Consider the following 52,876-nt stretch of genomic DNA (forward strand, 5'->3'; position numbering starts at 1 on the left):
CCTTGGGATAGTGGGAATAGAAAGGCGATATTCATATTGGCGTCTAGGTCCCAGGTTCGCTGGTGTGCAAATAAACTTGGGGTCGCTCCATAAGCCATTGTACGTTTTCCCAGAAGTCCCTATTGGTCCTTCCTGCAACTTCTGATTTTCTTCTGTGTCGCCTCTACGCTTGTCATTCACTTCTGTGCAGCCAATTAGTACGTAGAGGTTGGGCTTAGTCGGCCAAAGGAGAGGCGGTGACTCTTGCGTAGTCACCAATGAATGCGCAGACTCACGGGGGAGGGAAGGGTCTGTGAGTGCAATCCAGCCAATCACTGATCACGGGTGGCTGGCGCCTCAGCAAGGCAGTTAGCCGAGCGCTTGCTTTCTCAAGATGGCGGTCTCTAAGGACGGTTGCGGCGTCGAAGTGGCTGCAGGGAATGGGCGGCGGCTCCACCTGGGGATTCCTGAGGCTGTATTTGTGGTAAGGGTCGCGGTGTTCCCTGGTATGTTGGCCGGAGGCTGAAGTCTGCTTCCTTTCCGGCCCCTACCCGAGCTCGGACTGTTGGGGGAAGGGACTGAACTGAAGGACCAGAAAGGGAGCGATCGTCCGCTTTCCCTCCGGATATCTGAAGCGATTGAGCTCCGTTGCAGGTCGCTCTGAATAAACGCAGCCCGAGAAGGTCCTAAAAGAAAACAGGGCCTGGGGCAGGAGGACTGGGGAGCGAGAGCAAGGTCAGAGTGAGGGGGCTTGAGCTGGATGTCTTGAGGGACCGCTCCTTTATTGCCAGGTCCCTTTTAGAAAACGCGAGGTAGTGAGTGATCGCACCTCAGCCTAGATGCTGTAAAGACAGATAAGTGAACACTTAGAATACAGTGAGTAGGCAGAACAGTTGGTGGTAAGATGTTAATTAAGGAATGGCACCTTGCCAGTTTAAGGAATGCAGAGGTCTCTTGCCTCTGGGAAATGGAAGGAGATGTTGTTAGGGTAACGGTGTAAAATCCTTGTGTCTTGCTAAGGAATCAAGGACTTATCCAGTAGGCAACGAACTGTCATTACACAAGGTATGTACATGAAACCATGATATGATCGCATTTACTGAAGAATGAATTATGTGCAGTTGAGAGGAGGTGGGGGACATAATTTGGAGATTTCACGGAATAGGGAGACCAACCCCATGTTTAAACAAAGAGAAGCAAGTAGAAGCTGTCAGTCAACCCTGACTTTTTTACATATCTAGCTATTTTAGAAGCAGCGTTGTAAAACTACTGGAATTATGACAGAAAACCTCTGAATGGCATTCCAGGCCAGCATCAACGGTCTTTCTTCATTTAGTTGTACTAAGCTACTATGAAAACTTAATGGAATTTTGTCCATCTTTTAATTTGAACCAAAAGATATACTATATTGTCTTCTTTATGTTAATTATGTCTTATATCTTTCTAAAAATATATTTCTTGTATTTAGAACACGCCTTATTTGCCGTTTGATGCTTGAATTCTGTAATTATTTTCCTTAATTTTTGATTATTGCACATTTTCTTTCCGAAATATGCCACATTTCTTTACATTTGTCTCTCAACTGATGGTAGCAAGAAATAAAATTTGCAGATTGCCAGGCACTTTCTCAATGACTTTACAGAATTCTAGGGGATAGTTAGCTATTATAATTCCCATATTGTACATGTTGAAATTGAAAAATAGACCCCTTGAGTATCTTTCTCAAGGTCAGACAGAATGTAAATGAGATATTTACAATTTGAACTTCAGCAAATTGTGGGGCTCCAGAGCCTCTACTTACCCCTCTCATGTTCTGCTCTGGGACAAAATTGAGGTAATTCTCTTGGTTTGTGCCATTTATCCTAATCCTAGCATGGTACCTGACATATAGTATAACTTGATACTTACTTGTATAGTTAAATTCCCATAGTGCCTTAAATACAACATTCATACTACTTAGCTAGAGATGGCCTCAAAAATCTAATTCAAGAAGGGGCTTTATCATAAGTTTTGTCTTAAAATGTGTTGTTTTCCCTAAAAATTTTTTAGTTGTAGTTGGACACAATACCCTTCCTTCCTTCCTCCCTCCCTCCCTCTGAAGATCGAACCCAGGGCCTCACATGTGGTAAGCAAACACTCTACCACTGAGCCACAACCCCAGCCCCCTCCCCTAAAATTTTATGAGTTATTTTTTAGACCCTAAAATCCCTACCAGCATGATATAATAAGGAACCGAAATTTTACATCTTTTTATGGTCTCAAATTAATGAGTGACATGGTTTTAGAAAAGGCATCAGATTTTGTATAAATGATAGTTTGACACTTGCCTCTGGTTTCCCATTGCTATTCAGCCTTAACCATATTGTTTTACTACTTTGAACCTGTTTCTTTAACTGAAATAAGAATGACAGTACTTATGACCAAAAAAGCATGCTTTCAGTATTGCAGATATAGTATGTGCTTAGTAAATGTTAGTTTTCCCTATGGCAGGAAGCCATCTATATATCATAGTGGTTAAAAGTCAGACCTGGCTTTTCCTTCAATCCCACTTTTAGAATAATTTTACTTTGCTTGAATTATCCCTTCCACCATTGTTTATCTGATGCCCTTATCAACTTTTAGTATCTGCTTTGGATATTACCTCCCTGTAGATTTTCCTAACTTCTTCCCCAGAACAAAATTCGTGGAATTTTTCATCTGTATCCCCACAGCATATGTTGTACACATAGCTAATGTTTGCTCAGTACTCACTACTGCACAGTTATACATAGTCTCCTAAGCATTTCACACAGTCTAGCTCTTTTAATTCCCTGTGAGGAAAAAGCACTTTATTTTTTTTAATATTTTTTTAGTTGTAGATGGACACAATACCTTTATTTATTTATTTATTTTTTCATGTGGTGCTGAGGCTCAAACCCAGTGCCTTGTACTGTGAGGCAAGTGCTGTGCCACCGAGCCACAATCACAGCCCAGAAAAGGCACTCTAATTTCATTATATAAATCAAGAAATTGAGGCAAGGAGAGGTCAACATATCTAGTATGTGGTAAAGCCAGTATTCAAACTAGGCAATCCCTGTCTCTTTTTAAAAATCTTTTTATTAGTTCATTCTAGTTGTACATTATAGTGGGGTTCATTTTTATATATTCACAAATGCATATAAGATAATTTGCTCCATTTAAGTCCCCAGTACTTCCCCTTTCTGTCCCCTTCTCCCTCCCCTTGATCCCCTTCCTTTACTCTCTGAGTTGTCTATTTATTGTTGTTTTTGATTGGTGCATTGTAGCTATACATAAAAGTGAAATTCATTGTGATATATTCGTACATGTACATGGCGTATCCTTGTCAGAAATTATTTCTATTTTTGATGATTGCCATTCTAACTGGAATGATATAAAATGTCAATGTACTTGTTTTTTTAAAAAATATTTTTCATTGTAGATGGACACAATACCTTTATTTATTTATTTATTTATTTATTTTTATATGGTGTTGAGGATTGAACCCAGGGCCTCACTGTGCTAGGCAATTGCTCTACCACTGAGACACAACCTTAGCTCCCTCAATGTGGTTTTGATTTGCATCTTCCTGATTACTGAGGTGTTGAACAGTTTTTCATATATTTGTTGACTATTTATATTTCTTCTTTTGAGCTATGTCCGTTGAGGTCATTTTACCCATTTGTTGATCAGGTTATTTATATATTTGGTGATTTTTCAGTTCTTTATATATTCTGGCTAATAATCCCCTTTCAGAAGAGTAGCTGGGAAAGATTTTTTTGCCATTCTCTAGGCTCTCTCTTTATGCTCTTATTTGTTTCTTTTGCTTTTTAATGTGAGATTCATCCCACTTGGTAATTCTTGGTTTTATTTCTTTTTTTTTTTAAAGAGAGATTTTACTTTTCGGTGGACACAACATCATTTTTCTTTTTCTTGGGAGGCAGAGAGAGAGAGAGAGAATTTTAATATTTTTTTTTAGTTTTCAGTGGACACAACATCTTTGTTTGTATGTGGTGCTGAGGATCCAACCTGGGCCGCATGCATGCCAGGCGAGCGCGCTACCGCTTGAGCCACATCCCCAGCCCTTGGTTTTATTTCTTGCTCTTTAGGAGTTTTGGTGAAGAAGTTAGCCTACACCAGTATGTTGAAGTGCTGACCCTATTTTTTTTCTAGAAATTGCAATATTTATGGTCTATATTCTAGGTCTTTGATCCACTTTTGAGTTGATTTTTGTGCAGGGTGAAGGATATGGATACAGTTTCATTCTACATATGGATAACCAGTTTTCCCAGCACTATGTGTTAAAAAGTCTGTCCTTCTTCCAGTGTATGTTTTTGGCACATTTGTCAAGTATTAGATGACTATAAATATGTGAGTTTGTCTCGGTGTCTCCTATTTTGTTTCCAGTACCATGAAGGTTTTGTTACTATAGCTCTGTAGTATAATTTGAAGTCAGGTATTGTGATGGCTTCAGCATTGCTCTTTTGGCTTAGAATTGCTTTGGCTATTCTGGTTCTTTTATTCTTCCAAATGAATTTTAGAACTTTTTTTTTTTTCTAGTTCTGTGAAGAATGTCATTGGTATTTTGATGGGGAATGCAGTGAATCTGTGTAATGATTTTGGTAGTATGGCCATTTTAACAATATTAATTCTACCTCTCCAAGAGCATGGGGAGGTCTTATCATCTTCTGAGGTCTTCTCTAATGTCTTCCTTCAGTGTTCTTTAATTTTCATTGTAGAAGCATTTTATCTCCTTGGTTAAGTTTATTCCCCTGTGTCTTAACCACGTCTTAGGCTGCTGCAATTCTCCTCGCTGAATTCTCCTTGGTGAATTTACCCTTGGTGGCATCATAGTTAAGTCCCTTGTTGTGTTTTTCATTTTCTTCATGGACTTCTTTGAGCTAAAATATTCCTTGATAGCTAATAAGCATAAATATGAATAATGATGTGAAGGTCACAGAAATCATAAGATAATTGAAGTTTCTTATAATTAACTAAAGTTAACACATGCTAGGCGAGTGCTCTGCCGCTGAGCTACAGCCCCAGCCCCTCCATGTATTTTCATGTAGCTTCTGATCCTTACCTAATTAACTAGCTTTTTTTCCCAAAGACCAGGTATATATTTTTTGAAGAAATTTAGCATTGGTATTACTGTTTTTCTTTTGCTTAATTATTCATTTCAAAACAATTTTATTTTATTTGAACTTCTTGATACTTAAGGAAGCATTTGCAGTTTGCCTTGGAAACCTAATGATCATATTTAATATGCTTTCTATGGCAGAACATGTTGAATTAAAAATAAGTAGGAAAATTGATAGTTTTGGAACACAACCTGTTGAATCATATTCAGATTAGTGTGTATGAATAAGCAATATGTTTGGTTGCTGGTAAATAGGGCCACATGGGAAATGCATAAAACAGGAAAGGTCATCATTCCCCCCCTGTTTGTAAATGAAAATTAAATAGGTCTAGATACACTGGTGCACACCTGTAATCCCAGTGATTTGGGAGGCTACGGAAGGAGGATTACAAGTTTGAGGCCAGTCTCAGTGACTAAGTGAGGCCCTTAGGCAACTTAGTGAGACTGTCTCAAAATAAACAATATAAAGGGCTGGGGATATTGCTTAGTGGTAAAGCCCTCTGGGTTCAATCTTCAGGCACAAAAAATAAATAATGAAAATGAATAAAATAGAATTGTGAAAGAATAATAAATTGGCTTCATAATGTATGTGTACTGTCTAAAAAGTGATATTTAATTTTATTTGGTACCAACAGGAACTGAACCCAGGAGCACTCAACCACTGAGTCACATTCCCAGTATATTGTTTTCTTTTTTTGGTACTGGTGATCGAATTCAGGGGCATTCAACCACTGAGCCACATCCACAGCCCCATTTTATATTTTATTTAGAGACAGGGTCTCACTGAGGTGCTTAGTGCATCGCCATTACTGAGTCTGGCTTTGAACTCACGATCCTCCTGCCTCAGCCTCCTGAGCTGCTGCCAGCATATTTTTAAATTTTTTGTGGGGTGGTACCAGGGATTGAACCCAGGGGAACTGGGCCACTGAGCCACACCCCCAGCCCTATTTTGTATTTTATTTAGAGACAGGGTCTCACTGAGTTGCCTAGCGTCTCACCATTGCTGAGGCTAGCTTTGAACGTGATCCTCCTGCTTCAGCCTCTTCAGCCACTGGGATTACAGGTGTGTGCCACTGTGCCTGGCTTTTTAAATGTTTTATTTAGAGACAGGGTCTCACTAAGTTGCTTAGGGTCTTACTAAGTTACTTAGGCTGTCTTTGAACTTGTGGTTCCCCTGCCTTAGCCTCCCCAGGTATTGGGCTGTACCACAGGCATGTGCCACTGTGCCTGGCTGTTCTTTATCTGTTTTTTTTTAATTAATTTTATTTTATTTTATTTGTTCTTATTTTTATGTGGTGCTAGGGATGGAACCCAGTGCCTCATGCATGCTAGGCAAGCGCTCTACTACTGAGCCACAACCTGGCCACTAGTCTTTGTCTTTTAATAATTACTCTTTTAGTTAACAACAAAACTTTGGGATAAACTTTTTTTTAATATTTTAAAAACAAAGTTGTCAAAAACTCAGATTAAGTAGTATAAATTCTAAAATTTTCATGTTATTTTTGATCTTAAAGGAAGATGTAGACTCCTTCATGAAACAGCCTGGGAATGAGACTGCAGATACAGTACTAAAGAAGCTGGATGAACAATACCAAAAGTATAAGTTTATGGAACTCAACCTTGCTCAAAAGAAAAGAAGGTAAGTATAAAAATTTCTAAGTTTTAAAAAATTTTACATGACTTGAACTTTTTTTTAATATTTATTTTTTAGTTTTAGGTGGATACAATATGTTTCTTTTATTTTTGTGTGGTGCTGAGAATCTAGCCCAGTGCCTCATGCATGTTAGGCAAGCACTCTACCACTGAGCCACAAGCTCAGCCTATGACTTGAACTTTTAAAACATCGAGATATACTTTATATATAATGAAATGTCTTGTCAAGTGTTCAGTTTGATAAATTTTGACAAATATATCCGATTCTGCCCAGAATTGATTCTTGTCCAGATCAATATCTTTCATTACCCCCAGGAAGTTCCCTCTAAACCCTTTCCATTTATTCCTTTTGTTATCTGTTTGAACTTCATATGAGTAGAAGCATATAGTTTTGTGTCAACCTTCTTACACTTAGTGTAATGCTTTAAAGAGTCATTCATGCTATTGTGTGTATCAGTAAATTAGTTCCTTTTTAGTGCTGAATTCCATTCCATTGTGTATAGGTATACTATGACTTTAGTATATTTTTATCTATTTTAATATTGATGGATATTTCGGTTATTTTCCTTTTTGGCTTTAAGTGTTTATGTGGACATATATTTTCATTTCTCCTGGGTAAATACTAGGGGTACAGTTGCTGAAGTTTAGGTTCAATTTTATGAGAAACTGCCAAAACTCAATGTATAAGAATTCTAGTTGTTCCACATCCTTACAAACATTTAGTATTGCCAGTCTAAAGATAATTTCAAAAACCATGGAATGAATATTAAAGATCTTATTCCAAAGAATCTAAGATTATAACATCTTAGATGTATAATTCATTCTTCTAATTTTGCTAATGAGATGAAAGACCTACAGACCCACTTTCCCAATAAGACATAATTAATAGGTGTAGTCAAAGAAATCCTTACTCTCAACTCTTATTTCTCCATATCCTTTTATATAGCTCATAAAGTCAATTCCTTGTAATAAATATTTGTGGATATTTGCTATGTTTATGTCCCAGAATGCTTCTGTCAGTTAAATACTTAGGAAATTCTAACCATGTGCTAGATAACAATTTTAGGTGAAGTAAAGTCCGATACCAACTTTTAACATGGATACATCTTGGGGGGATTGATGAATTCTTAAATTTAAAGTACATAACGTAGAACAGTAGAGATGCTTTGGTACAATACAGTGAATTAGCATTGGGGAAGGAAGAGAGCAAGGAGTTTCAGGGGAAGTTCCAAGAGGACTAGATTGCTATAGAATTTCAAAGGTTGGTTATGAGTTTAAAGACAGACTAGAGCAAGAAAGAATAGTTTGGGCATAAGCAACACAATTTTGTTTTTATTTTTATTTTTTTGTTATTATTATTATTTTGTACCAGGGATTGAGCCCAGGGGTGCTTAACCGTTGAGCCATATCCCCAGCCCTTTTTAAAAAAATATTTATTTTTTAGTTGTAGATGGACACAATACCTTTATTTTATTTTATTTTATTTTATTTTTATGTGGTGCTGAGGATCAAACCCAGGGCCTTGAACATGTTATGTGAGTGTTCTACCACTGAGCCACAACCCCAACCCTCCCCAGCCTTTTTTTTTTAAAGAAAGAGAGAGAGAGAGAATTTTTAATATTTTTTAGTTTTCAGTGGACACAACATCTTTATTTTTTTTAATGTGGTGCTGAGGATCGAACCCAGCGCCCCATGCATGCCAGTCGAGCGCGCTACTGCTTGAGCTATATCCCCAGCCCTCCCCAGCCTTTTTTAATATTTTATTTAGAGACAGGGTTTTGCTCAGTTCCTCAGAGACTATCTAAGTTGCTGAAGCTGGGTTTGAATTCGCAGTCCTCCTGCCTCAGCTTCTTGAGTTGCTGGAATTAAACTTTCTCATTTGATAATTGGAGAAATTTGAATATGGGGTGGGTATTACATGAGATGAAAAATCATAGACATGGAAAGATGAAAAATGTTAACAAAATCCAGAGTAGGAAATACTAAGAATAGTATGCTCTCATATTGGCAAAAGTATAATTAATAGAAATACATATAATGATCTTCATCAAAGATGTATTATCAGGGATAATCTCTGGATGGTAAGAATGTGGTGTTTTTCTTATTTTTATTCTTTAATTTTTCAACATGTACATGTACAGCTTTTTGTGATAATAAAATGAAGCCATTGGATTAGGGATCACCAATAGGGAGTTTAGATAGGAAAATGTGCCTTGAGGCCTAGCCATCTGAGATGGGGGCATGGGGAAGATTGGATGGAATAGGTTTGTTGGGGAGCTCTGAAGTTCAGAGATTCTTTTGGACATCCAAGTGGAAATGTTAAATAGACAATTAAATATATGAGTCTTTAAGTTGTTGACAGACCTTTATTTTATTTATTTGTTTATTTATTTGTTTAGAGAGAGAAATTTTTTTTAATATTTATTTTTTAGTTTTCGGTGGACACAACATCTTTTTATTTTTATTTTTTCTTTTATGTGGTGCTGAGGATCAAACCCAGCGCCCCGTGCATGCCAGGCGAGTGCGTTACCGCTTGAGCCACATCCCCAGCCCTATTTTATTTATTTTTATGCAGTGCTGAGAATCGAACCCAGTGCCTCACACATGCCAGGCAAGTGGGCTTCCACTGAGCCCCAGCCCCCGCCCCAGCTCCAAATATATGAGTCTTAATCCCTTAGAAATTTTTTTTTATGTTTAGTGTGTGGGAGGATTCCAATTTACTTTTATTTTATATTTTTGTGTGGTTCTGGGGATTGAACCCCAGGGCCTTGTGCATGCGAAGCAAGCACTCTACCAACTGAGCTACATCCCCAACCCTGAATTTTTTTTTTTTTGTAAGTAAATATATTATGGCTTACTATTGGCTTAGTATCACTTAATGTTAATATAGTCTGGTTTAACAATCTTTTTTCTTAATGCTTTTTGGTTTTCGTATCTTGTTTAGGAATTGTTTGCTTATCCCTAATTCATAAAGATAACTTACTGTATTTTCTTCAAAAAGCTTTGTTATATATTTTACATGGAGATGCTATAATCCATGGGTTATTAAACATGGGTCGCTAAATTTCAAAGCAATTTTGTGATTTTCAAGACCGTTTCTTTGTCTCATGTTTACTATAAAATGGTGGATCTATAGTTTGAAATATATATTTAAATGTTTCTTTGTCACTAGGAGATAGAAATAGTAAATTGTTGGAATATAGACTATCTTTTCTTTCATGTGACTTTAATTAGGAGTTTTAGAATCTTCAGACTTCAAAAATAGAGACCCCATCCTGTGATTTCTCTCATTCTTTCCTGATGGTGTTGTTCTACTATTGAATCAGTAGCTGCTCAAAAATTGTTACATGGTAAACCAAAATTGGACTTTTTTAAAAGCAATTTTACAGTCTAGAAAGTACGAGAGGATTTTCAACTAAATAAATTGTCATTTACATAATCCTGTCAGTAAACAAACAAACAAAATAAATAAAAATAGGTGGATTGTCTTGATCACATTCAGACTTGATTTTTGGTTTTTTTTGAACAGTACCTCTTCTTAGGTTTGTGTATTCTTTCGTGAAGAGGCAGAGATATCCTTTGTCTTCCTTTTATGATGCTTAATGCCTAGGCCCATTAATTTTGAATTGCAAAATGATGATGTTCTACTGTTTCTTTTTCATTTATTAGTAAGCTGGCATATTTATTTTCTTAATTTTTTTTTAGTTGTAGATGGACACAATATCTTTATTTATTTACTTTTATGTGGTGCTGAGGATTGAACCCAGGGCCTCCCATATGTGAGGCGAGCATTTCTACCACTGAGCTACAGCCCCAGCTCTAAGCTGGCATATTTCTATAAAAATAAATGCCTCCCCGCATGTACTATTTGGCAAAACTGTCTGCACAAAATCAGTTCATTTCTTAAAGTTTCTTTCTTAGCAAGAGTTAGCCCTATACTTCCTATCACCTCAGTAAGTCTCTGCTGTCTTCCAAAAGAGGATTTGTATATTTTCTCTGGCTATTGGGAGTGGATAGAGGTGGGAATGCTGGTTTGCTGCCAGCTGTTCATCTTACACCAAACACTTTGTGTCTCTTTTTGTATTTTTTACTCTATTAGATACATGGCATTTGAGGAGTATTAGGTCTTCTTGGTTTTAATCCTATATATAATAATGCTTAATAGTATCAGAGTCTGATTTTTTTTGTTCACTGTTGGTGTGTCTTTTTCTAATTTCTTTCAACCTATTTATTGTATCTACATGTATTCTTTTTTTAATATTTATTTTTTAGTTTTAGTTAGACACAATAATTTTATTTATCTATTTTTATGTGGTGCTGAGTATTGAACCTAGGGCCTTGCACATGCTAGGCGAGCACACTACCACTGAGCCACAATTCCAGCCCCTCTAAACATATTCTTGTAAACAACATATGGTGGTTGTTTTTAATTCTAGCCTTTTTAGATAATTTGTCTTTTGGTTACTTTAAAAATCAACTATTCTTTTGTTATTTCAGTATAGTTTGTCTTTTTGTGGATATTTTCTTAAACTAGTTGACATATGTTAGTTTCCTGTAATTATGGATGCCTGTCTACTTTGCCTTTATACATGGAAGTTTTTGCTTTTGTCAGGAGCTATGAGTTGATACCAGTTTCAGACCACTTGAATCTAGTTCCAGGTTCTTAAATTTCATCTGTGAACTGGGCTCAGGTTTGCAGTTGGAATGTGCACCTGTTCTCATTGACACTACTACCTTCGCTCAACTCAGAGTCTTTTCTGATTATTTCCCTTTCTCTCACTCCCGTGATATCAGCTGCATAGCAGTTCTGTTTTTGTGCATGATCTATATGGAGTTTGAATGCTAAACCTTTTCTTTATATTTGTTATAAATCTTTTCTTGCAGTCTGTAATTTAATTTTACCTTCAAGCTGTTTAAAGTTTTTAATATTTCATAATTCTCTATGTATAATCTCCTGTTTTCATTGACTATTCTTCAAACTTTTTTTATACCTTCATTTTATTTATTTATTTTTATGTGGTGCTGAGGATTGAATGTCTCACGTGCTAGGCGAGCGCTCTGCCGCTGAGCCACAACCCCAGCCCCAAACTTTTTTTTTTTTTTTAAATATTTTTAGTTGTCAGTGGACCTTTATTTTATTTTTTTATATGTGGTAATGGGAATTGAACCCAGTTCCTCACACATGCTAGGCGAACACTCTACCACTGATCCACAATCCCAGCCCCCAAACTTTTTTTTTTAAAACAATAATAGGGATCGAGCTCAAGGTTGCTCTACCATGAAGCTATATCACTAGCTCTTTTTAGTTTTTTATTTTGAGGTAAGGTCTGCCTAAGTTGTTAAGGTTGGCCTCAGACTTGTGATCCTCCTGCCCCAACCTCCTCAGTCACTGGGTTCATAGATATAAGCCACAATGCTTAGCTTTTTTCCCTCTAATTTGATTTTGTCTTTTTAACTAATAGTTGACATTATTTATAGAGTACAGTGTGATATTTCAATATATGTATATAATGTGTAATGATCAAATCAATGTAATTAGCATTTGCATCTCCTTATCATGTCTTTATTTGGAGCTTAAAGCTCCTCTCTTCTAGTTTTTTTGTAAAATATAAAATAAATTGTTTTAAACTATAGTCACTCTACTGTGATATAAACTACTAGAATTTATTTCTCCTGTGTAACTGTGTTTTGATGCCCTTTATTTATCCTCCCTCTATTTCCCTTCCTCACTTGTAGTAATCACTATTTTGTTCTTTTCTTCTTTGTGATCAATTTTTTTTAGATTCCCCAAATGTTAGACAACATGTGATATTTGTCTTTCTTTTTTTAATATTTATTTTTTAGTTGTAGTTGGACTCTATACCTTTATTTTATTTATTTTTATGTGGTGCTGAGGATTGAACCCAGGGCCTCGCATGTGCCAGGCGAGTGCTCTGCCACTGAGCCACAACCCTAGCTCATTATTTGTCTTTCTATGTGTGGCTTATTTCACTTAGTATAATGTCTTCCAAGTCCATCAAATTGGCAGAGGTAAAAAGATTTCATTCTTTTTTCATGGCAGAATAATATTCCACTGTCATACCACATTTTCTCTACCCTTTCACCTGTTGGTTGATTTCATATCTTGGCTATTGTAAACAGTCCTGCAATAAACATGGGCATGCATCATTTCCTTTGGCTATATACCCAGAATTAATTTAGGTATGAAAATCTCCTTTTTGATATGTGAATCTGAGGCCTTTAATCAATCTTTAATCTTGGAGATTTTGTGGTTATCATCTTTCTTCTCTGTAAATTTTCTCCTTTCTCCTGGGGTATCTTGTTTATGGATGTTGAACACTTGTAATTCTGCCATCCATTTCTCTTTATTATTTCTTTTTCTTTTTCTTTTTTTTTTTTTTTTACTGTCTTTGTCATTTGTTTTTTGGCAACTAGATGGATATCCATGTGTTCTTTTTTTGATACTGGCAGTTGAACCCAGGGGCACTTATCACTGAGCTACATCCCTAGCCCTTTCTTAAAAAATTTGAGACAGTCTCACTATGTTGCCGAGGCTGGCCTCAATCTTGTGATCCTCTTGCCTCAGCCTCCCAAGTTACTGAGATGACCAGCCTATGCCATTGCACCTGACTTTGTTTTCTTTATTTCATCTCTTATGTTTTTGTACCTTGTATTTTTTTTATTGTTATTGTTGTTACCAGGAATTTAACCCCGGGGGTACTTAAACCACTGAGCCACATTCCCAGCCTTTTTTTTTTTTGTACTTTTATTTAGACCCAGGGTTTCACTAAGTTGCTTAGGGCCTCACTAAGTTGCTAAGGCTGGTTTTGAACTTGAGATCCTCCTGCCTCAGCCTCCCGAGCTGCTGGGATTACAGGCATATGCCACCATACCCAGCTGTAACTTGTAGTTTTGGATTGTTCTTAACAATTATTTGCTCCTTCTTTGTATTGACCAATATCCTTTCTTTTCTCTTTAAGATGTTTTTAAATACTTACTGTATGTTTCTTTGAGTATTTGTTTGTTTAATGTGATAGATTGTTGAGTTTGTTGTCTTTATATTATTGTAGTGGAGTTTATCACACTTTCATTTGTCTTCTGTCAGCTCATATTCCTTCAGGGATATCACCTGCTTTTGCCATTATGTGGAGGGTAGGAATAATTTAAGTTCCTCTTGGTGGTAGATAGGAGTGGAAGAATGCTGCTGGTGTTATAGTCTAGGGTATAGCCACCAGACAAATACTCCCTCTCCCCAATCAGGTAATACTGCTTCTGAGGCATTCTTTCTGTTCCCAGGCTCTTGGCTTTCTTTCTTTTTAAAATTTTTTAAAATTTGTTTTAATTAATTATACATGACAGTAGAATGCATTTATGCATTTTGATATATCATACATAGATAGGATATAATTTCTCATTTTTCTGAGTGTACATGTTGTAGAATCATATTATTCATGCAGTCACATATATACATACAGTAATAATGTCTGTTTCATTCTACTATCTTTCCTATCGTCACATCCCCTCCCTACCCCTCCCCTCCCATCACTTCCTTCTACCTAATCTAAGGTAACACTATTCTTCCCTAGTGCCCTCCACCTTATTGTGAATTAGTATCCGCATACTAGAGAAAACATTTGGCCTTTGGTTTTATGGGATTGGCTTATTTTGCTTAGCATGATATTCTCTAGTTCTATCCATTTACTGGAAAATGCCATAATTTTACTCTTCTTTAAAGCTGAGTAATATTCCATTGAGTATATATACCATATTTTCTTTATTCATTAAAATAAACACCCATAATTCAGATGTATTCTTTGACATCAGCGATGAATACATTGAAAGAGCAATTAGGAAAACTGCTCCATTCATGATAAGCCTCCAAAAAAATACCTGGGAATCAATCTAACAAAAGAGGTAAAAGACCTCTACAATGAAAACTACAGAACAATAAAGAAAGAAATTGATGAAAACCTCCGAAGATGGAAAGATCCACCTTGCTTCTTGATAGGCAGAATTAATATTGTCAAAATGGCCATACTACCAAAAGCAGTGTACAGATTTAATGCAATTCCTATTAAAATCCCAATGACATTGTTAATAGAAATAGAAAAAGCAATCATGAAACTAATTTGGAAAAATAAAAGACCCAGAATAGCTAAAGCAATTCCAAGCAGGAAGAGTGAAGCAGGTGGCATCACTATACCAGACCTTAAACTATACTACAGAGCTATAGTAACAAAAACAGCATGGTATTGGCACCAAAACAGACTTGTAGACCAATGGTACAGAATAGAGGACACAGAGACAAACCCACATAAATACACTTATTTCATACTAGACAAGGGCACCAAAAACATGCACTGGAGAAAAGATAGCCTCTTCAATAAATGGTGCTGGGGAAACTGGAAATCCATATGTAGCAAAATGAAATCAAACCTCTATCTCTCACCCTGCACAAAAATCAACTCAAAGTGGATCAAAGACTTAGTCACTAGAACAGAGACCCTGAGCCGAATAGAAGAAAAAATAGGCCTTGGCTTTCTTTACTGTCATTATCCCAGGGAAAAGGAGTGGGGGAAAACAGATCTGTTGGGGGCCAGTACTTGTTACTTTCAGCTTCATTGCTTGGCCCTCTTCCTGCCTCTGGCCAATTTTTGTCCTTTTTCTACCCTGTATCAGTGATGGGATAGATTCAGAAGGCATTCCTGTGATTTGATACTTTTTTTTTTTAACAATGTGACAAGTGTACACACTAAGAAGATGCAACTATGATTTGCCTGGCATTTAGCTGACTCTGATGTGCTTGTAATGAATATGCTTGCCAGAAGCAGCTGCATGCAGCACTAGGTGGAGAGTTGGTGGTTTCAAATTTGGTGTATAATGTATTTGAATGTGTTTTTTTTTTTTGGTACTGGGGATTGAACCCAGGAATACTTAGCCACTGAGCCACATCCTCATTCCTATTTTGCATTTTATTTAGATACAGGGTTTCACTGAGTTGCTTAGCACCTAGATTTTGCTGAGGCTGGCTTTGCACTTGTGATCCTCCTGCCTCAGCCTCCTGAGCTGCTGGAATTACAGGGGTGCACCACCACGCCTGCCTGAATGTATGTTATTTTTTTAAAATATTTTTATTAGTTGATGAATTTTTTTATTTATTTGTATGTGGTGCTGAGAATCGAACCCAGTATGTCACACATGCTAGGCAAGCACTCTACTACTGAGCCACAACCCCAGCCCCTGTTATTTTTAAGATTACCTTTAAAATTAATCTATTTAAAATACAAGTCTAATCAAATGGAGAATCTCTGAATCACCTCTGTGGAATATGGTCTGCTTCTAGAAATGTTTATTAGCAGTGGGAATTTTGATGTATAGAATAGGGCTTTGTTCAAAACATGCATTCTATATATCTTTGTTATTATATCTTAAATATTTTATTAAATGTTTATGCCTTTAATATTTTAAAAATGTTTTATTAAATGCATTTTATTTTTTGAAGTATTTTATTAAATATTTTATTTTTATAAACATTTGTATCTTTCTTTAAAGGTTGATGGACTTTTATTTTATTCATTTATTTATATGTGGTGCTAAGAATGATCCCAGTGCCTCACACATGCCAGGCAAGCACTCTATCACTGAGCCCCAACCCCAGCCCCAACATTTGTATCTTAAGTACTTTGTGTTATACCTAAAATTTCCTAAGTATTTTAAAAAAATTAAATTTATGAAATAAGATTAGTATATATTAAATATTTTATATTTATAATTAGTCTTCAAGAATATATCAGTAGGAGCTGGGGCTAGTTGGTAGAGTGCTTACCTTGCATGCACAAGGCCCTAGGTTCAATCCCCAGCACTACAAAAAAAAAAAAAAAAAGAAAAAAAAAAGAACATATTAATAGACAAGGTAAAGTTAGTAAGACCATATCTTGGTGTTTATTTTTACTTGTGAAATAGTATATTAACCTTTTTCTTGTTCATAGGCTAAAAGGTCAGATTCCTGAAATTAAGCAGACTCTGGAAATTCTAAAATACATGCAGAAGAAAAAAGTAAGTGCATTTTTCTTTAAAATACAAGTAAACCAGGATATATTAGCAGAGTTTCATCTTCTTTGATTCTTTGGTATTTGATCTGTGCTGTAGGATCCATTCTTCCTTCTTGAGCATATACACTAATGTACCAGAATTTTGTGTAAAAATTGTGGCTTTCTGACTTTTCCTTAAAAGACTAGCACTTGGATTACTTTATTTATATGTAGTGTTTACAAAATTTAAATATAATCAGAAATTGTTTTAAGTTATTTTGAGGTGGTAATATCACAGTTTTCTTTTTTGGGGGGGGGTGGGTAAAAGGGATTGAACTCAGGGGCACTTGGCCACTGAGCCATATCTGTATTTTATTTAGAGACAGGGTCTCACTGAGTCACTTAGCTCCTTGCTTTTGCTGGGCTGGCTTTGAACTCGCGATCCTCCTATCCTCCTGCCTCAGTTTCTTGAGCATCTGGAATTGTAGGCATGTACCACCACACATGGCCAGTTTTTTTTTTCATAGTGATGGTTGTCCTCCCTAAGAATAAGGAGTAAGCCCAAGATTTATAGAGCTTGAAAAAATCTTAGAGATTACCATTTTCAGGTTCTTATTTCACAGTTTAGGAAATAACTACTTAGAGGTTAGTTACGCTTAGTTGGTTTCACATAGCTACTTAGTACTGGAAGAACTAATTTTGAGTCTTCCAAGTCTCAATTCAGTATTCATTAAATAAAATCAGGCTTTAAAGATTAAATTTAAAAAAAATATTCATTTTTTAGGGCTGGAGATGTGGCTCAAGTGGTAGCACGCTCGCCAGGCATGCGTGCAGCCCAGGTTCGATCCTCAGCACCACATACAAACAGGGATGTTGTGTCCACCGAAAACTAAAAAATAAATATTAAAAAATTCTCTCTCTCTCTCTCTCTCTCTCTCTCTCTCTCTCTCTCTCTTTAAAAAATATTCATTTTTTAGCTTTAGGTGGACATAATATCTTTATTTTATTTTTATGTGGTACTAAGGATCGAACTCAGTGCCTCACACATGCCAGGCGAGCGTGCTATTACTTGAGCCATATCCCCAGCCCCAAGATTAAATTTTATAACAATATTGTTTTGAACAGATTGTGTACACATGTGATTTATTATTTGAAGAATAACTAGATTTCTAGTAGATTATTATATGTGGTGAATTTTTTGAGAGACTTCAGAACCTGAATTGGGCATGAAGCACTGATGAAGTAAAAATAACAGCTAATTCTTCTATAATATTGATATAATTCATCTATGTCAGGCACTGTTCTGTGTGTAAGCATTAGGGAAGTCAGTGCTTATCTTTGCCTTTGCCCTGGTACTGGGAATTAAACTCAGGAGCATTTACCTCTGAGTTATATCCACAGCTCATTTTATTTTTTATTCTGAGATGGGGTCTCACTAAGTTGCCCACATTAGCCTGGAACTTGGAATTCTATTGCCTTAGCACCCCTCAAGTCACTGGGATTATAGGTGTATGCCACTATACTGGCTGTGCGAGGATGGTTATTTTTTAATTTTATAGGTGAGGAACATGAGGCATGGAAAGATTAAGTGAGATGCCAAAATTTACACAGCTGGTAAGTAGCTGAACCAGAGTCCATGCCCAGCCATCTGGCAGTAGTGTTCATTTCTTTTACCTTTACCTTTACATTTAGTTCACATGATGGTATTGTTTTAAATGTCTTAGGTCCAGCTATGGAATTTCTTCTTTATAACTTTGATATCAAACTGGTTTGTTTTTGGCACTGTCATTTTTTTTTAAAGGAGTCCACCAGTTCACTAGAGACCAGATTCTTATTGGCAGATAACCTGTACTGCAAAGCTTCGGTTCCTCCTACTGATAAAGTTTGTCTGTGGTTGGGGGTAAGTAAATGCTGTAGCTACAGCTGACGTATTTGTAAACCAGTGTGTTTTGCATAGCAAAACAGTATTGCTTGAGATGTGTAAAAGTGTTCATCCCTCATTGTGGAAGGAAGGAAGGGACAAACATTTTTTGTAAGGGAGATATAATTCAATCTGTAATAACTTATTTCTTATAAGGTTACATTCACAGGTACCAGGGCTTAGGATTTCAGTGTATGTTTTGGGTTTATACAGTTCAACTCATAATTACATTTTAATTCACCCTCAGTTCTGTCCTTGCCTTCCTAAATTTTTTCTAGCACAGTGGACAGAGTGATCCATTAAAATCTGTCAAGTGATTCCATATTCTGTCCAAAAATTTCCAGTGGTTTCTCATCTCATTCTGAGGAAAAGCCCAAGTTCTTTGAATGGCTTACAAATGCCTCCACAGTTTGGTACTCCTTGATACTTCTCTTGCATAATACCTTACTTCCTTGGTTGGCTACACTTAGACTTCTTGTTTGACAATGCCTGGAATGGCCCTGCCTCAAAGATTTTATTCTGGCTCTTTCCTCTACTCAAGTTGCTAGATTATGTCAGATTATGTTACTAGGACTTTAGTAGTTTCCCCTGTCATAAGCTAGTCCCACTTCCTCTCTGGCACTACTTGACTTTTCACTTAGCATTACATACCTTTTCTTTTGAGTAGTATTAGGATTTGCTGCTTGGTTTTGTTGGCTTCTTGTTATTGTGTGGCAGGGCTATGGCATAATAATAATATTAGGTTGTTTTTATGTTTGTTTTAGAGGGAACAGTGCTATATAAAAAGTGCACATATAAAATATTTATTTTTTGTATACGCTTTAATTTTTTTTTCTGGGAATTTAACCAAGGGCCTCACTCATGCTAGGCAAGTGCTCTACCACTCAGCCACGTCGCTAGCCTTGTATGCCACTTTGAGATGGAATTGTTGGGTCTAACAAAATGTGTGTGTGTATACACACACATGCACACACAACACAAAACATTTAATATTTTGAAAGATACTGCTGCATTGCTCTCAACAAAGACTGTACCAATTTACATTTTTCTCCCACAGTGCATAAAGTATCCTTTTATTGACAACATTTAGATTTTTGTTAATTTTATACATGGGAATGCTATCAAAATTTTTTGTTTGACAAAATGATCATTTGTATTTCTCTTCAATTTTGCCTGCCTGATTATGTCCTTGCTATATTTTTCTGTTATAGTCTTTGTTTGCTTGTTAATAGATATTTAGATCTTTATATATTATGTATTTGGGATACAGTCTTCTTTTATATAATGCAGATATTTTTTATGAGGTGTTGCTTGTCTTTTGTTTATGGTACTTCTTATAGAGAACTTTTAATTTTTTTAAAAAGATATATTATTAGTTGTTGATGGACCTTTATTTATTTTTATGTGGTGCTGAGGATCGAACCCATGCCTCACACATGCTAGGCAAGCATTCTACCACTGAGCCACAACCCCAGCCCTTGAGAACTTTCATTTTTAATGTAATAAAGTTCATTAAGCATTTATGATTTCATTTATGTTAACTGTACTCCTTTCACTCAGCTCATAAATATATAAATAGGTTTCTGATATTTTTTGCTCAAATATTCATTTGTTGGGGATCATGTGAAAAGGCAAGCTACTCAGTAGAATAAGGGGTATATAAAATAGTTTTTTTCTGAGAAGAGAATACCCAGTGGCCAGTAGCCACATGAAAATTGTTTAGCTTCATTAGCAAACAGGGAGATGCAAATTAAAAGCACTGTGCATTTGCACTTTGCACTTACCAGAATGGCAGGGCAAAACAGACTAAACATCACTAATTCCCAAATCTGAAATCCTGAATGCTCCATTGTCTAAAATTTTCTCTTTTGTCATCTCCTGTCTATATGTCAGAAGTTCAGATATACCTGGATGGGTCCTCTGGTCAGGTTCTCACAAGGCCAGCATTAAAGTACCAGGAAGGATGTACTCCTTATTAGAAGCTTGGGGGTGAATCCACTTCAGTATCATTCATATTGTTGTCAGATTGTAGTTCTGTGTGGTTGTAGGTCTGAGATCCCTGTTTTCTTGGATCCCTGGCATCTAGAGGCCACCTACATTCCTTGGCTCTTAGACCTTTTCTGTCTTTAAAGAAGTAGTGAATATCGTCTTAAACTTCAAATCTTTCCAGCTTTTCCTTCTGCCACTAGAGAAAGTTCTCTGATCTGAAGAGCTCATGCAATTACATTAGACATATTCAGGTAATACCCATTCATTAGCATTAACAGACAAATGATATACCTCATCAGACTCAAATGTTCCAGGGATTAGGCTAGGACAATGTGGGTTTAGGGAGTCCTAATTCTGTATACTGCAGAAATCAGTCATGAAAGAAAACATACTATTTGATTCCATTTGTGTAAAGTTCAAACATAGGCCAAATTACGCTGTTAGAAGCCAGAAAAATGGTTCCCTTTGGGATTAAGATGTTGGTGATTTACTGGAAGGATCCATGAGGAGCCTTCTGGAATGCTGATGAACATGTCTTCATTGATCTAGATGCTGGTCCCATGGGTGTTATAAGTTTGTGAAGATGCATAAAGTTGTATATTTATGATGTGCAAACTTTTCTATATGTATATATGTTTACATATAGACAAAATAAGAAAACTGCACGAAACAAATTACAAGTTAATTTGTTACCAGTCAGGGTTCCACTAGAGAAACAGAACCAGTAGGATATAAACTTGTGTACTAACATACAAGTTGGTGTGTGTATTTGTGTGTAATAACTCATGAATTCATAGTGTTCTTTCCAGTTCAAATTCAGGGCAACAGAGTTTTTTTTTTTTAATATTTATTTTTTTAGCTTTAGGTGGACACAATATCTTTATTTTATTTTTCTGTGGTGCTGAGGATCGAACCCAATGCCTCACGCATGCCAGACAAGAGCGCTACTACATGAGCCATATCCCCAGCCCCGGCAACAGAGTTTTTACTCAACTTGTTCCTCTGTTTCTTCTGTATTCTATATTGAGAGTATCTGGTTCTCAAAATACCAGGGGTGATAGAATTACACTATGTAATATGTTTTATCCCTTATTCATTTGTTTTATCCCTTATCATACAAAAAATGTTCTTAGAATAACATGACCAAATGCTGTTACAGTGATGTTTTTCATGTATTCTTTCTGTCCTTTCCCATTCTTTACAGGGATGTGCTCATATTATCCATAATGGTGCCCAAAGCCATTATGTACTCTGCTTGCTCTCTCTTGCTTACTTGTGCCCTTCATTTACCCTTGTTCTCTCTGAAAATATGTATAGAATGTATATCACTATCATCATACTGATATTCCCCTAGTTATTTTGGTCGTCTGATACTCATTCTCTAGTACATTCCTTCAGATTTTGGGACACAATATTCCTTGAGTTCTCAAATGTTACTAACAATTATTCTGTAGCCTTTGTACTTAAAAATCACTCTTGCTGAATATAAAACCCTCAGCTCACATTTTATATCCTTGAACACTGTATATTTTGCTCCATTTTTTTTTTGTCATAACGTGTTTCTCAAAAAGTTTTGATGGCAAACCAATTTTCTCCCCTTAATAAATGACTTATTTTTTTGTCTGGGTATCAAAAAGACTTCTGGGTCAATTTGCCCAGGTATATGGTGTGCCCCTTCATTGTGTGTGTGTGTGTGCATGCACATGTGTACACAAGTGTGCATGTGCATGTAGGCATGTGCCTGTGTTTGTGTGATATTTTAAGAACATTTTGTTGAAATAAACTGTTCAGAATTTTTGTTTTTAGTGCCATCTTTGGTTTTCTTTGGGGATTCCTATTATGTTTATGTAATTTCCTCATATTCTGTGAATCTTAAGGTATTGTATATTATAAATATTTGCATCTGTCTGTCTTCTAGTTTAGTCATCTTTTCTGAAGTAAGTGGTTTTTTTTTAATATTTATTTTTAGTTTTAGGTGGACACAATATCTTTATTTAATTTTTACATGGTGCTGAGAATTGAACCCAGTGCCTCACGCATGCCAGGTGAGCGCATTACCACTTGAGCCACATCCCTAGCCCAAGTAAATGTTTTTTTATTTCTAATTCTTTCCTGTTTTCTGTCACCTTATCTGAATTTTCTAATTCTGGTTTTATGTTTGTCCTTTCATATCTTGTATTTATTTTCTTAATGTTATTTTTTGGTATACCTTATAGTTTTCACTTATTTTGTTGGCATGTCTTTCTGTTTTGCTTACATTGTAAAGATGTTATTCTGTTGCTTATTCTCTTTCTTTTTAGAACTTTGCATTTGATTTGACTTAGTTCATTTCTGTGGACAGTTTTTAGAATGGAGAAATAATTCTAGAGTTCCCTTTTGTTTTTTATGTAAAGTGGTAAAAATAAACAGTTGCTGAGACCCTTGACTTGAAGATACAGGGCTGTTTTTTCCTCCCTGTTCTGCAGATTGAACCCAGGGATGCTTCACTGAGCTACAGCCCAGCCCTTTTTTTTTTTTTTTTTTTTTTTTGAGACAGGGTCTCACTAAGGTGCCCAAGCTGGCCTCAAAATTCGGATCCTCCTGCCTCAGCCTTCTGAGTAGCTGGGATTACAGGAGTGTGCCATCATGCCTGGCTGCTTTGTTATTTCTTATTAAGGTTATTCCCAGATGTTTTAGTAATTTTTGTAGCTAGAATGAGTTCAATCTTTTTTTTGTTTTGTTTTGTTTTCCTCACTGTGAGGCCCTGTGGGTAAGGAAGTGTGTAAGGCTAGGTGTACCTAGAATACCCCTATACCAATCTGCTCTGAGAGCATGCAAGCCACTTTTAGTCTTTTTCAAATTAATTGTTGGGGCTGGGGATGTGGATCAAGCAGTAGCGCGCTCGCCTGGCGTGTGTGCGGCCCGGGTTCGATCCTCAGCACCACATACAAAGATGTTGTGTCTGCCGAAAACTAAAAAATAAATATTAAAAAATAAATAAATAAATGTATAAAAATTGATTGTTATTTTAATTATATATATTTATGGAGTACTCTGTGATGATTTAATATGTATTCATAATATGTATATTGATCAAATCATAGTAATTAATGTTTTCATCTCATTGTTATTTTGTACCTTTTTTCTGTGAGATATTTATTATTTTTATTTTTTGTCTGTTTTTTGTTATTTGTTTTTGGATCTTTACACCTCCTCTCTCATACTTTTTCATAAAATATGTAACAGTTTATTGTAATCTATAGTCCCCCTACTGTGCTTTAGAACACTAGAACTTTTTTTGCTACCCACGATCCAACTTCTCCTGACCCCTGCTTCCCAACCTCTAGTAAGCACTATTCTACATTTAGATCTACTTTTAAATCATTTACATATGAGACACAACATGTAGTATTGTCTTTCTGTGTTTGACTTAAAACTGCTGTCCTCCAGTTAGCTTACTGATCTTCCGCACTGCCGCCTCTTTGTTATTTTGGAGTTTTCATGTCTGCTTGATGCCTCATTGTTTTCCTCTTCTTACTCCTGTACAAACGTTTCTACCATGCAGGTCTTATAACCAACAGTGGGCTGTCCTCCTGTGCTCATAGTGTAGAGATATGTAGTCAGATTTTTGTTGATGTTGTTTAGCTTTCTAGGTTTGCTGTCCTAGTTTTTTCTTTTTAACAGTTTTAAGATGTCATTCACATACCATAAAATTCACTATTTTACAGTGTATAGCTCAGTGATTTTTAGTATATTCACAGAGTTCTGTAACCATCACTTCTCTCTAGGTCTAGAACATTTTATTCACCCCCCCTCCCCCAAATACTCCATACCTATTAGCATTCATTCCTCATTCTTTCTTCTCTCAGCCTCTTGTAACCACTAATTTATTTTGTTTCTATGGATTTACCTATGCTGGACATTTCACATGAATGGAATTATGTAATATATGGTCTTTTGTGGTCTTTCACTGAGCATCATATTTTTAAGGTTTATCAATGTAGAGACATGTGTCAGAGCTTCTTCTTTTATTGCCAAAGTATTCCTTTGTATATATAGACATTTTATTGATTCATTATCAGCTGATAGATATTAGGTTTGTTTCTATCTTTTTTGGCTATTGTGAATAATTTTTCTGTGAAAGTTTGTGTATAAGTTTTTGTACAGACATATGTTTTCAGTTATCTTGGGTATATATTTGTCCTGATTGTTACTGTTAGTTTTTGTGGAGTTTTTAAAGTAACAGTAGATTCAACAATTGCCACTGCTGCCACCATCTTCTCCCTGGCTTTGCTTGGTTTTATTTTAATTTAGAGCCCTAATTAATCTGAAAACTATTTTAATAAACACTGTGAAGGAGGAGTGTTAACTTTGATATCTATTCTCTCAAGTGGATAGCTACTAGTCCCAGCACCATTTGTTGAATTGTCCCTTCTCTCTCTACAGATTGAGTTTTCCTATCTGCCTGAGTTCTCTTCTGTTCCTTTGTTCTGTTTGTCTATTCCTAATCAATATTACAATGACCAAAGGAGCTACTTTTGCAAAAGGATAAGAGGGTTTTCCAGGTAATGTAATAGTAAGTTCAGAGGCCCTCAAAGCAGGACCTGCCTTGAAGGGACAGACAGAAGGAAGGCCAGGTTTGTTTGACTTTGGTACTGCAATGGAGGGTGAGAGTGCTAGATGGTGGGGCAAAAGCAAGTGATATTAGCTGAAGGGTTTCATGTTAAATGCAATAGGAAGCTATTGAAAGATTTTAGGCTATGAAAATTTTTAGACCAAAGTGGCAGGAGCTGATTTTTTTTTTTTTTTTTTTTTTTTTTTAGTTTTCAGCGGACACAACATCTTTGTTTGTATGTGGTGCTGAGGATCAAACCCGGGCCACACGCCTGCCAGGCTAGCGCGCTACCACTTGACCACATCCCCAGCCCCGGCAGGAGCTGATTTTTAAAATCACTTTCTTTTGGTACTAGGGATTGAACCCTAGAGGTGCTTTACCACAGAGCTACATCTTTAGCCCTATTTATTTATTTATTTATTTATTTATTTTAAAATTTTGAGATAAGTTTGGCCTCAAACTTGTCATCCTCTTGACTTAGGCTCCTGAGTCAATGGGATTACAGGCCTGTGCCACTGTGCCTGGCTCTATTTGCTTTTTTTTTTTTTTTTTCTTTTGGTACTGGGGATTGAACCCAGGGGCACTTGACCACTGAGCCACATCCCCAGCCCTATTTTGTATTTTATTTAGAGACAGGGTCTCACTGCATTGCTTAGTGCCTAACTTTTGCTGAGGCTAACTTTGAACCCGCAATACTCCTGTCTCAGCCTCCCAAACTGCTGGGATTATAGGCATGCACCACCACTCCTGCCTCCATTCGCTTTTTTGAAAAACTTTTTATTCTAATTTGTTATATATACTTTCACTTTTGAAATGGTTGTATAATAGTTGTATAATAATATAATAATTGTGGGTAGATAAACTGTTTTTTCAAATTAGCTTTTTCTTTTTGGAGACAGAAATTTGTCAGATATTTGGTTTTGGTACAACTTTTAGACTGTTAATACATTTACATGTCCTTAAAAAAGATACAGAAAGACTGTCTGCTATAACTGAATACCACAAACTAGGTAAATTATAAAGAATAGGGGTATAATTGGCTCATGGATCTTGAATCTGCAAAGTACAAGAACATGACATTGGCATCTGGCGAGAACTATATGCTGCATCATAACATGGTGGAGGACATCACATAATGAGACAAAAAAAGTGTGCTAGCTTGGGTTTCTCTGCCTCTACTTCCAAAGCCATTCATACCATCATTGGGGCCCCCATTTTCATGACCTCATCTAAAATGAATTATGTCCCCCCAGAGGTCCCACTCTAATTACCATTAACACATGAATTTGGGGATTAAGTTTCCAACACATGAATTTTGAGAGACATAAATTATAACTCTAGCAAGGGCATACCTATCCTTACTAGCCTAGTAACCTCCTCTTAAGCAATCAACAATTCATTTCTTGGTATCCTTCTGGAGAAATTTTATATATATATAATCTTCCTCCTTTTATACACAAATGGTGACCTGTGAATGTGCCCTCCACTGAACTACACTCCCTGATTTTTTATTTCTTTACTGTGAACTCTGTTCATGTCCTTTGCCTAGCTTTCTGTTGGACTATGGGCTACTTGGTCTTTTGCTTAAAGATTTATATATGTTAGGGGAAATTAGTCACAAACATTTTTCCTGTTCATTGTTTGTCTTTTGACTTTGCTTATGGTTCCTGGGTTTTGTGTTCTAGAAAAACTATCTTCTTTCCAGTGTTACAAAATATTTAGACACAGTACTTTGATGATGTTATTATTTCCATGTAAGTATTTGATCCATATAATTCATCCTCTATGATGTGGGCCCCAGCTATAATTCTTATTAGAGAACTCCCTGTTTTCGCAGTCTTATTTATAAAATCATCTTGCCCCTGTGTGCTGATGGAATGTAGACTAAAGGAAAAAGAGGATTTATAGGATGACCCCTATGGATTGAACCAATGGGTGGATAGCTGTGTAGTTTACTGACTTTGGAAGTATGGGGGAGGAGCCAAGTTTATGGGGTAAGTTGGAGTTGTGTTTGGGGCATGTCATTTTTGAGATGTCTGTCAAGTGAGAAGCTGGGAAGGCTATATTTTAGAGAATCAGCTAAGGAGAAATACTTATCATAGAGTATATGCTGAATGAATGATGAATTTTTTTTTTAATGAATGAAATCTCTTTAAGTGTCTTCTAGTTTTCACTTGTACAAGAACATGAAGAGAGAGCCTACAGAATGGGAGAAGGTCTTTGCCAGATACTCTTCCAGTGCGATTAATAACTAGAATGATAATAAAGAACTAAAAAAAACCACCAAAAAACCTAATAACCCACTTAATAAATGGGCAAATGACCTAAATAGACAGTTCTCAAAAGAAGAAATACAAATGGCCAACAGATATATGGAAAAATGTTCAATATTCTTAGCAATCATGGAAATGAAAATCAAAACTACACTGAGATTTCATCCTACCCCAGTTAGAATGTCAGTCATCAAGAATACAAGTAACCATTGCTGGTGAGGATATGGGGGAAAAGACACACTCATTCATTATTGGGGAGACTTCAAATTATTGTAACTGCTTTGGAAAATAGTACAGAAATTCTTCAAAAGACTAAGAATAGATCCACCATATTATCTAGCTGTCCTACTCCTTGGTATTTATGCAAAAGAACTAAAGCCAGCATACTATTCTCATAGTCACATTGATATTTGTAGCAGCACACAATTCACAATAACTGAATTGTGGAACCAGACTAGGTACCCATCAACAGATGAATGGATAAAGAAATCGTGGTGTATATACACACAATGAAGTTTTACTCAGCCATAAAGAAGAACGAGATGATGTTATTTGCTAGCAAATGAGTGGAACTGGAAAACATCCTGCTAAGTGAAATAAGCCAGACTCAGAAAGTCAGGGGTTGAGTGTTTTTCTCATATGCAGAAGCTAGAGAGAAAAAAGTAATAAAAAAAGGGATCTTAGGCAAATGGAAAGGAGATCAGTAGAGAAGAAGCAGGGAACCAAAGGGGAGTGAGGAGGGGTGGAAAAGGGGAAGAACTGGGGAATTAAGTTCACCAAATTATGCTACGTGCATGCATGAATATATCACAGTGTATTCTAGTCATGTAACTATAATGTACCAATTGGAAAAATAAATAAATGAAGGGAGACCAATAATGTAGAGAAAGGAGATCAGGGACAGAGAAGAGGGAAAGAGGAAATACTGGGGATCAAAATGGAGCAAACTGTTATGATATATTCATGAATATGTCAAAATGAGCACCACAGTTATGGATAATTACAATGAAGTAATAAATATAGAAATTCCATAGTGTCAACAATTTCTGGAAAATAAATCATAAGAAACAATAGTAATTGACCCTCAATTAAATTGGGAGCTTGGGAGCCTGCAATTGGAAAGACATCTTTTTCTCTATTTTTTATATGGACTGCTTCACAAATTTGCTTGTCATCCTTCTACAGTGGCCATGCTAATCTGTGTATCATTTCAATTTTAGTATGTGTTGCTGAAGTGAGTACTGGAAAGACATTTTTTTTTTTTTTTTTTTTTGTGGTGCTGGGGATTAAACCCAGGGCCTCACATGCTAAGCAAGCACTTTAGCTCTTTACCATTGAGCTACAAATCCCAGCCCAACATGTCCTTTTTTTTTTTTTTTTTTTGGTACTGGGGATCTAACCTAGGGTGCTTTACCAGAGTTGCATCCCCAGCCCCCTTTTTTTAAATTCATAAGTCTTTAATGATCATTAGGTATGTTATTTAAATTAAATAAAAGATATCAATACAAATTTCAAGTTAGAATTATTAACACAGCAGATCTGCCAGCCATGGTGGCACATGCCTGTAATCCCAGTGACTCAAGAAGTTGAAAGGCAGAAGGATGGCAAGTTGAAGGCCAGCCCCAGCAGCTTAGTGAGACCCTCAACAATTTAGTGAGACCCTGTTTCAAAATAAAATGTAAAAGGAGTAGGGATGTAGCTCAGTGGTAAAGCACCCCTATATGTGTATGTTTATTTTTTTTCCTTGCTTTTTTAAAAAAATTATTTATTTATTGGTTTTATTTTTTAAATACATGACAGTGGAATGTATTACAGTTCTTATTACAAATATAGAACAATTTTTCATATCTCTGTATATGAAGTATGTTCACACCAATTTATGTCTTCATACATGTACTTTGGATAATGATGTCCATCACATTCCTCCATCATTGCTAAACCCCTGCCCCTTCTCTTCCTCTCCACCCCTCTGCCCTATCTAGAGTTCATCAATTCCTCCCATGCTGCCTCTCTTTACCCAACTGTGAGTCAGTCACCTTATATCAGAAAACATTTGCCATTTGTTTTTGGGGGGTATCCCCAGCCCTTTTTATTTTTATTTTGAGACAGGGTCTCACTAAGTTGCTTACAATCCTGCTAAATTTTTGAGGCTAGCCTTGAACTTTCAATCTTCCTGTCTCACTCTCCCAAGTGGCTGGGATTAGAAGTATGTGCCACCACACCAGCCCATCATGTACTTTTTTGGTGGGGGAGGGAGTCAGATACCAGGGACACTCAACCACTGAGCCACATCCCTAGCCCCATTTTGTATTTTATTTAGACACAGGTTCTCACTGAGTTGCTTAGCGCCACACCATTGCTGAGGCTGGTTTTGAACTTGTGATTCTCCTGTCTCAGCCTCCCAAGCCGCTGGGATTTTAGGCTTTCATCACTGCACCCAGCTCATATATTTTTGATTGAATACTTTTTGTCCTATATGAATTTTATAATTTTCTAATTATTAGGGTGGGTTATTCTGTATTTATCTTGCACTTACTTTATGCCCAATACTTTCATGTTGTCTCATTTAGTCTGTTTTCCCCAGTATTGACAGTATCACTTCATCTTGCCCCTAGCATCTATAGGAGGTAGTAGAAAGGGGTCAGTAAAAGTTAAGCTGTTTTCTACCTGATCAAATTTAGATTAAAAAATAGTCTTGAAAATTTCAAATCAATGTATCTATAGCTTAAAAATAACTACTTAAATTTTCAAAAGTAATAACTGTTCAGTGTCATGATGGCGGTAGTAGAAAGGTGGGGTTTTGTATCTTAAGTATATTTGTTCTTATCCTGATTTTTTTCATTAATTTTTTTTCATGTTGAGTTCTTTCTGTATTTTCTTTTTTTATGTATTTGTTTTAATTAGTTACACATGACAGTACAATGATCTTGACATAGCATACATTTGAATCAGATGGGATATAATTTCTCATTTTTCTGAGTGTACAGGTTGCAGAATTACATTGGTTATGCAGTCACGTATATACCATTAATTATTTTTGTCTGATTTTCTCATTTACTAGCAATGGGATCATGATAGAACCTGACCACTCGGAGCTTCCATTCTCTTAAGTGTAAAGTAGATAACTTTTTGCCTCACCAGGATTTTCTCTTACCAATTACATGATATATATGTATATGTGGTCTGTGTGTGTGTGTGTGTGTGTGTGTGTGTGCGCGTGCACATGCACACGTGCACACTCGTGCATCTAGAATCTAACCCAGAGGTCAGCTAACTTGTGTAAAAGACCAAATAATAAATTTTTTTGTTGTGCCAACCACATGATTTTTTTCCCCAACACTTAGCTCTGCCACAGTGGCAGGAGAGTTTAAGGCAGCAGACTGGATTTGGCCTGAGGGCTATACTTTTCAGATACCTGCTTTAACCTAAAAAGTATTATGTAACTGTTTAGTAACTGTCATGATTTTTTTTCTCTCTAGGCTAATGTAATGCTTGAATATGATATTGATGAAGCTCAGGCATTGTTGGAAAAGAATTTATCAACTGCTACAAAGAATCTTGATTCTCTTGAGGAAGACCTTGACTTTCTTCGAGATCAATTTACTACTACAGAAGTCAGTATCCTTTCTTAAAAACACAAAGAGGGAGAAAAAAAAATTAATGTGAAGAATGTCCTTAAGGCTATTGTGAGGTTGTAGATGTTATAGGAAATAACATATTTGAAACTTAGACATGAGTAACTTTATAGGTAGATCAAGAAATTTGAAATGTGAACATTTGGAAAAAGCAAATTCACCTTGGTGATTGAGTATTTTTCTTTTGAATACTTTCCTAACACTTTTATAGCTAGTTGGATAGTTTAATTCTATGAGCATTTATAAATTAAAAGTCTTCTGTGTTCCTGCAACTATTCTAACCCATATAAGATAGAGAAATCAGTGGGGCGGGGTGAGCAGGGAGTGACAAAGTCTTTCTGTATTAAAACTGCACATGCCAAAGAGCTAAATGATAATGTCATAGCAAAGTGTTAAGTTCATATATGTAGCACCAAGGGTATTTGACCTTTAGAAAAGAGATGTGAACTGGAGTTAGGTCAGGGAAGGCTTTGTTGAGAAGATGAAACTGGAAGTTTAGAATTTACATCAGCAGAGAAGTGAGGTGGGGTGTTCTGGTCAAGCTCTTTGCCTTTCTCTATTGATGTGTATCTTCCTCCTATTCCTGTCATGTTTAAAGACAAAAACCTTGGTGAGGAGGGTTATCCTTCACACATCTCTCTTCCTCACTACTAAGAGTAAATTAATGACCAGATTCTTGTCAAATTTCATTCATAAATCTCTCTGCCCAGTGCCATTAGTTACTCTAGTTCTGGCTTTCTAGAGCATGCACTTAGTAGTTTTCTAACTGTCCTTCATGCTATCCCCAGCATGAATTTACTAAGTCATTAATGTATCTTATTTTTAGTTCTCTGGTTATAATATTTCAGTGGTTGTTTATTGTATGTAAGGTATGCATATAGACACTCTGAAGTGTCCCCAGCCAGTCTTGCCTCATGCCATTGACTTTTCTGCTGTGATTCTTCCCCAGTGCACAGTAGGGTCCAAATAATTCCAGTTGGTCTTCTCACCCCTAAAATGTAGAATGCCTTTTGCATTTCCACACACTGTTTCTCCTACCTGGCGTGACTTCCCCTTATTTGCCTGCAGGTATTACTTTATCTTTCATATCTTAGTTCGAGCATCAGAAGAACATCACTGAATATTTTCTAATCCCCTCAGGGTATTTTTTTTGTCCCTCTGTGCTTATTTAGCACTTTGAACCTTTGAACTTAGTACTTTGTTTTCCTTGTGCAACCATGAGCTCTTCAAGTATAGGAGCTGCCCTTTTCTCCATTGTGTAGCATGAGTGTGTGACAGGTGCTTAGTGCGTGGGTGAGGGAAGGCAGCCTATTTGAGGGCTAGTGTAGGGATCACCACTTAACTGGTGATGTGGAGAGACTTCATTCAGCTGTGAGATGACAAGGACCTAGGAGAACTGGTATTTCTGGAAAGGAGAAGATGTTAAATGTGAGAGAAAAACAGGATCCATTGACTTACAGGAACCAAAAAAAAGGGGGGGGGGATCATAAGATTGACTGCAAGCTTTGTTATTGCTAGAGCTGGAAAAGATAGCATGGTGTACAGACATGGGAGTAAGTTAGGGCATCCAGTCTCTGATAACACTGACTGGAAATCAAGGTTTTGTATAATGTCTAGTTGGAAACACAATAGGTGCTTAATAAACTGAACGCCCTGTTCAGCTAAAGAGAGGATAAGAGATGAAGTTATTGAAATTTGTGCTAATTTCTTATATGGCAAGATATGTGCTGAGTGATCTTTGAAATTTCATGGATGACAGACTGTCTTTAAAGCTATTGAACCAGGCACAGTGGTGCACAGCTCTAGTCCCAGCTACTTGGGCAGCTCAGGTACGAGGATCATTTGAGCCCAGGAATTCCAGGACAGTCTAGACAATGTAGTGAGACCTTTTATCAACAAAACAAAAAAAAAATATGGAGAGTTTCTGGCATGTACTTGTTAAATATACTACCATAGTTGACAATTGTTGATTGTAGTTCTTAACTTGGTTTTGGTAGAATTTAATTCTATTACTTTTTTAGCAATTGATACTATAGCCGGATGGCTGGCAACCCTAGTTATTATCAGTATTTGTGTATGTATGATTTCGGTCTTTGATTCATTGTGTGATTGAAGGCTTAGCCATTGCATATGTTTTCTTTAGAACTGCTTTTGCATTTTCTTTGACAATTCTTGCAGATATGGCCAGGGTTTATAATTGGGATGTAAAGAGAAGAAACAAAGACGATTCTACCAAGAACAAAGCGTAATGCTGAAAATTAAAAATGTGTTTCAGTTTTTCAAACATGTTATTTTAAATACTCCAGCATTTATCCGTAAAGAGTAACATAACTTTGAATGTTTTTTTTAACAGCAACTGATCAAAACCTTAAAAATAAACACCATTTTATTTATTTATAAAAATAAAATAAGTTACAAATATTTTATGAAATTACAGTATTTTCTTTTCACATTTCCCAGCAAAATTCATACTGCTTTCATAATTTTGTCTGTCATAAGACAACTCTTAACTGAAATTGGCCGAAAACTGTGAGGTATTGCTATGGAGGCTGACTGTTGGGAACTAGCGCAGTTTACTTTTTCTTTATTGATTGATCTTACCTGTACTTGATGTGGTTCGACCACTTTGGAAATAGAAAAGACAGTTTCAGTATATGTAAACTTGTTTTTCTTTAGTACTTGTAGAACTTTTATGGTCCTTTGTTGCCATTGTCTTCTCTAAGTGGGGTTTATATGAGTTATTCTTAAACAATAAGTATCAAGATATTTTGGACTTTTCAGAAAATGGCAATTTGCCTTCCTTCATAGTTGAGACAATACTTTAAAACCCTAAATAAGTGCACAGTGTCTTTGCAATACTAATATAAGGGAGATCTTGGCTGATGTGAAATAATATTACCCATTTCAAAGCTCATGAGCTAAAGTGATTCTGTATTTCATAACAGTTCTCCAAAGCATCTTGAATATTTGCAATGATTTAAAAAACTTGTGAGCTTTTTTATTCATGATAATAAAACTGTATATGAATAGTAAAAAGAATCCCTGGGAAAAGCCATTGGTATGGTGGAAAGTACTGGATGATACCGATTCTGGCAAAAACACAAAAATATATTATTCCATCTCCATGTAGTGAAAAGTATACTCGTACAATGTTTTGTACTTGTATTGCATATTATTAAAACAGTGATGTTGAAGCTGTGTCATGATATTTTTTTCATAGATTCTCTTTTATCTTAATCTGTTCAGGTTGCTGGAACAGAATACCATAGACTGGGTGGCTTATCAATAGCAGACATCAATCTTACACATTTCTGAAGACTGGGAAACCCATGATCTAGGTGCTTGCAGATTATGTGTCTAGTGAGGTCTAGTTTCTGGTTCATAGATAGCACCTTTTCATGGTGGAAGGGGCCAGGATTTTTTTTTTTAATATAAGCACTGATCCTATTCATGAGTCCTTATAATCTATGCTCTACCCAAAGGTCCCACATCCTAAATCTATTACCTTGGGAGTTAGGATTTCGACATAAAAATTTTGGGACTACACAAACACTCATACTATAGCATATTTCTAAAGTTAACATGGATCTTTCCACGTATTTGTGGAGTTTATTTACTTATACATAACTAGCATGTTCCAAGACTTCTTATATTTGTAGAAACAACATAAAATCCCTTTGGAAGAAATATGGATACAGCAATTAAGAGGTTAAGCTGAAAGATACCAGAGTTCCTTGATTCAGTTTTTCTTTTCTTTTTTTTTAAGAGAGAGAGAGAGAGAGATAATTTTTTAATATTTATTTTTTAGTTTTCGGCAGACACAACATCTTTGTATGTGGTGCTGAGAATCGAACCCGGGCCGCACGCATGCCAGGCGAGCACGCTACTGCTTGAGCCAGATCCCCAGCCCCTTGATTCAGTTTTTCTTTCATTATTTTAAACTCTCATATTTCAGAATTTGAGGTTTGTAAACATCTTGAATTATTGCAAGTGCTATTTTCTCCAAATTTTATTATGGTAAATATATTGGTACAAATTGTCCCTGTTAATATTAGAACAGGAATGATTTTCTGTGAATTTCTTGAAAGTTCATATAGAGCTAAACTAATTTTTTTTTTTTTTAAGAGAGAGTGAGAGAGGAGAGAGAGAGAATTTTTAATATTTATTTTTTAGTTCTCGGCGGACACAACATCTTTGTTTGTATGTGGTGCTGAGGATCGAACCCGGGCCGCACGCATGCCAGGCGAGCGCGCTACCGCTTGAGCCACATCCCCAGCCCCTAAACTAAATATTTTTAGGTAATGCAAGAAATACAAAGAAATAAAGCTCTTTAGAGATATGAATTACAGGGCAAAAATTAATCATTCAGCAAATATAAATAAACACCCAATATGTATCAATAATGGTATCAGGCTCTGCTAGTTAAATTAAAGAAATTTATTTAAATCCTGCCTCTGCTAAATTGTTTTTATTGTAGTGGTTTACATTTTCAGAATAACATAACCTGGCTTAATATTGGTACAGTATACTGAGAATAGATTGGGCAAAAGATTGACTACAAAACTTGGTACTATGTAATGTGTTTTCCATTATAAAACAAATGTTCATTTGGGAAAATTCAGAAAACAGAAAAAGAAAAGATGTTTAAGTTTCACTTATAGTTCTCCTTAACATTTCTATGTCTTCTTTTTTCATATAGGTTTTTAAAAACAGGTGAATTGATTTGTCTTTATAATTTTTTTAACATTTATTTTTTAGTTGTAGTTGGACACAATACCTTTATTTTAATGTGGTACTGAGATTTGAACCCAGGACCTCTCACAGTGCTACTGCTGAGCCACAACCCCAGCCCATTATCTTTATAATTTTATTCATAGTTTCTTCACTTAACATGAAATGTAATGTACTTATCATATAATGCTGTTGTACTCACATCATTTTAGTAGTTTTATATTAGTATTCTCATGACTGAGCCATAATAAATTGCCATTCTCTTCTAGTTAGATACTTGGGTTGTATATAAAATTTTTATATTATAAGTAAATAATTTAGCAGTTTATGTTTTTATAAACACTTTTTCTTATATTTAGGATATTTCCCTGAGTCTAGATTACCAGAAATGTAATTAACGGAGTCAGAGATTTTAGCATTTTGTTACTGACTTAACTAGAGAGTAATTTTAACATAGAGGCTGATGAGTATTCAGGCTGATGAGTATGTTGATAAGTGATTGAAATATTGTTAAGACCAACAGGCAGAAGCTTAAAAAATTGTTTTTATTCTCATTCTAAAAGCTTAGTATCGTGATATTCTTTTGCAGATTTGACAATTTAAAACAGACACAAGTGAAACTATGGCTAAGTATGTTAAGTGCAATCTCTTAATGGATAAATATTATCCTTTCTCTGTATATTTGCCATCTTTATTCCCAAACCTTTAAGGTTGTAACCATATTTCAAAGATCTGTCTTCCTTTGTTCTAATCCCAAATCCATTTGGTAGCCATGTCTATGCTTGGTGTTAATGTGGGATGGGGTTGTCTCTAAAGACTGCTGATGTGTGTGCAACACCCATCATAGCTGGTTGGGTTCAACTATACAAACTCCCAGGACCTGGAAGGACCACATCTTGTACCAGTTTACTTTGTGAAGGACAGGGAACATGCCGGGGCAACTTAAGTGTACATTGCCTCCATGGGAAATATCACAACAGTTCCCACAGACTACATAGAAGCAGGGCAAAAATTAATCATTCAGCAAATATAAATAAACACCCAAAATGTGTCAACTCTAGCTGTAGAGTCCATAAGGGACTACTCCCCTTTTTAACAGTCCTGTGTTTATAGTGTCTTTGAGTCCTGACCAGGGACAAGGGTAGGAACAAGTAGTACACGCATTCAAAGAGCCCAAGCTGTGGAGCCTAGCAGATATTTATGATAATTTACAGCTCTTTGCACTTTGATGCAGGGCATTCTACCAGAAGCAGGTTTGCTTAGTCATACAGCTGATTTTCAGGGAACTGAGCTAGAAAGCTAAACCAAGGTCAGTTCTATCCCTTGTAGGAGAATGGAGATTGGAACATCCCACCTAACCTGTTATGTATTGCATAATCATGGCCCTGTTTTTTATATTGGTCCGCTTGCATTTTTTGGTTTCTTTTGTAAGGTCCCTTAGCTAATAACTGCCTCTGCAGAAAAGGTAGTAATAGTTTATGTATTTTAAAAGACCAAATGGGAGCATTTCTGTCCAGGTTAGGATCAGTACAACCAGTGTCATAGAGTACATAGGCCTGCTAATTAACCATATTTTTGTATGTTAATATTTTTTTCTGTACCTGGGGAGAGCTGCTTACAGGACCGGTTGTGAGATGGTGCCAGTTTGAAATTAGAAATATTTAAAGGATAGAAAAATTGGTTCATGTGTTATGTGCATAGAGCTCATTTTGTTTGGGTGTTAGCAGATTGCCTAGGGTTTTTCTGCATATGAAAACTGAAATTCAGTTAAAGAACATACTTTTGTTTGTGTCCTTCTGACTTGTCTGATGTCAGATATGGTTATAGACACATTAAGCCAAAGGATGGACCTGGTGTTCACAGTATATATGAGCAGTTTGCTTATAAAAAATCATGCTTTAACCCCAACAAGAACTCTACCATTGAGCTGCATCCCCAGTCCCCTAAGATCATGCCTCTTGGCTATGGTTTTCAAACAATTTTGTATTGGGTGATTGTGTAGCAATTTTTTTGCCTGTGGGGTGCCATGGTTTGAGTGTGTCCTCCAAAGTTTAATGTGGGAAGCTTGATCATCAGTGTGACATTGTTGACATGTAGTGGATCCTTTAATAGCTGGAGTCTAGTGCAAGATGATTAGGTCATTAGAGGTACTGCCCTTAGACAAGATTAATGTACTCCTTATGGAATCCTAGATGTTTTATGTGAGTTATAAGAAGAATAAGCCTAGTCCCTGAATATCTGGGTTTTTTTTTTTTTTTTTTGTCTTGGTATGTGATTTCTCCCTCTTGCATGTACTTCTGCTATGATGTCATGATCATGCCTTCTGAAGGTAGTTCTCAGGAGAATTTATAAAAGGAGTGAGTCTGGCCCCACCCAGCTTCTCTCTGATTTGAGAAGTTATCATTTGCTTGGTTCTTGCTTTTGCTGCCTGCTACAAGAGGTGATAACAACTGAAGGGTGGCCTTTACCAAGGCTGCATTGTGCCATTTGAACTTTCAGCCTCCAAAACTCTAAGCTAAATAAACTTCTTTATAAAAATAACTTGTCTCAGGTATTTCATTATGGTAACACAAGCCCACCAATACATTCATATACTTAATTTATTTAATGTGACAACACTAAAATGTACTCTTGGCAGTTTTCAAGTACACAAAGTACTTTATTAATTATAGTCACCATGATGTACAAATGGATTTCTTGAACTTGTTCCTCCTAAGTGAAAGTTTGTGTCCTTTGGCAAATATCACCCTAGCCCCTACTTAGCTAATGTGAATAATGCTGCAGTGAACATATGACTGTAGGTATCTTTGATGTACTGATTCTGTATCATTTGGATAATATACCCAGTAGCAAGATTGCTGGATTATACGATAGTTCTATTTTTTTAAGGAACTCTATACTGTTTTCCATAATGGCTGTACTAATTTATATTCTCACCACCAACATACAAGGTTTTCTCCATATCTTCACCAACATTTATGTTTCATATTTTTTATAAAGCTACTCTGACAAAAGTAAGGAGGTAAGTCGTGGTTTTGGGTTACATTTCCCTCATTAGTGGTGTTGAGCCTTTTATCATATACTTGTTGCTCATTTATCTGTCTTTTGAGAAATATCTGTTCAGGTTCTTTACCTTTTTTTTTTTTTTTTTGGTACCAAGGATTGAACTTGGGTGCTTAACCATTTAGCCACACCCCTAGCCCTTTTCATTTCATTTATTTATTTTGAGATAGGTCTGGCTAAATTGTTGAGACTACTTGGCAAAATCCTCTTACCTCAGCCTCCTGAGCTGCAGGGATTGCAGGTATGTGCCACTGCACCTGACTTCTTTGCCTTTTTGTGTTTTTTTTTTTTTTTGGCGGTTGGTGGGGGCGGCTACTGGAGATTGAACTCAGGGGAACTCAACCATTGAGCCACATCCCCAGCCCTGTTTTGTATTTTATTTAGAGACAGGGTCTCACTGAGTTGCTTAGCACCTCACTTTTGCTGAAGCTGGCTTTGATCTCATGATCCTCCTGCCTCAGCCTCCCAAACTGCTGGGATTACAGGGGTGCACCATCACGCCTGGCTTCTTTGCCATTTTTCAAATGGATTTTATTATTATTGAGTTGTTCCTTATGTATTTTGGTTATTAACTTCCTATCAGATGTATATTTTGCAAAAATATATTCTATTCCATATTCTTCATTCTGTTAATTGTTTCTTTCACTCTGAAGATTTTTACTTTGATGTAATTCCATTTTGTTATTTTTGCTTTTACTGTATTGTGCTTTTGGAGTTCTATCCAAAAAAACAAAAATATTGTCCAAACCATAACACTTTCCCCCGTGCTTTCTTCTAGTAATGTTTACGGTTTTTGATCTTACATCTTTAATACATTTTGAACTAAATTTTGTATATGGGAAGATATGAGGTTCTATTTTGATTCTTCTGCATATGGATATCCAGTTTTCCAGCACCATTTATTAAAGAGTTTCCTCATTATGTGTTCTTGGTAACTTTGTAAAAAAAAAAATGATTGAAAGTAGATGGATTTATTTCTGTGCTCTATTCTGTTTCATTGGTCTATGTATCTGTGTCTGTTTTGATACTGTGGCTTTATAATTTATTTTAAATCAGGTAGTATGATGTTTCTGGCTGTGTTCTTTTTTTCAATTTTTTCAGTTGTAGTTGGACACAGTGTCTTTATTTATTATTTTTTATGTGGTTCTGAGGATCGAACCTAGAGCCTCATGCATGTGAGGCAAGTACTCTACTACTGAGCTACAACACCAGCCCCCTGGCTGTGTTCTTTATACATAAGATTGCTTTGGCTATTAGGGATTTTTGGTGCTTCTTTATAAACTTTAAGATTATTTTTTTTTTCTGTTTCGGTGAAAAATGGCATTGGAATTTTAGTAGTGATCATCTTGAATCTGTGTATTGCTTTGGGTATGAATTAGCATTATTAATTCTTCCAACCCATGAATATGGGATATCTTTCTATTGTGTTTTCTTCAATTTCTATAATAGTATTATGTATGTGCATCTTTTACTCCATTGGTTAAATTAATTCCTAGCATATAGAAATGATACTGATTTTGTACTTTGTTTTTGTAACTTAATTTTTTTTAACTTATCAGTTCTAATAGTTTTTGGTGGACTCTTTAGGATTTCTATATGTGAGATCACTTCTCTCCTTTTTTTTTTAATTATAAAATACCTTTATTTTATTTATTTATTTTCATGTGGTGCTGAGGGTCAAACCCAGTGCTTCACGCACACTAGGCAAGTGCTCTACCACTGAACCACAACCCCAGACCCACTTCTCTCCTTTTGTGGTACATTCTGATCACTTCCTTGCACATGTTGTCAGTACCTGTGTCCCCATCCAGTTTTGTTGTACTGACTTGGCTAGGTCACAGTTTTGGTTTAATCCAATTCCTGAATAGCTTAATGTGGCTAAAAAGTCATGACTGCAGATTGCAAATGGCCACTGACACTGTGTAGTCATCTCCTTGCTCCCCTTTTCTTCAGTACTGGTAGGAATCCTCTTTTCTTGGCCTCAAATCCTGACACATTCTCTATCCATTATTGCTATCAGCTGATGTCCCTTCTTCTTTGTTGGCCAAAAGGATGGAAGCAACTGGAGGAATCTCCACATATTCTATCATCTCACATCTACTCTGATCTGCTTGTATTTATAAGCCTATGTTCAAGTTCATCTGAAAAATAGGGTCCAATATTAATATAATAGAAATTGTGTTTGGTTCCAAAGTAGTTTTTCAGCAAGGTGGGTCAGAATAGCACAAGAATTATAACTGAAGCCCTCAGCACAACTGCTTTGCTAGCAGTAGAAGCCCCTGCACCTACTCTGTGCTTTGTCCCACTGGTTCTGCTCCATCCTCCTAATCTCAGCAATCCCCCCCCCCATTCCTTCCCTAAACGAAGCATTATAAGCATTTCCAGGGCAGTGTATGGTGTATTTTTTTAAATATTTTTTTTAGTTGTAGTTGGACACAGTATCTTTATTTTATTTATTTTATGTGGTGCTGAGGATCGAACCCAGGGCCTCACGCATGGTAGGCAAGCGCTGTACTGCTGAGCCACAACCCCAGTCCTATATGGTGTATTTTTAACAATCCCGAGTGCAGCCTCCAGACAGCTAAGTTCTGGCCTGGGTACTGTACTGGTTATTCCCAGGTACTAATGGCCTTTTTTTCCTTGAATGTTTTAAGGGTTTATTTTAGGTATTTATGTATTTGTTTATTATTTTTGGCACTTGGTATTGAACCCAGAAGTGCTTAACTACTCAGCTACTTGCCCAGCCCCTTTTAATATTTTATGTAGAGACAGGGCCTTGCTGAGTTGCTCAGGGCCTTGCTAAATTGCTGAGGATGGATTTGATCTCACGATCTTCCTGCCTCAGCCTCTGAATGGCTGGGATTACAGGTGTGCACCACCGTGCCTGGCAGCATGTGACCTTTTTTATTGAGTGTTCTGGCTATAAAATTGTATTGATTTTAAATGATATGTCCTAAACTTGTTTTCCTCTTATGCCTTGTTATTGTTGTGTTTTAATTCGCTAGTGCTGCTTTTACGCAAACCAGTTGGCTTAAACAAAATGCAGAAATTTATTACTTCATGTTTCTGGAAGCCTGAAGTCCAAGATCAAATGTTGACAATGCTGTGTTTCCTTTTCAGGAGCTAGAGACATCAGTTCCAGGCTTCTCCCCGGGCTTCTAGGAATTCCTTGACTTGGGGCTGCATAACTCCAGTCTTCATATGGTGTTCTCCCTGTGTGCATGTCTCTCTCCATATTTCCCCCGTTTTTAAAAAAATATATTTTTTTAGTTGTTGATGGACCTTTATTTTGTTCATTTATTTTTATGTGGTGCTGAGGATTGAACCCATTGCCTCACACATGCTAGGCAAGTGCTCCACCACTGAGCCACAACCCCAGCCCCATATTTCCCTTTTTTATAAAGACACTAGTCATATTGGATTAGAGGCCCTGTCCTATTTCCTTATGACTTCATCTTAACTAATTACATCTGTAATCATTCTGTTTCCAAATAAGGTCACATTTATAGGTACCTAGGCTTAGGAGTTCAATATAAGTTTTGGGGAACACAATTCAACCACTAAAAGTAGGTGTAATTTTTCAGAATGTTCATGTTTTAGAACCACACACATATCATTGTAGTGCATAGCAGAGCCCTCTGCACCCTACTTCCCCTTCTGTTACTATGGATAAACCATCCCTGAAATCTTGTAGAGAAGAAAGATTCTCCCTTTCAACTTGTTTCTTTTGTGGATCTTCAATCTTTCTCCGCTGCATCTTAATCTTTAAAAAGTTTTCTCTTCTGAAATCTCCAGAGGCTGTCATCTTTATATATCTTCTTCCCTTCAGAGAAACTTCCTTGAAATTGTTATCTGTACTCACCATTCCTTTTTTCCCCATGTTTTTTATGTGATACTCCACAGAAACTGCTCCGGACAAGGTCTCCAGACCTGCACATTGTGAAGTCCAATGGTCAGTCTTCATCTTATTGTATCGATCAGCAGAATCTGACACTATCAATTGATTGCTCTTTTTTCTTTGACACTGGCTGCTTGATTCCTAAGTAGCCTGGTTTTCCTCCCACCTCCCTACCGGCTCCTCAGTTTTGTATGTGATTTCACTTATCTCCTTGACCTTTAAATTCTGGTGTTCCTTAAACGTACACCTTGGACCTCTTTCTCATGTATTTGGGGAGCTTGTCCAGTCTTGTGTCAATATTATTTCTGCATTGAGAATGCCCAGATTTTTATCTCTAGTATGGACATCTTGATTTCAGAATTTCAGATTCACATTTGACTGCCTGCTTGACATCTTCATCTGCAAAACTTAATATCTCAAATTTAGTTTGTTAAAAACTTCTGATTTTCCTTCCTTCTCTTCATCTTAAATCCCATCCAAGCTCTTACATGTTGTTCTTAGTCCATCAGCAAATTCTGACTCTAACTTTATAGCATATCCATAATTTGCCTCTTGTTACCTCCTCAGGCACCATTCTGGTCCAAGTCACTAACATCTCTAATTGGATCACTGCAACAGCCTTCCAATTTGGCTCTCTACTTCAACTCTTGCCCCCATTCAGTCCAGTATAATTATGATCAGATGTCACATGCACTCAAAACTTTTCCATGCCTTCCATCCTAGAGCAAAACCAGAGTCCTTACAATGTTCTGTAAAGAAAGCCTTGTACCCAATCTGGGCCTCCCATTTCTTCTACATGCATCTACATGAACCAGTCCCCTGCTGTCTTATTTACCCCCTGCGAGTCTTGCTCATTCTACTTCAACACACTTGTCTCGGCTGTTTCTGGAACATACCTCCTAACTACAGGACTTTTCTACTTATTCTCTTTCATGAAAGTGCTTCTCCAGGAACATACAGATATCTCTACATGGTGTGCTCCTCAACTCTGTTTGGTCTCTACATAAATATAATTTCACATATAAGCTTCGTATGTAAATTTGCAGTTATTACTTCTTTCCCCATATGAATGCATGCTAGTATATTTTCCTTGCTTTAATTCCCCCTTAGTACTTAGCTCTAGGGTATTTTTATACCATCATTTACCAGGGACACCCCTTTCTATTTTGAGTAGTGTCCCATCCCTATTGATAAGCGAAGTGGTTAACCTACTTAACCAAATCTGACATGCTATATATTTCATTGATCTTTTTTTTTATTGGTTGTTCACAACATTACAAAGCTCTTGACATATCATATTTCATACATTAGATTGAAGTGGGTTATGAACTCCCAATTTTACCCCAAATGCAGATTACAGAATCACGTCGGTTACACATCCACAATTTTACATAATGCCCTATTAGTAATTGTTGTATTCTGCTACCTTTCCTATCCCCTACTATCCCCCCTCCCCTTCCCTCACATCTTCTCTCTCTACCCCATCTACTGTAATTCGTTTCTCTCCTTGTTTATTTTCCCATTCCCCTCACAACCTCTTATATGTAATTTTGTATAGCAATGAGGGTCTCCCTTCATTTCCATGCAATTTCCCTTTTCTCTCCCTTTCCCTCCCATCACATGTCTCTGTTTAAAGTTAATCTTTTCTTCCTGCTCTTCCTCCCTACTCTGTTCATACTTGCTCTTATTATATCAAAGAAGACATTTGGTATTTGCTTTTTAGGGATTGGCTAGCTTCACTAAGCATAATCTGCTCTAGTGCCATCCATTTCCCTGCAAATTCCATGATTTTGTCATTTTTTATTGCTGCATAGTACTTCATTGTGTATAGATGCCACATTTTTTTTATCCATTCATCTATTGAAGGGCATCTGGGTTGGTTCCACAGTCTGGCTATTGTGAATTGTGCTGCTATGAACATCGATGTGGCAGTATCCCTGTAGCATGCTCTTTTAAGGTCTTCAGGGAATAGTCCGAGAAGGGCAATAGCAGGGTCAAATGGTGGTTCCATTCCCAGCTTTCCCAGGAATCTCCAAACTGCTTTCCAAATTGGCCGCACCAATTTGCAGTCCCACCAGCAATGAACAAGTGTACCCTTTTCTCCACATCCTCGCCAGCACTTGTTGTTGTTGGACTTCATAATGGCTGCCAATCTTACTGGAGTGAGATGGTATCTTAGGGTGGTTTTGATTTGCATTTCTCTGACTGCTAGAGATGGTGAGCATTTTTTCATGTACTTGTTGATTGATTGTATGTCCTCCTCTGAGAAGTGTCTGTTCAGGTCCTTGGCCCATTTGTTGATTGGGTTATTTGTTATCTTATTGTCTAATTTTTTGAGTTCTTTGTATACTCTGGATATTAGGGCTCTATCTGAAGTGTGAGGAGTAAAAATTTGTTCCCAGGATGTAGGCTCCCTATTTACCTCTCTTATTGTTTCTCTTGCTGAGAAAAAACTTTTTAGTTTAAGTAAGTCCCATTTGTTGATTCTTGTTATTAACTCTTGTGCTATGGGTGTCCTATTAAGGAATTTGGAGCCCGACCCCACAATATGTAGATCGGAGCCAACTTTTTCTTCTATCAGACTCAGAGTCTCTGATTTGATATCAAGCTCCTTGATCCATTTTGAGTTAACTTTTGTGCATGGCGAGAGAAAGGGATTCAGTTTCATTTTGTTGCATATGGATTTCCAGTTTTCTCAACACCATTTATTGAAGATGCTATCCTTCCTCCATTGCATGTTTTTAGCCCCTTTATCAAATATAAGATAGTTGTAACTTTGTGGATTAGTCTCTGTGTCCTCTATTCTATACCATTGGTCCACCCACCTGTTTTGGTACCAGTACCATGCTGTTTTTGTCACTATTGCTCTGTAATATAGTTTGAAATCTGGTATCGCTATACCGCCTGATTCACACTTCCTGCTTAGAATTGCTTTTGCTATTCTGGGTCTTTTATTTTTCCATATGAATTTCATGATTGCTTTATCTATTTCTACAAGAAATGCCGTTGGGATTTTGATTGGCAATGCATTAAACCTATAGAGAACTTTTGGTAATATCGCCATTTTGATAATGTTAGTTCTGCCTATCCATGAACAGGGTATATTTTTCCATCTTCTAAGATCTTCTTCTACCTCTCTTTCTTTAGGGTTCTGTAGTTTTCATTGTATAAATCTTTCACCTCTTTTGTTAGGTTGATTCCCAAGTATTTTATTTTTTTTGAGGATATTGTGAATGGAGTGTTTTTCCTTATTTCCGTTTCAGAAGTTTTGTTGCTGATATACAGAAATGCCTTTGATTTATGCGTGTTGATTTTATATCCTGCTACTTTGCTGAATTCATTTATTAGTTCTAGTAGTTTCTTTGTAGACCCTTTTGGGTCTTCTAGGTATAGAATCATGTCATCTGCAAATAGTGATAATTTAAGTTCTTCTTTTCCAATTTTTATGCCTTTAATTTCTTTTGTCTGTCTAATTGCTCTGGCTAGTATTTCAAGGACTAAATTAAATAGAAGTGGTGAGAGAGGGCATCCCTGTCTTGTTCCAGATCTTAGAGGGAATGCCTTCAACTTTTCTCCATTCAGAATGATGCTAGCCTGAGGCTTAGCATAGATAGCTTTTACAATGTCAAGGTAAGTTCCTGTTATCCCTAGTTTTTCTAATGTTTTGAACATAAAGGGATGCTGTACTTTGTCGAATGCTTTCTCTGCGTCTATCGAGATGATCATATGGTTCTTATCTTTAAGTCTATTGATGTGGTGAATAACATTTATTGATTTCCATATAATGAACCATCCTTGCATCCCAGGGATGAATCCTACTTGATCATGGTGCACAATTTTTTTGATGTGTTTTTGTATTCGATTCGCCAGAATTTTATTGAGGATTTTTGCATCTAGGTTCATTAGAGATATTGGTCTGTAGTTTTCTTTCTTTGAGGTGTCTATGTCTGGTTTTGGAATCAGGGTGATGTTGGCCTCATAGAATGAATTTGGAAGAGCTCCCTCTTTTTCTATTTCCTGAAATAGCTTGAAAAGTATTGGTATTAATTCTTCTTTAAAGGTTTTGTAAAACTCCGCTGTATACCCATCCGGTCCTGGGCTTTTCTTGGTTGGTAGTCTTTTGATTGCTTCTTCTATTTCATCCATTGATATTGGTCTGTTTAAATTGTGTGTATCCTCCTGACTCAGTCTGGGCAAATCATATGACTTAAGAAATTTATCGATGTCTTCACTATCCTCTATTTTATTGGAATATAGGTTTTCAAAATAATTTCTAATTGTCTTCTGTATTTCTGTAGCATCTGTTGTGATATTGCCTTTTTCATCCCGTATGTTAGTAATTTGAGTTCTCTCTCTGCTTCTCTTCGTTAGCATGACTAAAGGTCTGTCGATCTTATTTAGTTTTTCGCAGAACTAACTTTTAGTTTTGTTAATATTTTCAATAGTTTCTTTTGTTTCAATTTCATTGATTTCCGCTCTGATTTTAATTATTTCTTGCCTTCTGTTACATTTGCTGTTGTTTTGCTCTTCTTTTTCTAGGGCTTTGAGATGAAGTGTGAGCTCATTTATTTGTTGTTTTTTTCTTTTTTTGAGGAATGACCTCCAGGCGATGAATTTTCCTCTTAAAACTGCTTTCATTGTGTCCCATAGATTCCGATATGTTGTGTCTGTATTTTCATTTATCTCTAAGAATTTTTTGATTTCCTCCTTTATGTCTTCTGTAACCCATTGATCATTCAGTAACATATTGTTCATTTTCCATGTGATGTAGGATTTTTCCTTCCTTCTTTTATCATTGATTTCCAGTTTCATTCCATTATGATCAGATAAAATGCATGGTATTATTTCCACCCCTTTATATTTACTGAGGGTTGCCCTATGGCATAATATATGGTCTATTTTTGAGAAGGATCCATGTGCTGCTGAGAAAAAAGTATATCCATTTGATGATGGTTGATATATTCTATATATGTCAGTTAAGTCTAGGTTATTGATTGTGGTATTGAGTTCTATAGTTTCTTTATTCAACTTTTGTTTGGAGGATCTGTCCAATGGTGAGAGTGGTGTGTTGAAGTCACCCATAATTATTGTGTTGTGGTCTATTTGGTTCTTGAACTTGTGGAGAATTTGTTTTATGAATGTCGCAGCACCATTATTTGGTGCATAAATATTGATAATTGTTATGTCTTGTTGTTGAATGGTTCCTTTTAACAGTATATTATGTCCTTCCTTATCCCTTTTGATTAACTTAGTCTTGAAGTCGATTTCATTCGATATGAAGATACCACCCCTGCTTGCTTACGAGGACCGTGTGCGTGGTATATTTTTTCCCATCCTTTCACCTTCAGCCTGTGTATGTCTTTTCCAATCAGATGTGTCTCCTGGAGGCAGCATATTGTTGGATTTGTTTTTTTAATCCATGATACCAGCCTATGTCGCTTTATTGGAGAGTTTAAGCCATTAACATTCAGAGTTACTATTGATATATGGTTTGTACTTCCAGCCATGTTTGATTATTTATCCTTTTTTTAAAAAACTTTGCTTTGTTTCTCCATGATTATCTTTCCCCCCGCCCTCTGTCTTTACTGAGGCACTTCCCACTGATGGTTTTGTTTGTTGTTTTTCATTTCTTCCTCGTGTAGTGTTTTGCTCAAGAAGCTTTGCAATGCTGGTTTTCTGGCTGCAAATTCTTTTAACTTTTGTTTATCATGAAAGATTTTTATTTCGTTGTCATACCTGAAGCTTAATTTTGCTGGATACAGAATTCTTGGTTGGCATCCATTGTCTTTCAGTGTTTGAAATACATTGTTCCATGACCACCTTGCTTTCAGCGTCTGTGATGAAAAATCCGTTGTTAACCTTATTGGTTTACCCCTGAATGTAATCTGTCTCCTTTCTCTTGTAGCTTTTAATATTTTCTCTTTGTTCTGTATATTGGATATCTTCATAACAATGTGTCTTGGCGTTGGTCTACTCTGATTTTGTATGCTCGGTGTCCTGTATGCATCTTCAATTTGTATATCTGTTTCCTTTTTTATTTCTGGAAAGTTTTCTGTAATTATTTCATTCAGCAGGTTACTCATTCCCTTGGTTTGAATCTCTGTACCTTCTTCTATCCCGATGACTCGTAAGTTTGGTTTTTTTATGTTATCCCATAACTCTTGGATGTTTTTCTCGTGATTTTTTACCAGCCTTTCTGAGTTGGCTAGACTCTTTTCAAGATGATATATTTTGTCTTCTTTATCTGACGTTCTGGCTTCTACTTGCTCCACTCTGTTAGTGATACTCTCAATTGAGTTTTTAATTTGGTTTATCATTTCCTTCATTTCTAGAATTATTGTTTGATTATTTTTTATAATCTCTATCTCCTGATAAAGATGCTTAACTTCTTCTTTTATCTGTTTATGTAATGCATTCTCAATGTGTTCTTTCGCTGCTTGAATTTGCTATCTTGTATCCTCTTTAAGGTTCCATTCCATCTGTCTAAGGTGTTCCTTGAGTTCTTTATTTGACCATTTTTCTGATGACTCTAGGTCCTCCTGAATATTTAGGCTGTCCTGCATTGTTTGTACTCCTTTTCTCCCTTCCTTTTTCAAGCTGCTCATGTTACTTCTTGTTCTGTTTGACTGCTGATTTACTATTTACTCCTATAAATTTATTTGATGCTTGGGAGGAAAGGTATTAGAAGGGAAGAGAAGAAGTCACTAAAGAGAATGAGAGTAAGCAGGTAGAATTCAAGGAAGGGGGAATAATAAAATTGAAAAGAAATGAAAAGACAAAAGAAGAGAAAAAAATAGGAAATAAAAAAAAAATTTTTAAAAATAATAATAATACAAATAAGAATTAAAATTAGAAGAAAAAAATTTAAAAAACAACAAGAAAGAAAAATGAAAATGAAAGAAAAAACCCAAATCAAAAAAAAAGAAAAAAATAACTAATAAATGCAGTCTTAGAGTTTGATTAACTTCTCTTCCAGTAGGTGGCGCTGTGCCCACCAGGCCAAGTTTCTCCTGTCAATACGCGGGAACCAATCACTGTGCAGCAGCTCCTCCCAGACTGGGCGAGTCTCCAATCCTGAGTGCCTAGGGCCTCCTCTTGTGTCTAGTCACTTCCCACTTTTCCTCTAGCCAGGCCCCTCTCACGGGTGCCGCTCATCACAATACTGGCTACACCCCAGGTCTGCTGCTCCCGGGAGCCCTGTTTTCATGAATGACTGGGCACACTCTCCCTGTTTGCCATTCCCTCAGACCCTAAGTTTGTAGAGCTTGGGGCTGAGAATCCTCAGCGAATTTTACTTGCCCTCCGGTAGCCACGCCCGCGGTAGCTGGTGCAAGAGACCTCAGTTGTCAGCATTGGTGGGAGCGGTTAGCTGGGAGTTCCGCACCGTGGGTCCCGCGCCACATCTGATTCCCTCGGTCTGGCTATCGCGCTCACGGGAGAGCTGGGAGAGGCCCTTACGGGAGAGCTGGGAGGGGCCCTTAAGGTTTCCCCGATGTGTGGAGAGGGAAGGCTAGGGAATTACACACATGTCGCCACAGGTTTCAACGAAGTTATCTCCTCCGCCGCAGTCTGGTGACGTCAGTTCTCTGCCATGATGGTATCTCTTGCAAATGGCGACAATTCGCTTCCCTTTGTCAGGTGACCAATGCAATGGGTGGGTCCTTACTGTCTCTCCCAAGCCCCGTTTCAAACCTGTGGCCACTACCTATGAAAGCTCGGTTGGCATTTACCTCCGTAGGATGAGAAGGGCTGACCAGTTGTTTCAGCCGGATGGATTAGTGCTGAGTCACAGCTGTTTGTCTGCGGGAAGCAGGCGAACGGGAGCTTAAATTCAGCCGATCCGGGCTCAGTGTGTGTTCTGAGAGGCCCAGACTGTTCGCCCCAGATCCACGTCAGCTCAGCATTGCCTAGTGATCCTGAGCAAACTGAATTTAGATTGTTTACGACTCCCTATGCCCGCACAGCTGAAGAGGTCAGAGACTTGATCTCTCCGCGCCTGCCGCCATGTTGGAATCCCTATTTCATTGATCTTAATTGTTGTGTTTCTCTTGCCGTACAATGTAAGTTCTGATGGTAAGGATTTATGTTCTATTCTTCACCTATTCCTAGTATCTATTTACAGTGCTTTGCATATAGTGACTATTCAAATATTGCATGCATGAATGAAATGTTTAAAAACTGGTTCTATATGATAAAATATGCTTAAATATCTAAAAAGAAGTCTTAATTTGGCCTCTTTATAGAAGCATTTATGAGAACAAATGTCCTTGAAATTGCTGTTGGTGTGGAAAAACAAAACACATTTATGAAACTGTTGGAAGCTAGAATATACACAAAATGTGGAAGTTTAATAGTTGGCCCAAAACATCATCCTGTAGTTCATTATGTCCCAAGAAAAATTTGAGATTTCTTAAATTCAAAATGAATTCTTTTCTGTTTAGTTTGTCAGTGTCGTATTTGGCGCGGGTGGGGGGCGGTTACCAGGGATTGAACTCAAGGATTGAACTAACTTGCTTGGGGCCTCGCAGTTGCTGAGGCTGGCTTTGAACTCAAAATCCTCCTGCCTTAGCCTCCTGAGCCACTAGGATTGCAGGCATGTGCCACTGTGCCCTGCTGTCAGTGCCTTCTTGACATAAAATTTATTTTCAGGTTTCAGCTCTATTTCTTCCTCAATAAATTTTTAATACACCTATAATCCCAGCAGTGGTCAAGTGCCCCTGAGTTCAATCCCCAGCACTCCCCCAAAAAGTTTTTTTTAAATTTGAAGAGCTTGTGTTTTCTTAATAAAATCAAATTTACAATAGATACTGTTATGAAACAGTGTGATATCTCTTCTAATATAAAAATCTTTATCTTCCACCAGTCTCCCCAATCTAGAGACCTCTGAATATTGCTTAATGAGGTGAGAAAATTTCTACAAATTGATATTTGGATCAGGTATTAATAGGTATTGAAGAGAAATTTGCTTAAAAGTTGAGAAAGGAAAAAGCATTTTATGGCTTAGAGAAATATGTAGATACGCATTGCCTCGAGCTGTGAGAGAAAATTACACTTTTAGCAAGAAGTAAGTATACCAGTCTCTTCTGTGATCATATTAATATTCATCATGTACAGTGATTGTGTTGTTTATAGAAGTGAGTTTGAGGGGCTGGGGATGTGGCTCAAGCGGTAGCGCGCTCGCCTGGCATGCGTGCAGCCCGGGTTCAATCCTCAGCACCACATACCAACAAAGATGTTGTGTCCGCCGAGAACTAAAAAATAAATAAATAAAAAAAGAAGTGAGTTTGAGAATTCTTTATATATTCTAGATATAAGAATTTTATTAGATTTTGCAAATCCTTTTTTCTAGGACAGTGGTTTGACTTCATTTTCTGAGCAGTCATTTGAGAAACAAGTTTTCAATTTTGGTAATTTTTTTCATTTAAAAAACTGTCTTTTTTTTTAGTTGTTGATGAACCTTTATTTTTTATTTTTATGTGGTGCTGAGAATCAAACCCAGTCCCTCACACATGCTAGGCAAGCACTCTACCACTGAGCCATAACCCCAGCCCCTGTCTTGGTTTTTATCCTATCTAAATTTCTATTTGGTTTCTTCTAGAAATTTTAGTTTTAGCTCTCACATTTAGTTCTACATTCTGTTTTTGCTTAATTTTTGTGTATGGTGTAAGGCAAGAGTTGAAGTTCATTTATTTGCTATGCATGCCCAATTCTTTCAATATAACTTGTTAAAAATGTTATCCTTTCTCCATGAAATCACTTGGTACCTTTGTCAAGAATAAACTGATAAATGAAATTAATTGGCTAAAATTTGACTTGTAGGTAGCATGAAGGAAGTACAGTCCCCTGTCTCCCCCACTGAATGTAGCTATAAAACCTAGATGGAATGCATGGAACAGTTATTTTTGCACACTGAAAGGAAATATCAGTAGGCCAGCAGGAAAGAAAATAAAAAACAGAATTCAAAGTTATGCT

At 36.7% G+C, this 52,876-nt stretch overlaps 1 protein-coding gene across 4 annotated transcripts; it reads left to right on the top strand.

Annotated features, from left to right (window-relative positions):
• The first annotated feature begins 314 nt into the window (after nucleotides 1-314).
• Nucleotides 315-33,633, top strand: VBP1 (VHL binding protein 1). Of its 4 annotated transcripts, XM_081277429.1 has the most exons (8): nucleotides 359-463; nucleotides 1,000-1,044; nucleotides 2,081-2,104; nucleotides 6,631-6,755; nucleotides 16,759-16,825; nucleotides 18,602-18,700; nucleotides 31,057-31,195; nucleotides 33,391-33,633. In XM_081277429.1, the coding sequence occupies exons 1-8, from the start codon at nucleotides 374-376 to the stop codon at nucleotides 33,459-33,461; spliced, it is 660 nt and encodes a 219-aa protein (XP_081133555.1). In that variant the 5' UTR covers nucleotides 359-373; the 3' UTR covers nucleotides 33,462-33,633. The 4 variants fall into 4 exon arrangements, with proteins under 4 accessions (XP_081133557.1, XP_081133556.1, XP_081133555.1 ...); XM_081277430.1 differs by lacking the exon at nucleotides 1,000-1,044 and having other exon boundaries at nucleotides 341-463; XM_081277432.1 differs by lacking the exon at nucleotides 18,602-18,700.
• The last annotated feature ends 19,243 nt before the right edge of the window (nucleotides 33,634-52,876 follow it).

This window comes from Spermophilus citellus (assembly GCF_964194105.1).
Source record: "Spermophilus citellus genome assembly, chromosome: X".
Classification (NCBI taxonomy): domain Eukaryota; kingdom Metazoa; phylum Chordata; class Mammalia; order Rodentia; family Sciuridae; genus Spermophilus; species Spermophilus citellus.

What these genes read in the sequence shown, in the direction of transcription:
- VBP1 (XM_081277429.1), top strand. Translation starts at nt 374, where the DNA reads ATGGCGGTCTCTAAGGACGGTTGCGGCGTCGAAGTGGCTGCAGGGAAT. An exon ending in ACGAACTGTCATTACACAAG is followed by an intron (nt 1,045 to 2,080) that starts GTATGTACATGA and finishes CTCCCTCTGAAG; the next exon opens with ATCGAACCCAGGGCCTCACA. An exon ending in AACCCAGGGCCTCACATGTG is followed by an intron (nt 2,105 to 6,630) that starts GTAAGCAAACAC and finishes TTGATCTTAAAG; the next exon opens with GAAGATGTAGACTCCTTCAT.